Source organism: Papio anubis, chromosome 7 (assembly GCF_008728515.1).
Source record: "Papio anubis isolate 15944 chromosome 7, Panubis1.0, whole genome shotgun sequence".
Taxonomy (NCBI): Eukaryota; Metazoa; Chordata; class Mammalia; order Primates; family Cercopithecidae; genus Papio; species Papio anubis.
Window position 1 is genome coordinate 36,294,907 of NC_044982.1, and position 64,386 is coordinate 36,359,292.

At 39.4% G+C, this 64,386-nt stretch overlaps 1 protein-coding gene, 1 long non-coding RNA gene and 1 other non-coding gene across 7 annotated transcripts; 1 reads left to right on the plus strand and 2 right to left on the minus strand.

Moving 5' to 3' along the window:
• Nucleotides 1–7,779: 7,779 nt before the first annotated feature.
• LOC116276217 lies at nucleotides 7,780–7,975 on the minus strand. Its single transcript, XR_004185647.1, has one exon. It is a non-coding gene; the product is annotated as a U2 spliceosomal RNA (small nuclear RNA).
• An 877-nt stretch (nucleotides 7,976–8,852) lies between these two features.
• Nucleotides 8,853–41,951, plus strand: LOC103875518 (cytochrome c oxidase assembly protein COX16 homolog, mitochondrial). Of its 2 annotated transcripts, XR_001904889.3 has the most exons (5): nucleotides 8,853–9,346; nucleotides 16,288–16,359; nucleotides 30,264–30,326; nucleotides 32,977–33,213; nucleotides 41,593–41,951. XR_001904889.3 is itself a non-coding variant. In XM_009211848.4 (4 exons), the coding sequence occupies exons 1-4, from the start codon at nucleotides 9,278–9,280 to the stop codon at nucleotides 33,091–33,093; spliced, it is 321 nt and encodes a 106-aa protein (XP_009210112.1). In that variant the 5' UTR covers nucleotides 8,853–9,277; the 3' UTR covers nucleotides 33,094–33,356. The 2 variants fall into 2 exon arrangements, 1 of the variants encoding a protein (XP_009210112.1); XM_009211848.4 differs by lacking the exon at nucleotides 41,593–41,951 and having other exon boundaries at nucleotides 32,977–33,356.
• LOC108586902 lies at nucleotides 41,103–60,591 on the minus strand. Of its 4 annotated transcripts, XR_004184875.1 has the most exons (7): nucleotides 60,423–60,591; nucleotides 58,320–58,409; nucleotides 57,358–57,522; nucleotides 45,927–46,048; nucleotides 45,289–45,539; nucleotides 44,463–44,517; nucleotides 41,103–43,997 (listed from the first exon to the last, which is right to left on the minus strand). It is a non-coding gene; the product is annotated as an uncharacterized LOC108586902 (long non-coding RNA). The 4 variants fall into 4 exon arrangements; XR_004184874.1 differs by having other exon boundaries at nucleotides 45,378–45,539; nucleotides 57,358–58,409; XR_004184872.1 differs by having other exon boundaries at nucleotides 57,358–58,409.
• Nucleotides 60,592–64,386: the final 3,795 nt, after the last annotated feature.

A 64,386-nucleotide genomic window follows, 5' to 3' on the forward strand; every position in this document is an offset into this window, starting at 1 on the left:
CATTGAAGTTAAAAAGGACCAGAGAGCTTCTAGGATGAATCTGTCATAGAGATGAGAAAAATCAAGGCTCAGAGAGAGAAGCTAACTTAACTCTGATCAGACTTAGTTGCAGAAGTGACCTTTCTGTCTCATATTTGTGTCTTGAATATATTCACTACATGAATACACAAACTACCCATTTTATCTTAGTCTACTTCTTTCTTCTCTCTTTGGGCCTGAATAAAGACCAGAAGAACTGATAGACAGCTAAAGGATACTGCAAGCATCATTACTGGAATTGGGAGATTCCACAGAACAATCTGAGAATGATCTCATCAAATCCAATGAGATGTGTTATTCTGAGACTAATTCCGATAGTTCTAAACTAGAGACTTTTTTTTTTTAATGGTGGACATTGCTTTTATTGTGTAAATACGCAATTTTTAAAGTATATTTAAAGAAATGAAACTAAGGAAGTACAGAGGCTGTCAAGTATGTGGGGAAGTGAAGTTCATGTAGTTTCCATGTGGGGCCCCATAAAGATTTTATTATAGTCAATTTTAGAGAAATTTATCCTTGGTCAGATGAAGGTTTTTTCCTTTATTCAGCAATAGCTGATGAGTGCCTACTATGTGCTAGGTGCTGAAGATACAGAGATAAAGAAGACTTAGTCACTCTAAACTGAAATTGCCCAGCATATGAAAGTGGAGGAATATTTGTAGGTGATTTTGATGTTAAAGTATTTTTCTAACATCACCTAGAAGTAGAAGATTGAGTTATGAAGCTCTCTACCTCTCACCTATAATAGTTTTAGAGTTGGTTGCTATTTTGGTGTAAGTCTCTTTTGCTGTTCCTCTTTTAACTGCAGATCTTTTTGAGACCAGCACTCACATCCAAAAGGGCAATTGTGGTCAAAAAGAAGACAGCATTTTAAGGAATTCTGATCAGAACCAGATTCTTTTTTTTTTTTTGAGACGGAGTCTTGCTCTGTCGCCTAGGCTGGAGTGCAGTGGCACCATCTCAGCTCACTGCAACCTCTGCCCCCCAGGTTCTAGCGATTCTCCTGCCTCAGCCTCCCCAGTAGTTGGGATTATAGGTACGTGCCACAATGCCTGGCTAATTTTTGTATTTTTAGTAGACAATGGGGTTTCAGCATCTTGGCCAGGCTGGTCTTGAATTCCTGACCTCGTGATCCACCCGTCTCGGCCTCCCAAAGTGCAGAACCAGATTCTTAACTGCCACAGACTCTTGTATTATGTAATTTATTTACAAAACACAAAGCACTTGATTTGCGTAACTAATGTACTTGATCATATATAAAACCTATATTTTGAGAAAGCATTGCTCCTTCAAAGGAATCAAGTGATAGCAAACAGTCCTGTTCCCAGGTTTTCCTCACTGTTCATGTTCCCTTTGTTCTTGCAGGGGGAGAACAAAAGGGGCGCGGGCTAAAGTTTGTTCTCAATGCAAGTCAATCATTAACCAACAATAATTTACAAAAGAACTTTGTATTTGCTGTAATCATTAAATTTAGTTACTAAGCCCAGGAAAAAGGGTTAGTCCTTCCTAGTTTGTAGATTAGCAAAAGGAGATGAATAATTGAATCCTATTTTAATCTTTTATCTGCAGTAATCTGGCTTCTTATTACTGGATATATTTGCATTTTACCTCCAGGCCATGTTAGTTCTTAGAAGATTATTCTCCTCATGAACCTTATTTTGTTTTGCTTCCTTTCTGCTTCGATTCTAATGTCACATTGCCTACCTGGATGTAAACAGCAGTCAGTTTCTCAGATCAAATAGGGCCCTGTAGCAGCTTGGAAGACACAGAAGACACACAGACATAAAACTGTATTTATTATCCTGGGACTGTCACTACAGATTAATTATGTTAATGAGGCCATCAAAATCTATGGTAATCTTTCAGGCTTTGCTGTTTGATACCAGATACAGCACATGAGATAATAATGTGTCTAATTGTGCCTAGCCAGTATTGGTATTTAATAAAACTTTGTCATTGAATCTTTACAATCTTTTTTTACCTTATTTTGAAGACTGTTGATTAAATATCTCCTTTTTTTTTTTCTGCCAGATGAGGGTTTTTTCCTTCATTCAGCAAATATCTAATAAGTGCTTACTATATACTAGATGTTCTTAGGGTAACACCTCTGACAGAATCGTCGAAAGAGGAAGAAATCTAAATGATCAGTTTGAGGCTTTGACATAGGAGATAAGGAACAGGACATTGATATCCTGTTAACAATTACTGAGCTCTTATCAATATTCCAGCTTTTGTTCTAAGGCCTTTGCATGTATAATATTTATTTAAGCCTCAAAACAACTCTTAAGGTAACTGCTGTTGTTATCTTCATTTTATAGATAAAAAGCATAGAGAGGTTAAGTAACTTGCCCAAGTTATACAGCTACTAAGTGCCAAAGCTGTGATTTAAACCCAGGCAATTTGGCTTCAAAACCTGCATTCATAACTATAGCACCTTACTGTCTCTACTTTCCATGGTACCAGGCACTGCATTAGGCTGTCCTTTTGTATGACTTAATGCCAAATTCTCATATCTATGCAAGGCAGTATCAATAGTCCATTTTTATAGGTGAGGTAACTCGATGCTTAAAGAAGTTAATAACTGGCTCAAGATACATAACTAGTCAGTTCCAGACCTGGGAACTTACTTCAAGCCAATGAGGAGTCCACTGCCCTTCTACTATTCTAGGAAAGTAAGGTTCACTATAGTCAATTTGATTCAACCATGCTATCACATCCTTCCATTATGGATAATAGGAAATTGACTGCACTAGGTTAAATGTTCTATAATAGCAGTAGCAGTATCATTGTGTATTTATTCGCAATGTTTGAAAGCAGTTGCCACCATATACTATCTTACTTGTATCCCCTTCATCACCCAAAGCCTTATAAGATACATAGAAGGCAGAAGTGGGTTTGTGCCACAGGATGAGTAAGGACTTGTCAGAACTGAATATTGTTGACCTTTATTCTAAGTTAGTTTGCATATAGCTGACCTTGATATGAAGACAAAAGGCAGTTTACATTGGTCATCATTGCTCTGTCACCCATGTTAAGCAGTTCAGGCCTGAAGTCAAATTGGTAGTCTATAGAATGTATAGAATGGCCTTGTTCTTTCTTGATAGGCAAAGGTGTGTCAATTACCAATTATGTAACAAACCACTACAAAACTTAAGTGGCTTAAAGCATATTAATAATTTTTTAAAAGATTTTGTCAACTGACTGTTTCTTCTGCTGATATCACCTGGGATGGTTTTACTAATCAATTCTTATATTTTTGCTTGTTTCCTATTTTTTAATTTAGCTTTTATTTTGATTAATTCCCTTGTTATGTTTTCTTTTGTTTGTGTTTTTGGTTTTGGGCTTTTTTTGTTGTTCTTTTCCTTTTCATAAGTTGGATATTTGTTTTCAGTCATGTGCAATCATAGAACTTCATATGAAGTTTTTTCCTTTGTATTAACTACCATATAACATAAGTTCTATTTTGATATCCTCAGTTTGGGGGTTATTCAAAATGTTATTTAATTTGGAAGTGATTATTTTCGGAAACAGATTCATTTTTGAGGCATCAAGTTCTAATTCTATTAGATGTGCATTGTGTTTTGTTTTATAGGAGACTTTGGGTGTACAATGGTATTTGACTAATCTTTTTTTAAAAAACCAGTGGTAGACAATAGATGTTATTCAAGCATTTAAAACAACACAAAGCACACATACAGACAGGACATTTTTTAATGGTTTCCTTTCAGAAAGTTTATCTTGACATAAAAGTGCACTTCACTTGCTCTCAATTCAAACATTTGTCTTCATATTTCTAAATACAAGTGTTTCTGGAAAGTTTTTTTTTTTTTTTTTTTTTTTGAGATGGAGTCTCGCTCTGTCGCCCAGGCTGGAGTGCAGTGGCCGGATCTCAGCTCACTGCAAGCTCCGCCTCCCAGGTTCACGCCATTCTCCGGCCTCAGCCTCCCGAGTAGCTGGGACTACAGGCGCCCGCCACCTCGCCCGGCTAGTTTTTTGTATTTTTAGTAGAGACGGGGTTTCACCGTGTTAGCCAGGATGGTCTCGATCTCCTGACCTCGTGATCCGCCCGTCTCGGCCTCCCAAAGTGCTGGGATTACAGGCTTGAGCCACCGCGCCCGGCCTGGAAAGTTTTTTTAAACATAAAGTTCAATAGATAAAATCCTGTTTCACCACTGACTTATATTACAGAAGCACCCATCCAGCTACCCAAAAAGGAAACCCTAGTTAATTAACAATATTTAGACAGAAAGCTTTCAGATAGGGCTTAACCCTGTGACAACCAGCAGGCTAGAGTTCCTGCTTTGCTCTACCTGATGAAATTTGTAATCCAGGTAATAGTGTACTTCAGGACATTGCAGTTGTCTTTGAATTCCTTTCAGTTTCTTTTGTCTGTACAGAAGAGACCTCTGGCACTTTTGTATGGAATAGTTACCTTTGATTCTCTCCAAAGTGTTACAAAGCAGGTTGTTGTTTGGTTTGAGAATTACTGGCCGGGCATGGTGGCTCATGCCTGAAATCCCAGCACTTTGGGAGGCTGAGGTGGGAGGACTGCTTGAGCCCAGGAATTTGAGACCAGCCTGGGCAACATAGTGAGACCCTGTCTCTACAAAAAATGAAAACAAAAAGAGCCAGGTGTGCTGACATGGACCTGTTGTCCCAGCTACTCGGGAGGCTGAGGTGGGAGGATCACTTGAACCTAGGAAGTTGAGGCTGCAGTGAGCCATGTATTCTTCATCCTTCACTGTATAGCATGATATGGGAAGATCCTGCCATTTCCTTGTTGTTGTTTTGCTTTTTGTTTTGTTTTGTTTTTTTAAGACAGGGTCTTGCTCTGATGCTCAGGCTGGTCTCAAACTCCTGGGCTTAAGTGATCCTCCCATCTTGGCCTCTCAAAGTTCGGGGATTACAGATGTGAGACACCACTCCTGGCTGCTCCTGTCATTTCATTTGTTTTTCCAGAAAATTATGCATTGTGGTTTTACACTTTGAAGGAAGTCATGGAAAACAGAAATGTATTAGACATGGTCCCATTTACCCCATATCTTATACTCCATAAAAAGTAATAAGGCAAATACAGCAGTAATTCTAAACTTGGAACGCTCATGATCACTATCATAAGAGAATGTGTATTAAAGAAGAAACAGTTAATTTTCTAGCTGAACAATATCAAGGACAATTTTAACTGGTTTCCAGTTGGACTGAACTAGACCAACTCTTAGCTACTCTAGTTCTAGCCATAGAAATTAGATTGAATGGAGAAAAGGATTAAAATAAACCTTGGTGGCATGTTGACTTTGAGGTGTTAGAAAACCTGGAAGTGTACCAGAAGTCTTCCATGCTGTGATAAAATTTGAAGCCAACATGAAAGTGGAGTTTAACTAGGGAAAGAGGATGGAGCAGTGGTTGTCAGAGTGTGGTCCTCAGACCAGCAGCATCACCCAGAAGCTTGTTAGAAAGGCAGATTTTCAGGCCCCATCCATGATCTACTAAATCTGAAACTCTGGCGATGGGGCCCAGCAGTCTGTTTTAATGCTTTCCCTGGGATTCTGGTGCACACTAAAGTTTGAGAGTAACTGAGACAGAGGGAAAATGCGGGACTAAGGACTCCAGTTTAAGGTTTGTAAATTTGAAGACAACAAAAAGAAGTCTCACCGTTGGAGGGAGCCATGGCAGTGAAACTTCCATAAAAGCCACAGGAGGAGAGAATTTCAAGGAGATAGTGTTGTCCAGTTCTACAGGAAATTTAGTTCTGTTTGGGATATTTGTACCACTTCCAAAGTGAGACCTTGTGTTTGCCTCTTACCTTTTTCTGAGCCTCAGTTTTTAAGATGAGTCTGGCATCATGTTCTGCCCCCAACTTCATAAGGTTTTTGAGTGAATCACATTAGATAGTAAGCCTAGCATGGTAGCACACACCTGTAGTCCCAGCTACTCAGGAGGCCAAGCCAGGAGGATTGTTTGAGCCCAGGAGTTCAAGACTGGCCTGAAAAATATAGAGACCCTGTCTCAAAAAAAAAAAAAAAAAAAAAAAAAGATTCAATGGCATTATCAAAGTAAACAAAGATTCATGAAGTAGCTAATCTTTCTGTTACCATAACCATGAATTCTGGCCATAATTATTTCTCTCTCTCTCTCTTTCACTCACTCTCTCTCTTTCTTTCTTTTTCTTTTTCTTTTTTTTTTTTTTGAGACAGAGTCCTGCTCTGTTGCCCAGGCTGCAGCGCAGTGGCACCATCTCCGCTCACTGCAACTTCCACCTCCCAGGTTCAAGTGATTCTCCTGCCTCAGCCTCCCGAGTAGCTGGGATTACAGTCACGCGCCTTCATGCCCAGCTAATTTTTGTAGTTTTAGTAGAGACAGGGTTTTACCATGTCGGCCAGGCTGGTCTCAAACTCCTGACCTCAGGTGATCTGCCCGCCTCGGCCTCCCAAAGTGCTGGGATTACAGGTGTGAGCCCCTGTGGCTGGCCAGCTCTGGCCATAATTCTAAAACCAAACTTTAGGACTAAAGCTCTCAAGAAGACTGGTGTTTTTGTTTTTGTTGTTTTTGTTTTATAACAATGCTCCCATGTACTTGCATGAGTTAAATGCTGGTAGAGCAGATACTAGAGGATAATGTAACCTGCCTGGATATCAAGTACATACCAGTCCTCAGGGACTGGCATAGATGATGGAGATGCCCCATTTCCTTAATATACATTTTTTTGTATCTTCTTACTTGGAAATGTGACCGTTAAGATAGCTGAGTCAGCATTTTAACTGTTTATTAACAGTGGAAACAGATGGAATTTGAGTCATATTTCTGGGAGGGCAACAGATTCCATACTGATAAGAAATTTTGTGTTCCCTTTTTGTGGGAATTGTAAAATGATAACAAATATCACTTATTCCAATTTAACAGATGGAAAAACTGAAGTATACAGTAGTGATGCTCAAGAGGGGCGCTATGCATAGACAATGAAATTTACCACCTATGCAGTATGATTTGATAGGTGCTTACATTCCTCAGGGTCACAGATTTGGTCCCCTGACAATCTGCCAGCATACTTGTAATTCCTGCTGTTCACAGTTACTCTTTCGGGCCATCTCAAGGTTTTCAATAAATGCCTATTTGAGTGATTGAACAAACAAGATACTAAAGACATAAACTCCCTTAAATTGGATAGCTGCCTTATCTGAAAAGTGTAAGATTATCGACTCTAGCATTATTCTGAATATATGTATACGATTTAACCCATTATTAGCTACTATTTAGGTGCAGGGTTTTGATGGAGTAGTATCCAGTAGGCTGATGTTTTGTGTAGTGAAGATGTAGGAAAATGCTAGAGTTTTAGAGCAGTGCCTTTGGCTTCTAGGATCTTAGGGAAAGTAGGAGATGTGATACGCTTAACTAACCTGGATGCCATGTGAGATTTATTTATTTTTGAAACAGGGTCTAGCTCTGCCACCCAGGCTGCAGTGCAGTGGCATGATCACGTCTCACTGCAGCCTGGACCTCCTGGGCCCAAGTGATCTTCCCACCTTAGCTTCCCAAGTAGCTGAGACCCCACCATGCCCAGCTAATTTTTTGTATTACTATTTGTAAAAATGGGGTCTTGCTTTGTTGCTCAGGCTGGTCCCAAACTCCTGGGCTCAAACAATCCTCCTGCCTCAGCCTCCCACAGTGCAGGTATTACAGGCGTGAGCCACCATGCCTGGTCTGCATGAATTTTGATATATCAAAAGGAAGTAAATAAGATGGGAGAGATGCACCGTTCCTGGGTTTCTGGAGGTATTGAAATACAGGTTGATGTGTAGAGTAGCTGGAGCAAACTCCTATTCCATCTCCTTGCTTCAAAAACCCATTTAACATATTTTCCTTGGATAGAGAATGTGTCATATTAAACTGATAAGAACAGATACTACACTTGATCTTAGCCAAAAGGGTAAGTTTCACTGGAGTAGCCTGCAGTAGATCTGGACTTTCTCCTCTGGAGACCACGTAGGAGGCTACTTTAATAGGTGAAAAGATGATAAGGAATTTAAAAAGGAACATTGCAGTGGTAACAGGCAGGGACTGATGGAAATATTTCAGGAATAGCATGGAAGATAATATTCCATATCACCTGCACTCTGATTCACTCTGGCAAATGGGACACGTGGGGGATCGGCTTCCTAAGCTATCTCAGTAATTTACACACCTGTTTGTTTCTGTGCCCATGAAATCGCCAGTGTCTTTAAGGTAAGGATCATATATTTTTATCTCAGTGTTCCTAGAACCCTTTCAATGACACACTGAAAGGTGGCCTGTATGGTTGCTGAATCATTGGAAAATAGACATTCATAAATAACTAAAGATTACAGGTTATCTCACAGTAAAATCATTAGCATTAAAGGCTCAGTAATGACTGATAAGACACTACACTGATTACATTTCAACCTAATCTTTTTAGCGATTTGTTTTTAAAAGTCTCCATTAAACTGGTAAATTCCTCATCCCACAAATAGCCATAGAGACTGGAGTGCCAGCTTCAAAATACTTTTTTTTTCTTTTTTCTTTCTGAGCCGAAGTCTTGCTCTTGTTCCCCAGGCTGGAGTGCGATGGCGAGATCTCGGCTCACTGCAACCTCCGCCTCCCGGGTTCAAGCGATTCTCCTGCCTCCGCCCCCCAGTAGCTGGGATTACAGGCGCCTGCTACCACGGCCGGCTAATTTTTGTATTTTTTTAAAAATAGAGACGGGGTTTTACCATGTTGACCAGGCTGGTCTAGAACTCCTGACCTCAGGTGATCCACCCGCCTCGGCCTCCCAAAGTGCTGGGATTACAGGACACCCACCCAGGCCACCGCGCCTGGCCTCAAAGTACTTTTTTCCTTAGCTGTTTTTATCGAGTGGCCAGGTGCCTATTATAGTGTTCTAAGAAGACGTTAGTCGGGACCAAGAACGTGGGAAGTACTGGTTTCCATATCGATTTGGTGGTGATCGTAAACTGATTCAAATCTCTGAATCCCAACTGCACGCCGAATTTACGGAACCAAAAACGCTCTGACGCCCGCATTTATGGGCGGACGCACAAGTATGTTACGATGGCTCGATTGCTTTTGCCTAGCGGAAATCATTCAGTAAGGACCAAGCACTAAATAACCAAGGAAAAGGAAGTGAGTCAAGGACGTACTCCTCTTGGTGACAGCGTGGGCCGCTGAGATTTGGGAGTCTGCGCTGGGTCCGCTTGGAGTTCTGAGCGGATGGAAGATTTCAGTCATGTTTGCACCCGCGGTGATGCGTGCTTTTCGCAAGAACAAGACTCTCCGCTACGGAGTCCCCATGTTGGTGAGTGGAGTGAGGAGGATCTTCCGCAAGGGGTGGGACCCTCCTCCTCGGCAGGATCAAGACCTGGGAGGGAATCTGTAAAATGTGAAGTTAAGTGGGGGCACTCGGGCTAGGAAGGGGCTAGCGACGGGCTGAGAGCTTTCCTAAAAGCTCTTCTACCAGTCTTTTCCTACCCACACCCCGCACTTCCCCGCCGCTGTCCTCCACTCCCAGTTGGATCTCAGGTGTACTAGGATCTGTCTGCTTGTGAGCGTGGCATCTTTCCCATCGTCGAACGCGGTCATTGTTACTACCCTTGATTCACAGTTAAGTGAATTGAAGCTCAGAGAATTCAGTCAGAACCACAGTTTAAGCCAAGTTTGGATGATTAGTAAGCTTGCTTCCTCACCGCCACCTTAGCTATATTTTGACGATACTGTGGATCATTGGGACTAGATGTATTCCATTTAACTGTACCAATTCCTGGTATCTTTCTGTTTCATCTTTCTAGTTTGTGAATTAGCTTAATTCTTAGAGTTGTGATGAACTGATAACACCTTGTGAATAAAGTGTTGAGTACGGTGCCCGCCACATTGTAGCCAGAATGGTTGCTGTGTTATAATTTCTTAAGCACGTTGAAAACAGCTTCCGTGTTTGTATGGTTGCATCCAATTCCACACTGAGTTCCCTAAGGATGTTGTGAAAATGCAGGCTGAGGCTGGCTTAAGACAACCAGAGTTGAAATCCAGATGACTCTATTTGCTTTTTGATCACGGGCAATTTATTTTGCTTCAGCAAGCCTTGATGTGTTAGTAAATGAAATAATTAAAGCATATGAACAGAAGCTGCTTTCTTTTAAATACAGAAAAGATTTTTATTTTGTATGAATATTGGCACAGATGAAATGACCAACTTTTCCATTTAAGCAGACTAAAGGAAATAAGTGACCTTAGAAAGGTAATGGGTATTTTACACATTTTTGAAAAATATAGATTCATCAAATTTGGATTTTAGGAATCTCCAAAAGATTCAACCATTTAAAGTATCTGGGCCAAGCACGATGGCTCACACCTGTAATCCCAGTGTTAGGGGAAGCCAAGACAGGAGGATCGCTTCAGGTCAGGAGTTCCAGAGCAGCAAGACCTCTGTCTCTCCAAAAAAAAAAAAAAAAAAGTTCAATTTGTTGTTTTTAGCAAATTCAGTATTAGTATATTCTTAGTTATGGACCCATCACCACAATTTTAGAACATTTTCATCACCCCAAAAAAAGCATCATAACTAATAGTAATCACTTCCCATTTCTTCCTACTTCTTATGCTGGCCTGGTAAACCACTAATTTACTTCTACTCGTAAATTTGCTTATTCTGCACATTTCTTATGAACACACTAATACAACATGTGGGTTTTTTGTGACTGGATTCTTCTACTTAGAATGTTTTTAAGGTTCATTCACATTGTAACATATATCAATACTTCATTCCTTTTGATGGATATAATTCCATTGTTTGGATATATTTTATCAATTGATGAACATTTGGTTGTTTCCATTTTTTACTATTATGAATAATGCTGCTATGAACATTTATGTACACGCTTTGTGTGGAAGTATGTTTTCATTTCTCTTGGGTAGGGAATATACCTAGGCATGGAATTGCTAGGTCATATGGTAACTCTGTGTAACTTTTTAGTATGTGCCAGATGTTTTCCAAAGTGGCTGCATCATTTTTCGTTCCCACCAGCAATATATAATTTTCAATTTCTCCACATCCTTGCCAACACTTGTTATTGTCCATCTTTTTAATTATTACCCTTTCTAGTAGGTGTGAAGTGATTCCTCATTGTGGTTTTGATTTTCATTTACCTAATGACTTATTGTGTTGAGCATCTTTTCAAATGTTTATTGGTCATTTGACTATCTTTTTGGAGAAATGTCTGTTCAAATCCTTTGCCCATTTTTTAATTGGACTGTGTTTCCTTTTGTTGGACAGAGGTTTCTTTAAAACCTGAAACCAACAAATCTGCCAGTCTTTGTTGAGAGGCTCTGCATGCTTTTTTGGGCATGCTTTCAACATTCAGCCATGCAATTTACAGCTCAGTGTACAGCTTTCACTTCTTACTTGCTCAGAGCTTCAAAATTAGTCATAAGTTGAGAATTTAGGGCCTTCTTAGGTCTTTCTTGGGCATATACATTGCTCTGGGCATGTACACAGTTCTGCTTATTTGCATGACTTTCTAAATTCTCAGGAATATATTTGAGCTTTTCAGGGTCCTCTAAGGACACCTTATTCCTATTATCTACCACATCAGACAGTCATAATGTTAAACAATTACCTCGGAATTTTTTTGTTTGTTTGACAAACACTTCCTAGAAGTCTGTTCATACTAGTTGAGCTCCAAGTCAGGTAAACTAAAGACAGCTTTGTGAATAGCATCTTCTAGGAACTACCAGACTGCTGGAATGATGACAATTCTCACGGAATGGTGTTTTAAAGAGCTCCAAGCTCTCTACCCTCTCCAGTTGGTGCCAGGCTTTACATCATGTTTGCAGGCTGTTGATTTTCATGGTTGTTATGGAGCTTGGGTGGAGGGGTGAGAATATGGCAAATTAAAAATGCCACCAAGCTAACTGTTGTTCCTGAGATTCAGATAACAACATTCTTAGGTAAATACTGTGCACGTTGTTGCAAGTTTTTGCTTAATTTTCAGAGTTCTAAAAAAGTTTATTTGACAGTTTTTTACAAACATTCTCACTGTTTTTGTGGAGGAAAGAATTTTTGGAGATACTCCACCATGTCATTAGGTGCCTCGAGGGATCTGGGTTGATGCGTTGGGTACTATGGGGAATGTGGAAGCTGAGAGTAGTGTGGAGTTTTGAAAGGATGTCTCTGCCTAGGGGTGGAGTTGGGCATGAGGGCAGGACTAAGAAAGAGCGAGTGAAGGAAAAGGTGTGCAGGGAGCAGAATAGTGGAGGGGTGGCTCAGGGTTTGGAGACTTGTCCATCAATTCCCACAACAGAGGAAAGGGAGGACTGAGTGGGTCCTGAAAAATTAGGTAAAGCAGAGTAGTTTGCCTGGTACTAATTTAAAAAAACATACTGGCCTACTGCCACCATCAGGGTTACCCTTGGCTTGGATGCAGCGATGGCAGTTTCCGGGGCATCCGTTTCAGGGCACCGTCAGTCTTCAGCGGCAAGGCCAGTGAGATCCAAATAGGAGGTTTGATCGGCTCTGGAAGGGATGAGGGCGGTCCTTGCAGGGGCCGCTCACAGTCCAACTTCCAGTGGGGTCCTCCACAGAGGGGGCACGGCCTGGTGGGCTTACCTGGATTTGGGCATTGTCTGGACCAGTGGACTTCATTGCCACACTTGAAACAGGTGCTAGGTGGAGGTAGGTTGCTAGGAGGCTTCCGTGTGGAGCTGCAGCCCTGTAGGCCTGCAGGGCCCCTGATGGTGGAGGCAAGCATTTGAAACTCCATCCATTTTTGCCTTTTACTTTCCTCATCATGATTGTTAAAGACTATGAAGGCTAAATTAAGAAGTTCTTGTTCTGGGGTTTGAGGGCCGTCGTCAAGCTTCTGAAGCTTGCACCGAATATGGGGGGTGGACTGGGAGATGAACCAAAAGTTTAAGATAGTGGTTCGTTCTGAGGGTTTGAAGGGGGAAGGGAGGTTGAGTCAACAGGCAGTGGAGTTTAGGTAGGGGCGTATGGTGGCGGGATGGGTTTACAAGCCTTAGGAGAGGGCAGTGGGGGAAGATAATGGGTACAGGCAATACTAGAATTGTCCTGAGGAAGGGATGGTGTAGGTATAGCTGACTGGGAAGATGGCAGCTGAGAAGACAACGAGGAGGCTTGAGGGGGTTAAAGAAGACAGTTGAGAGGAAAAGGTAGGGGCTGGGAGGGGTGGACAGCAGTCAACTGGATCAAATGAGGAAAAAGAGGTAGAGTTGGGAGGAGAAAGGTGATCAGGGCGGTAAGAATGGAGGGGAAGGATTTGAACAGGTAAGAAGAATTGCAGAGGTCAGGTTGTGATCTGAGTGGAAAAAGGCATGAACATAAGGAATTTCTCCCCATTTTTCCAGTCATTGGCAATAATTGCTTAAGTCAGTTAACATTATAAAGCTGAATGTTCTATTTGCGGGCCATTTGGACCCATTATTTAATTGGTACTGTGGCCAGGCTGTATTGCAAAAAAGACAAAGCGCTTAGGGCGAATATCTTGCCTGAGGCCTAAGGTTTGCAGGTTTTTTATGAAGCAGCCTAGAGGGCTGTTGTTTGGAATGCAGAACTGGGAGTTTCCCATAACAGAGGGTAGGCCCGGGAGAACAGGGAAAAAGGAGACCGTCCTGGAGGGAGATGATAAAAGGAGCAATTGTCACCGCTGCCTTTTTTGTCCATCCATCCGGGAACAGGATCAAATGGCTTAGAGGCATCCCCCTAAGACCAGATGATCAGCGAGTGCCTGGCACACGCCGGAGCCTTCTTGGACCAATGTTGGATTTTTGGACCAGAGAAACTAAGAGAGGCTCTGCGGATTTTCCCTGTTAACCAGGCTTCTGGGGAAACTTCTGGGGAAACAGTAGGTGAGATCAGTGACCAATGTGCATGCACAGAGAAGCAACTAGAGACCAAGGAGCTTCCTTTGTCTGGCTGCTGTGGGTTGCTCTCTGGGGTGGAGGGGTAGGTCCACGGGGGATGTGGACCAGAACCCCTCCTGGGTTTCGGCACATATAAGGTTCTTGTATTGGTTCAAACCCTGAGAGCGCACCAACAGACAACATGAGGTGGTGTGGATGCTGTTTTAATGAGTGCCTGGGCGCAGGTGGGCTGAGGGCTAGACAAAGGTTTTATAGTCTCCTGTAAACAGAAAGTGTCCTAGTCTGACGTAATTGCTATGTTGGACACGATGGCCTCTTTCTCAATCTTCAGAGGTACGCATCTTCCTGCCGCCTCTCTTCCTGCTTCTGCTATCTTGCTGGCGCAGGCTGTTAGCGCAAGTAGCCTTGCGCCTTGGGACTGGGCCTGAGAAGGGAGGAGTCACTCATCTCCTTAAGCTTTCAGGTCCCAGGGAGAATCTTATACTTTTCATCCCTGCTTTGAGATGCCAGGGAAATCTGCAGGTGTCTTCTGAAATCCAAAGTCCGTTCTAAGCTTGTTTTATAAGAGCGACACACAGTAGGTAATGATGAGTGAGTTTCTCCTCGTGGTCATGAACTTTTGTACCAATACTGAAACCGTCTTTGTAAAATTATAACTGAGGAAATTCTGACAGTGAAAGAAATCAGACCTGACTGACTCCATCTTGCTTCTAACCTGTAAGCTGCCCTCGTTCATTGCTGGGCATAGGCTGAACTAACTTTGGGAAGGAATTCAGTTCATGGTTTGACTCTGAAACAAAATTAGATAATAACCCTTTCCCAAAAAGACCCCCTTCTTGCCTAGGGACTAGTCTGCCTTTGCAGGACTAACAAATTAGCTACAAGATTAGAAATTACGGTTTAGGGGTCATGCAGCCTCTGGCTCCAAGAGTCTGAACCTCCCCAAATTGCTCCTGGGGATAACATCCCTATTGTAAAACCTGACATCAGTTCTTGCGATATTTTGCAGACCTTGCACTGGATGGATCAACTGACATTACCCGGATAGGTAATTGGGCTCAACCAGTTCTGCCATCCCACCCAGTGACAGAAAACAGCAAGAAAAGCTCCCTTTGCACCCTATGATTCCATCTCCAAACTGACCAATCAGCACTCCCCACTTCCCAAGCCCCTACCCACCAAATTATCTGTAAACACTGATCCCTGAATTCTTGGGGAGACTGATTTGAGTAATAATAAAATTCCGGTCTCTGCACAGCCAGCTCTGCAGTTCCCCATTGTAATTCCCCTGCCTTGATAAATCGGCTCTGACTAGGCAGCATGCAAGGTGAACCAATTGGGTGGTTACAATTCTTAATTATGAAGTTTAAATCTTTTGAAAATATTGTGCCTCAAAGAGGTGCCAGCAAAAAAATGAAAGTGATTCTGTATATCGTAAGACGATGTTTCAGAATTTTAGTATATAGTAAGAATTTGAAAACTTTTTTTACCTGTGATCTGTATAGCTATGTTGTACCTGGGAATACAATGTGATACAGAGAATATTCTGCATTAATCTTTCATGAGATTTCTTTATCACTTGGTAAGGTAATGAGGACTCTAATTGGCTTCTTTTGAAAAATCATAAAATCAAAAGAATTCTTGTCTTGAAGGAAAAAAAAAAGGCGAGTTTTACTGCTGGGTTTACCCTGTGTAATCATGGTATTAAAAGAAACAAAAACCTTAAACAACAAAAAGATAATTTTATAGAGTTTATTTGAACAAAGAAAATTCACGAATCAGGTAGCACTCAGAACCAGAAGAAGTTGAGAGAGCTCCATTCTTCGATATGGGCGAGGAGTATAGACAAAACAGGAAAGTGAAGTACAGAAATAGCTTGGTTGGTTATAGCTAGGCATCTGCCTTATATGGACATGGTCTATCAGTTGATCAGGTTTCAGTTTCTTTACTTACTAAGGAAGATTGCATAGCAATAGAAGTACAGAGACAGCCTTGGGCAAAATTTAAGTTAACGATGGGCAAGTCATTTAGTTGGCTGTGCTTTTATTTCCTCATTTGTTGAATGGTTTTTTTTGTTTTTGTTTTTTCTTAGCAAAAAACAAAAATAGGTCTATTGTAAGAGTCAAATAACATAATGCTTGTTATGATGTCATTTAAATCATAAGGTCAAATACAGGTATAAGGTGACGATTTTGGTATTTGGTAATGATATGCTATAATGGTTTCCTAGCCAGTATATACTGCATTTACTCTATAGAATTTTTGTATAATGTGCCTCTATTGTTGTTTAGATAAGCAATCTATAGATAGGCTGAATTTGAATTCTGCTCTTCTGTTTTGCTTAAATGTTTCCTTTCTTTGTTTTAGTTGCTGATTGTTGGAGGTTCTTTTGGTCTTCGTGAGTTTTCTCAAATCCGATATGATGCTGTGAAGATTAAAGTAAGAAATATAATTAGAGTTTGACATGTGTCTGTCTGTATGTATGTTCTCATTTAGGAGAATTGTATACTCAGTACACTATGCAGTCTGAGTTTGTCTTGCTTTTCAACGCTAAGATGTGATCTTTGTTTTTTTCTTTAAAATAACATTAGTGATCACGTGGCAGTGAATCATGAAATGTAACTAATTTAGTAATCTATCTTTCTTTCTTTTTCTTTCTTTTTTTTTTTCCCCCATGGGGTCTCACTCTGTCACTCAGACTGGAGTGCGGTGGCCTATCCTGGTTCACTGCAACCTCCGCCTCCCAGGCTTAAGCGATTCTCTTGTCTCAGCCTCCTGAGTAGCTGAGATTACAGGTGCGTGCCACTACCACTGGGCTAATTTTTGTATTTTTAGTAGAGACAGGGTTTCACTATGTTGGCCAGGCTGGTCTTGAACTCCTGACCTCAAATGATCCACCTGCCTTGGCCTTCCACCCAGTCTAGTAATCTTTCTTATTTCATTAGAAAATTTGCAATATTGTTAGCATTCTCCCACAAAATGTGATCTGGTGTAGCTGTTTTTAGGATTTAGAAGGGATTAAAAAACATAGGTCAATAATTTTGCTTTATTTTTCTCTAATTATATTTCATATTAATATCCATAATTGTATAAAGTATATTGATATGTATCTTTAATAATTGTTACTAAAAGAAAGGAAAACTATTTTTCAGTATAAATAAAGACACCTACATTTATAGTGTCTACTTTGTAGTAGGACTATATTAGTTCATACACACACACACACACACACACACACACACAGATGATCCTTGATTTATAATGGGGTTATGTCTTGCTTTAAACTCATTGTAAATTGAAAATATTGTAAGTAAAAAATGCATTTAATACCTGATTAAGTGGATTGTAAAGTAAAAGAACTATAGGTTGAAACATTGCAAGTTGGGGACTGTCTATATATTATCATCTTTATTTTACAGGTGAGGAAACAGGGGGTCTATACATTAACTATAGTGGATCTTTACATGAAAAAAACGGAAGAAAAATTTAAAAAGCTTAATTAAATTGGCTAAGGTCACATGGCTACTTACGGGTAGAGCTAGGATTCTCACCCTGTGTAATCACACAATTGTGAAATTCAGGTGTTACATAAGAACTCTGTTTTTTTCATTCAGAAGTACATAGCTTTTGTTTGTGGCACATATCTGATATTTGTAGTTTTTTTTCCCAAGTAATATATATATTTTATTAGCAGACCTCAGTAATATCGATAGAAAAGTAGAGTATAAAGTCCTATTCAGTTTCCTCAGTTAATTTTATGGTTTTAGAGAAACCAACATCAGCTAGTTTTAAAGACAGTAGGTATTAGGGTAAATATTAAATTTTAAAAAATGTGTACTTTCTATGAAGGAATAGAACAATTTTATTTAATGAGCAATTTTACTTAATTTTCAGTTAACTTTCAATTTAACTGTGTTAGAAGATTTCAGTTAGCATCCCAATTACTTTGTCAAGGAATTTTTTTCTTTTTCCCTTTAAGATGAAAATTATGGTAGTATATGACATTTGAAGGAGAAAATAAGTATGTATTTGGAAAATAATTGAATAGTGGTCATGTGTTAATATTTGTTAGATACTGCAAGTAAAGTATTCAGAAACTAGTACTTATAAAGTTTATAATTGAGGCTGGAAGACAGCTAATAAAAAAAATGTACCCAGACATATAATATAGCAATGCCAGTAAAATGCCATTATTAGAAGTTCAAGGAGAGCTGTATAGTTTTAACTTGGAAAAGGAGAATCAGAGAAGGTTTTCTAAAGGCATTAGCCTTTGAATTAGGCTTTAAGAATGAGCAGGAATTAACTAAATGATAGAAATAACTTATATTCTATAAGGTAGAGGGAGTATTGGGCACATGGTCAGTGTTTCATTTTAGAAATAGCTCTCTGGCAGTGGAGTACAGGTGGATGGTTTTTGGGGGACCAAAATGGAAGAGAAAATATTGTTTAGGTTGGAAGTAAAGAGACCTGTTAGGATTCTGGGGCAGTAGCATGGATGAACAATAATGGAACCTGAAATAACATATTTGCAATGATGATAAAGAGAAATTAATGAGTTCCAGCAATAATTTTAGCAGCAAATTGATAGTATTTGATGACTAATATATGTAATATAAAAATATGAATAAATCTAGGATGACTCAAGGTTTTGGTTTTAAGGACTGGGTAAATGGTAGTGCCAGTAATCCAGTGTATTAGTCTGTCTTCACACTGCTAATAAAGACCTACTCAAGACTGGGTAATTTATACAGAAAAGAGGTTTAATTGACTTACAGTTTCACAAGGCTGGGGAGGCCTCAGGAAACTTACAGTCATGGCAGAAGGGGAAGCAAACGTGACGTTCTTCACATGGTGGCAGGAGAGAGAAATGAGAGCCTAACGAAGGGGAAAATCCCTTATAAAACCATCAGATCTTGTGAGAACTTACTGTCACGAGACTAGCATGGGGGAAACCACTTCCATGATTCAATTACTTCCCACTGAGTCCCTCCCATGACATATGGGAACTACAATTCAATATGAGATTTGGGTGGGGACACAGCCAAACCATATCACCCAGTTAATGAGAACAGGGGAGGCTGAGCTACCAGGTGAGGTTTAGGAAATGGAGTCAAAGTAAATGGAACAAGGTTAGGTAAGGTTAACAGAATGAGGTTGATTGAAGTTGAGAGGACAAGGTCAGTTGAAGTCAAGGGAATTAAGTTAAAAGAATGGGGGATGGTTAAGGTCTATAGGAGGAAGATGAGAGGACATAGTTGAGGTGAGAAGGATCAGAAGACAAGGCCTATGAGATTTAGAGGCCTAGGTTGGTTGATGTTGAAAAGTCAAACTCAGGTGATCAAGAGTCAGTGTTTGGGTGAGGTTCAGTTCCAGTTAGGTAGAGAAGATGAGGTAATGTTAAGAGGAGTTAAGAGGTTGAGTTTTGTCCTTGAGGATTGAAAGGATAAGACTGGTTGAGGCTGATAGTGGTTGCATGGGTTAAGAGATTGAGGTTAGGGTGGTTAAGAGGGTAAATTGCTAAGGTCAAGGGGGGTTGACACTGTGGCCTAAAGGAAAAACTTGCATCAAAAGAGGATGGGTTCAGTTGAGAAGTTTGGAAAAGGATGTAGAAAGGACAGTATGGATTTGGGGTGACCAACCATCATTGTTTGCCTGAGACAGTCCTGATTTTTGTACTGAAAGTTTGGCATCCCAGGAAAGAAAACATCTGGCTTCTCAGTAAAGGATGTGCAAAGGACAGGGGAAAGTATAAGCCTAAAAAAGTAAGAGCTGGAAGCAACAGCTTTCAAGTTTTAGAAAACGATTTGGAATAGTTTATCTGCTGTCCCTAGTGGCTGTTGCTGATTTTTTCTCATGAGTGCTGATACTAACCACCAAGGATCCACAATAATGGATCATACATTGTTGCATCAGACCAAGTGATGTGATTTAAGTGTGCAATATAAGTATGCTACATTTGCGAGCAGTAAGTCTTCAACTTTGCCTGCCTGTTGTGCTTTATAACAGATGGTGTTAGTTCAATTTTTAACATTATAAATATTGTGACCAAGTTTTCTAAGATTAGATAATGAAAATGAGAACAGTTATAATACCAGTGCCAGTATGATTCAGACATCACTGAAAAAGGAAGCTAAATGACTCTGTCATTTTAATGACATATGGAAGGACACATACAACTGGATTAAGGAATTAAATAACCAAAACGGAGCATACTGCACAGTATGCAAACAAGAAATTGAGATTGGGCATGGTGGAGACAGGGATGTGAAAACAGATATGAAGACTGAATCTCACAGGTCCAGGATGAGGCAGGCAAGTACTTACAAATCAATCATAAGTTTACTCATCTCCCCGAAATACAATACTATACTCAGTCTAAAATAGAGCTGCTGAGTTAGCTTGTGCATACCATACCAATGAGAACATGCATTATCATATTGTTCTCGATTGCTCTATGAAATTGACTAAAGTGACATTTTTCTGATTCAGAGGTTAGAACTATTAAAATATCCTATGGATGAACAAAAGGGGGACTGGTACCAGGTCTGTTGTCCTCCTATGTATACTGTTAAATTTTACCAAGGATCGTGCTTTCTATAGTATATCAATGCTAAACTGAAAAATGGCACCAAGAAATGTCCAGGTACTTGATTAAGAAAAAACTGAGTTTTAAATTATATTCTAGGGCCAGGCATGATGGTTCATATGTGTTAATCCCAGCACTTTGGGAGACCGAGGTGGGTGGATCACTTGAACCAGGAGTTCAGGACCAGCCTGGGCAATATGCTGAAACCTCATCTCTACAAAAAATGCAAAAAATTAGCCAGGCCTGGTGGTGCATGCCTGTAGTCCCAGCTGCTTGGGGCTGATCTGGGAGGATTGATTTAGCTCAGGAGTTTGAGGCTGCAGTGAGCTGTGATCGTGCCATTGCACTCCAGCCTGGGTGACAGAGCGAGACCCTGTCTCAAAAAAACAAACGACCCAAAAAGCCAAATTATCTTCTGATTTCTTTGAAGATTTTAATGAAACCACAGAAAATGTAAAACCAAAAATTGTTCATATCTTGTCAGTTGTTGCTTTTGCCCAGTTTTCTTTATGAGATGCCAATCAGATATATGTTCTATTCTTTAACTATGCCCAACATTTCTATTATGATTTTTCAGTGTTTTCCCCCCATTCTTTTTTTTTTGTACTTTATTTTTGTATATTTTCTATTGTTTTATCTTCTAGTCACTAAATTTCTCTTTTGCTGTGTTAAATCTCCACATAAAGCCATCCCTTGATTTCGTGATTTCAGTTACTATATTTTTTAGTTTTAAAATGCACATTTAATTCTTTATTACACATTCTAGTACTCTGGAGAAATCTTCTCTGATGCCATATTTTAATCTATTTTTTCCTTTGATATCTTGAATATATACAAATTATTGTTACTTTAAAGGCCTGTCTCCAACATAAGGATCACTGTAGACCTGCTTTTATTATCTAATTTTTCTCTTATTTTTTTCAGTTATATGATTCTATCTTTAAACATGCCTCATAATTTTTAAATTAAATACTGGACATTATTTATAAACAATTATAGAGGTTCCAGATAGTATTGTTTTCTTCCATAAAAGGCGTATCCTTTTTTCTGCGATGCAGATAGATTGAGGGCTGATCAGTCTTAATACCATCCAGGTGTGAGCCAGGTCATGGCTTGATTTCAGTTAAGTAAGACTTAGGCTGTCCTGTCTGTTTCTTCCCTATTCCTAGCCTCTAATCTGTCTGTATTGAAAAAAAACAAAACAAACAAACAAAAAAACAAAAAGCCTTCCTTGAGGAAAACAATATTATCTGGAACCTCTATAGTTGTTTATAAATAATGTCCATGGACCTACATGACTTTAAATTGATACTCCAGGAAATTATGCTCTACTTTTCAAAGAATTTTCAACCTAGTGGTATACTCCTATCTTACGCAGTTCTAGAATTTCAAAACTGTCTGTTGTGTGTGTTTTGATCTCTATTTTTTTTGTCATTATAGCCCTGTATGGTGGTTTCTGTAACCCCCAGTAGCAGCCATCTACCTGATTTCAAACGTTGGTTCTTATCCTATGGGTTTACTAGGTGTGTCAAGGGTTTCCAGGGTAAAAACGGGCTTTCAACTCTAAGCTCTTTTGGAACCCTTCCTTTATTAGGTCTTTATCTCTTAAACTCCAAGAGACTGCAGGTAATAACGTTTTTTGGTTGATGATTTTGTTTTGCAAATTACTTTGACATTATTGGATAAATTTTAGATTACTGGATAAATTTTGTACAGAAAATAAAGACACAGGAAGAAAGTTTATCAAAGTAGTATACAATAGAGTAGCATCTTAGGTAAAGGTTTGATTTTAATGTTTGCTGGTAAGACAGACATTTCACACAATCAAAATTAGCACTGAAAATTTCTTTTAAATCACACAAAGTACAGATATATCTCTCAATAATACAGTCAGTTCCTCGTGCCCATCAGCAGTAGGTCATTTGCTGTTTTCTTAGTTAAAAGCATATGAGGAAGTTAACTTGTATTGTAGGTTTGTGTTTTATCCCTTTTACATACATGCAATTATTAATATAGTAATTCATTATTTTATTTTTATTTATCTAAGTTGTTTTGTTGTGAAACACAATACAGAAACCAAGGAGTGTATTGAACATACATGTACAATTTAATAAATTATCATAAACTGAAATCCCAAGTAACCGCTATCTGTGTCAAAAAGTAAAAACTGTTAGCACTCCAGACACATTCTGTGTGCTGTTTCCTAATCTCTCCTCCTGCTGCTCCATGCCTTCCTCTTGCCCCTAAGATAAACACTACTGTGCTTCATTTTTTGTTTTTTTGTTTTTCTTTTGAGACGAACTCTTACTCTGTCACCCAGAGTGCACTGGTGCAATCACTCTTACTCTGTCACCTAGAGTGCACTGTCACCCAGAGTGTCACTGGAGTGCAGTGGTGCGATCTTGACTCACTGCAACCTCCACCTCTTGGGTTCAAGTGATTCTCCTGCCTCAGCCTCCTGAGTAGCTGGGACTACAGGTGCAAGCCACCGCGCCCGGCTAATTTTTTGTATTTTTAGCAGAGACGGGGTTTCACTGTGTTAGCCGAGATGGTCTTGATCTCCTGACCTCATGATCCTCCCACCTCAGCCTCCCAAAGTGCTGGGATTATAGGCATGAGCCACCGCGCCCAGCCCTACTATGCTTTTTGTAGTAATCAATTCCTTCGTTTTACCATCTTAGAATACATCCCAAAACCTTTTGATTAATTTTCTTTGTTCCAAATTTTATATCCGTGGAATTATATATATTCTTTTGTGCTGACTTCTTTTATTCAATATTATATATGTGAAGTTAATCTGTGCTTCAAATCTGTCAGGGATCAGTAAACTTTTCATGTAAAGAGCCAGATAGTAAATTTGAACTTTTGCATTTACTGAAGTTTGCTGTTGTAGTACAAAGGCAGTCATAGACAAAGGTAAACAAATGAGCATAGCTATGTTCATATGTTTCCATTTTTATTTGTTTCAATAAATTTTTAAAATTTGGTCCTTAATTTTTTTTTTTTAAACTCTTTGGTTGTTCAGGAGCATTGTGTATAATTTCCATGTATTTGTACAGCTTCCAAAGTTCCTCTTGTTACTGATTTCTATTTTTATTCTGTTTTGGTCAGAATAGACACTTGATATGATTGATACTGTTTTGAATTTGTTGAGACTTGTTTTGTGGCCTAACATATGGTGTATCCTGGAGAATATTCTATGTGCTGATGAGAAAAATGTGTATTCTGCAGCCGTTGGATGATACATTCTGTAAATTTGTCTTAGGTCCATTTGGTCTAGGGTATAGTTTAACTTTACTGTGTCTTTGTTGATTTTGTACCTGGATGATCTGTCCATCACCAAAAGTAGGGTGTTGAAATCCCCTAATATTATGTATTGCAGTCTGTCTCCCTTTAGATTTGTTAATATTTGCTTTGTATATTTGGGTGCTCAGGTGTTGGGTACATATATATTTACTATTGTTACATTCTATTGTTGAATTGACTCCTTTATCATTATATAATTTCCTTCATTCTCTTTTTAGTTTTTGACTTAAAGTCTATTTTATCTGATAAAAGCGTAGCTACTTCTGTTCTTTTTTTGGTTTTCATTTCCGTGGAATATCTTTTTCTATTCCTTCACTTCCAGTTTATGTGTATCTTTATAGACGAGGTGAATTTCTTATAGGCAGCATATACTTGGGTGTTATATTTTGATTCAGTGAGCCACTGTATGTTTTCTAACTGGAGAGTGTAGTCCATTTACATTCAGTGTTATTATTGATAAGTAAGGCCTTACTACTGCCATTTTGTTGCTTGTTTTCTAGTTGTATAACTCCTCGCTTCCTCTTTTCATTCCTTACTTTTTATGTGATTAAGTGATTTTTATCTGGTAGTATATTTTAATTTGTTGCTTTTTATTTTTAGTGTATCTGTCATGGATTTTTGCTTTGCGTTACCACAAGGCTTACAGAAAACATCCTATAGATATAACAACTTATTTGAAATGGATACCAACTTAACTTTGATTACAGAAAAAGGAAAAACCAAAATAAAAACCTATACACATTAACTCTCTTTCCTCCAACAATTTGAATTTTTGATGTTACAATTTATTTATTTATTTATTTTTGAGATGGAGTCTTGCTTTGTTGCCTAGGCTGGAGTGCAGTGGTGCAATCTCGGCTTACTGCAACTTCCACCTTCCAAGTGATTCTTCTGCCTCAGACTCCCAAGTAGCTGGGACTACAGGCGCGTACCACCACACCCAACTAATTTTTGTAATTTTAGTAGAGATGGGGTTTTGCCATGTTGACCAGGCTGGTCTTGAACTCCTGACCTCAAGTGATCCACCCACCTCAGCCTCCCAGGATGCTGGGATTACAGGTGTGAGCCACTGTGCCTGGCCACAATTTACATTTTTATATTGCCAATCTCTTAGCAAACTGTTGCAGTTACTATTTTTAATAGTTTTGTCTTCTTACTAAAGATAAAAGTGGTCTAAACATTAGGATTGCAGTATTAGTATATCATGCAGTGTTCTTTTAGCGTGAAGAACTCTCTTTAGCATTTCTTTTGGGACAGGTCTAGTAGCAATAAATTACCTCTGCTTTTGTTTGGCAGTCGTCTCTCCATTTCTGAAGGATAACTTTGCTGGATATAGTATTTTTGGTTGTTACAGTATTTTAGTTTGTTTTTTCTCCTCAGCACTCTAAATATATTGTCCCACTCTCTTCTGGCCTATAAAGTTTCTGCTAAGAAGTCTGCTGCCAGGAATATGGATGTCACTCATATCGTTTGCTTCACTTCTCTTGTTACTTTTAGCATCTTATCTTTGACTTTGGTGTTTGAGAGTTTGATTATAATATGTCTTGGGGTATTATTTGGGCTGAATCTTATTGGTGACATTTTACCTTGCTTTACCCAGATATTTATATATTTCTCCAGGTTTAGAAAGTTTTCTGTTATTATTTCTTTGAGGAAGCTTTCTGCTCCTTCATCTTTCTTAGTTCCCACTTTAACTCCAATAACCTGAATACTTGCTGTTTTTAAGTTGTTCCATAGATCCTGTAAGCTGTTTATTACTTTCATTCTTTTTCCTTTTTTCTCTTCTTACTGTGTATTTTCAGATAGTTTCTCTTTGAGCTCATTGATCTTTCATCTGTTTGCTGAATTCTTCTGTTGATGCTTTATAGTGCATTTTTTGTTTCATTCATTGTATTTTTCAGCTCTAGGATTTCTGTTTGATTTTTTTAGAAATTGTTTCAACTTCTCTGTTCAATTTCTTGATAAATTTCTAAATGGTTCTCTGTCTTTTATTGAAGTTTATTTAACTTCCTTGAAACAGCCATTTTCAGTTCTTTGTCTGAAAGATTACACATCTCCATCATTTTAGGGTTGGTCTCCAGTGCCTTATGTTGTCCATTTGATGAAGTCATATTTTCCTAAAGGTTTCTGATACTCGAAGAAATGTGACAATTTGTGTGCATTGAGAGCCTCTGTATTTATCTTAGTCTGTGCATTCTGGTTTTGTTTGTGCCTGTCCTTCTTCAGAAGGTTTTCCAGGGATTCTAAGCACACTGACTGTTGTCTTCTCTGAGCCTGTGACAACTTGAGCTGCCTCAGCACTAGAGAGTGCTCAAAGCCCAGGCTTGCCATGAGTCTCATGAGGGCTCCAAGGTTGGCATGGCTTCCTGGCCCAAATGGATCTGTGGAAGATCCAAGGTAGGTACTGGGGCTGTGTGGGAATGCTGACCAGGTACTTGAGTCCAGAAGACTGTCTCAGTGCCCCAGACAAGCATGCCTCCCAACAGCTCTCTGCATAGGCAGGATGGGTTCTTGACTGTAGCAAAAGGAACTGGAGTTGAGACTGGACCCCTTTTGGATCTGCTATGGGGAGGCTGATGACCCCCTCTCATTGCCACAGATGAGCATGTGTCATTTGGCAGGTCACTGCATCAGTAGGGTAGTTCCTCAACTTCCACAGGAGGGGCTGAAGTTGAGACTGAGCTGCCTTGGGATCTACTGTAGAAGAGAGGATGGCATGCCTGTCACATTGGCTCAGGTGGGTGTGCATTTCCCAGCAGGTCCCTAGACAGGATAGTTCCCCAACTGTGGCCGGAGAGGCTGGAGCTGAGACTGGGCCCCCCTGGGATCTGCTGTGGCCTGGAGGCTAAAGAGCTGGATCTTGTTGGCTCAAGTGGGGCGCTTGTCTCCCTGGAGGATCCTGCACAGACAGGATTGTTTCTCAACTACAGCAAGAGGGGCTGCAGCTGAGGCTGGGCCCCCTCAGGATCTGCTGTGATAGGAGGTTGGCAAGCCCATTGGGGAGGCCTATATTCCTGGGCTGCCAGATATGGTTGAGTCTCCCTTTGGGTCCTTGTGTAAACAGGTCTGAGCTGGGACCTCCAGCTGAAGGTTGGAGCAGAGCCACAGGGCCACTTTCAGGTTTACTGTCAAGACCAATATCAGCAGGCAGACAAGCCTTTCTGCTAAGTCACTAGCATGTGTGATTCCTTCTGGACCTCTTGGCGGCTGGTTTTGGTTGTAGACTGAAGGCCAAATGGGGCTGTTAGCTAAGCCCCTTGAAGGACTGGGCTGTTTTCCAGGCTTGAACTTAGAAGCAAGCTCAGTGAATCACCCACCTAGGTGTGAATGCATTCAAAACAACCTTCCTAGGTCTTTGGCTCCATCAGGGTTTGACAACCTCCTACCTGAATTCTGAGGCTCCTGCAGAGAGACTTTTTACTGTGGATAGGTGCAGGATTCTTGTTGCTATGGGGGGATATGAGCAGGTTACCTTCTATTCTGCCATCTTGGTGACATCCTGAACATTCCATTCTTGTATGCTTTTCTCTTGTACATGTACAAAAAGGAATTGCTAGATTATAGGGTGTTGTATCATACTTCAATTTTATTTGATAGTTCCAAACTGTTTTTCAGAATGACCATCCGTCCATACTGTTACCAGCAATTTATCGTTAAGGCTGCAAATACTTTGTATTGTCAGTTTAATTTTGTTTTGTTTTTAAAAATAATTCTGGTGAGTGTGTTATGAATTGCTATCTAATTATGAGGTGAATTTAAATTTTCCATGGTGACTGATGAAGTTAATCACTTTTTATATGTCTGTTGGCCATTTTTATATTCTATTTTGTATATTCATTTTTGTGATATGTCTATTGAGGCCTCTTCCTCATTTGTTTCTACTGGATTATTGGGGTTTTTCCTACTATTTTTTAGGAGTTTTTTTATGCATGCCAGATTATAAAACTTTTAGTCTTCACTTTCTTAGTGGTATCTTTTGATGAACAAATTTTCTTAAGTTTAATACAGTTGGCTGGGCATGGTGGCTCACACCTGTAATCCCAGCACTTTGGGAGGCCGAGGTGGGTGGATCATGAGGTCAAGAGATCAAGACCATCCTAGCCAACATGGTGAAACCCTGTCTCTACTAAAACACAAAAAATTAGCGGGGCGTAGTTGCACGTGCCTGTAGTCCTAACTACTCAGGAGGCTGAAGCAGAGGAATTGCTTGAACCCAGGGGGCAGAGGTTGCAGTGAGCCAAGATCGTGCCACTGCACTCCAGCCTGGTGACAGAGTGAGATTCCCATGTCAAAAAAAAAAGTTTAATACACTATATTTTATTCCTCTTTTACTTTATGATTTTTTTTTCTTTTAAGAAACATTTTCCTTACTCCAAAGTATAAATATTTTTCTATGTGAATTACTAAGAGTTTTGAATTTTGCCTTTTGTATTTGGGTCTACATTCTATTTGGAATTGATTTTTTTCTTTTTTTGTATGTGATGTGAGGAATATATTCTCTGATATTAATAGATAAGACATTGTGCAGTCATCATATACTGACAATAGCATTGTTTCCTGACTGCTCTTCTGTGCCTAATTTGTCATAAATCAGCTGTTCATATAAGTTTTTAAGTCTGCTTCAGGATTCTCTGTTCTGTCACATTAGTTTATTTGCAAATTACATTGTGATTTCCAAATTAACTCTGCCTTTCTGGAATAAATTCAACTTGATTATGGTATGCTATCTTTTTGGTATGTTGCTGAATTCTTTTTACACTATTTTATTTAAGAATTCTGCATTTGTGTTCATATATGAAACTGGCCTGTTATTTTAATTTTCTTGTGAAATTTGATACCAGGGTTATGCTTACCACATAACTCATACAGAATATTTGTTACATTGGCATTATTTCTTCCTTGGGATAATTCACTGGCACAGCCATCTGACCCAGGAGTTTTCTTTGTGTGAGGTTATTATAGATTTAATTCTTTGTAGATTGTAAAACTATTCAAGTTGTCTATTCTTCCTTTGTCAGTTTTGGAAAGTTGTATTTTTCTATTAATCTGTCCATTTTATCTAAGTTTTCAAATTAATGGCATAAAATTACTCATATTATTATACTATCTCTTTATTGCCTATAGAATTTGTGCTGTTGACCTTTTCATCTAAATACTCTTTGTGATTTCTTTTTTTCTTAATCAATTTCACTTTGATGAAAAATGTTTTTGTTTTGTTGTGCTTATTTCTTACTGTATTCTTTCAGTCTGAGGACTCACTGCTATGTAGTGGGGAATTCTTTGCTATTTTTATTTAATTATTGCTCTCCCTCCCTTTTCTTTATTTTCTAATTCTGGAACTCCTATTAGCTATGTGTTAGAACTTTTAGGTCTCGCTTTTGTAAAATACTTTTTTTCATTCATCTCGTCTTTATCTCTTCATCCATTATTCCAGTGAAATCCTCTGGTTATGCTTCTATTTTACTTACTTGATCTTTGCTTTTTTGTAGTTGTTGTTTATTAATTTCAGCCATCATACTCTTCTTTCCTGAAGGCTTTGCCACATACAGAAGACTTTTTTTTTTTTTTTTTTTTTTGAGACGGAGTCTCGCTCTGCCGCCCAGGCTGGAGTGCAGTGGCCGGATCTCAGCTCACTGCAAGCTCCGCCTCCTGGGTTTACGCCGCCATTCTCCTGCCTCAGCCTCCCGAGTAGCTGGGACTACAGGCGCCCGTCACGTCGCCCGGCTAGTTTTTTGTATTTTTTAGTAGAGACGGGGTTTCACCGTTTTAGCCAGGATGGTCTCGATCTCCTGACCTCGTGATCCGCCCGTCTCGGCCTCCCAAAGTGCTGGGATTACAGGCTTGAGCTACCGCGCCCGGCCTCAGAAGACTTTTTATACAGGTAATATAGCATTAGCTCCTTTTTACCTCTATGGATTTTTTTTTTTTTTTTTTTTTTTTTTTTTTTTGTAGATACCTACTTCTGGCTCATGGAAGGTATTCCTTTTTGTTTTCAAGTGCAGTATTATATTAGTATTTTTATGTTATTTCTCCATAATATAATTTAGGTTGGTGGTTAATAGTGTGAACTCTGGAGGCAGAGAACCATTACTCAAAGCCAAGCTCTGCCTCTTTGACATGTTATTCAAACCCCCCCGTGTCCCATATTCCTTACATATGATAATACAGATAAAGATAATATGTATCTCATGGATTTTGTGAGGATGAAACAAGACAGTATATGTCAAAATGCCTGTCACATAACAAGTAATCAGTAGATATTAACTCTTGTTAGTTGAATAATGGTGGCAGTAGTACATTAGTTATCATTATGTGATCAGAGTAGATGGTGGAGATTTTGCCATGTGTTTGTATTTGGCCATACTATTTCAGCCATCTCCTCTATAACTTAAAATTGAAAATTGAGTCTAACAGACTTAGATAACTTACTACCTTTTTTCCTTTTCTACAGATGGATCCTGAGCTTGAAAAAAAACTGAAAGAGAATAAAATATCTTTAGAGTCGGAATATGAGGTACAGTATGTTAATGTAGTCTCTGTCTTATAACAATCAGTTACTGGTTTTATCTGCTTAAAAGTATTAATAGTACAGAAAAAAATTATCTTGAATATATAGTATTTGATAAACTATATAGTCATTTGAAAAGAAAATATAGATGGATCCATACTTAATATACTACAAATAAATAAATTCCAGATGGATCAAGAATTTAAAAGTAAAAAGCAAAATGCTAAAAGTACTAGGAGAATATAAATGGGGAATTTTGTTTGTTGTCTTGAGTCAAAAAAGCCTATTTAAATGTGATATAAAACCCAGAAGCTCTAAAAGTAAAGATTAATGGGTTCATACATACAAATTCAAAAGTTCAGACTAAAAAAAGGTATATGAAGTCACAAGTTTTATGAGAAATCCTACAAATATAGTTTAATCTTATCATGGCACATTCATTTACTTAAATATGAAGACCATCTCCAAATCAGTGTGAAAAGTTCAACAATTCATTTGTTCAGTAAGAACATGGGAAAGCATAGCATGTAAAACTTTTGGACAAAAGGAAATAAGTATCATTCTTAAACATATGAAGAGATGCTCAATTTATCATAATAGGAATATCAGAGTGTAATGAGGTATCACTTTTCACCCATCTAATTAGCAAAAATCAAGGAGTTTAATAGCACACTATATTATGGGATGTGGTGAGGTGGGATGTTCTTCATGTCTTAGAGTTTGTAATTTTTTTTGACTGGATTATATTTTCGTGTTTCTTTGTATGTTTGGTCATTTTGTATCGAAAGGTAGTCATTGTGAATACTACACTGAAGAAAATTCTGAAGAGTGTTCATTTTTGTTTTAGCAGACAATTTAATTGTTGGCTAATCACCTTGAACTTCATTTTGTGCTTTGTAGGGAAGTATCTGTTGAAGGGCTACTATCTTTCCTTGACCCTTCTCTCTTGTTGGGACTTAATCTCCAAACTGTCTCCCCAGAGAGTCTTGTCAAGGATTGGCTTGAAGCTTTGTTGGGGTGAATCTCAATAAAATCTTATTCTCAGGCATAATTTTTACTCCTGAAGAACAGCCCTTTTGGTGTCTTAGGTGGATGTCAGTGTAGCAACAAAATGTTGTCCACTGTGGCAGGCCTGAAAACTCCATATTCTTCACACTGTTTTTTCTCAGCATTTCTTCATGCTGTTCCACACTCAAGCCTATGCCAGTTGGCTGTGAAGTGTTATGTCTTGGGTGGTTTTTCTCAGCACATTTACACAGCCCATTCTTCAGCCACTGTGCATGTTTTGTAGAATTCTACAAGGAATCTCCTTCACCAAAGATCTCTAAAGACTAGACCACTTTTACATGAACTTGTTATTTAACAATTTTCTTCAATTCTGTTAAGCATATATATCTTATGTTACCTGGATAATGGCCATTTATTCTTTATTAAAATCTTTTAATAACTTTACATCATTTCATAACTATACTTGAAAATACTTTAAATTCTTCTCGTATGCTAAATTAGTTGAATTTTGTTCCTTTGTGTATATACGTAATACAGACTCCTGGTAAAACTATAAGTGAACAGTATTTTCATTTACTACTTTCCCATTGATTAAAAAAAAAATCCTGTAACTTGCTAACTTGTAGTTTTACAAGTGCTATACCAGTAGTGATGCTATGGAGAGTTTGTCTGGGAGTAGATTTTCCTTCTAGTTCTTCTAGGACCTGTAGAATCTGAGAGCTGAAGAAACCATGTAGACTATTTGGTCCAACTTTTTCATTGTTACTTACCAGAGAATTAATGCCCAGGTGGCTTAAATCACTTTCCAAAGATTATATAGCTAGTTAGTAAGAGAGTAATGCTTAGTATCCAAGTGTCGAGGTAAATTTATATCATTTTCCCTGTCTCTGGATATAAGCTATCCTTTGTTTTCTCAGTCTTTTTTTTTTTTTTTTCCTGTCTTACTCAATTATTCCAGAACAACCAAAACAGCAGATATGTAAAAGTTAATGTCAGAGTGGTGGTCAGTAAGAGAAAGGTGAAGAAACATTTATTTTCCCCCTTTTATTCCACCTTTATTTTTGTGCTTGAGAGGTACTTCAGACTAAATGAAGGTAGGATGATCCATAATGTAGTTACAACTAGTTTCAGTTGCCCAAAAGTGTTTTGCTTATGGTAGCTGTAGGAAAAGTCTTTTCATTCCTAAGACCAGACATAAGACAAATTATCTTGGTCTCTTTTCTTTTTTATAGAAGACTTTAGGGTCTCCATCTTTGTTCTTTTCTTCTTATTTTCTACCATCATCCCCGATAACCCTTTCAGTCATTATTGTGCTGGATCAACCTTCAGATTTGTACTTTTGTTTTCCCAGCTTCGGCCTTTTCCTTGTCCTCTCAAAAATAAGGCATGTAGACTCTTTCTCTATTTTAATAGGTTTATGGTTAAGGTGGAGTAAGATAGGCATTAACATCAATAACAAACAAGAAAAGTTCTAAATCTTAAGATGACATTTCATCAATGATTATGATTGTAGTTGATTTATTTGTTACAATTGTAATTGAGGACCTATCGGATACTTTCTACTCATTTATTCATTGAGTTGTGTCCTAATCAAAGCCACAGGGCTCTTATACTAATATTTATACTTTAATTTTCTGCGGCTCTATAGAAAATAAAAGACTCCAAGTTTGATGACTGGAAGAATATTCGAGGACCCAGGCCTTGGGAAGATCCTGACGTCCTCCAAGGAGGAAATCCAGAAAGCCTTAAGACTAAGACAACTTGACTCTGCTGATTCTTTTTTCCTTTTTTTTAAAAAAAATAAAAATGTTATCAACTGGACTTCCTAATATATACCCCTATCAAGTGGAAAGGAAATTCCAGGCCCATGGAAACTTGGATATGGGTAATTTGATGACAAATAATCTTGATAAAAGGTCATGTACAGGTTTTTATACTTCCCAGATATTCCATCTGTGGATGAAATTAACAGTGTTGGCCACGTATATTTTACAACTTGAAATAAAAAATGTAAATACTGCTCCAAAACAGAGTCATGTATTCCACTCTCCAACTACCCATGTATTCCTTTTGCAGTAGCCACTAGGGCATCATTTTGATATTTCATTGTGATTTCTGATTCCTAATGAGGACAGTAGGTCTGGATCCAAATTCTCACAGTAAAATCAAGCAGTAATTTTCTGTCAAATCTATTAGGGAAAGAAAAATGATCACAGTCTGCTAAGAGTCTTGATTTTCTTTGTAATACCTCACATAGTATGATAATCAGCCTCCAAAGCATTACCTGATAATTACAATAACATGTCAAGAAATTATATTATTTATGGTTGTCAAAAATTATGAAGTAGTGTATGATTATAAGCAGATATGACAAATTTGTTCAGTAAATCCACAGATGACTACATTTTGAGAAATACTAAGATATGCTTTATAACTTAGCATAATTTGCATGCAAAATTGCCCTCTATTGTTGTTTTGTGTTTTAATTTGGCGTTTGCAATGATCTGATCCCTAGGCAAAAGGGCAGAATTGAGGATTGTTTTGTTTTGTTTTGTTTTTTGAGACAGAGAGTCTCACTCTGTTCACCCAGGCTGGAATGTAGTAGCGCGATATCGGCTCACTGCAAGCTCCGCCTCCCGGGTTCACTCCATTCTCCTGCCTCAGCCTCCCGAGTAGCTGGGACTACAGGCACATGCCGTAACATTCGGCTAATTTTTTGTATTTTTAGTAGAGACGGGTTTTCACCATGTTAGCCAGGATGGTCTCCATCTCTTGCCCTGGTGATCCGCCCACCTCGGCCTCCCAAAGTGCTGGGATTACAGGCATGAGACACCGCACCTGGCTGAAAGTTAGTTGCTTTGAACTCATTTTCTCCTTTTTACCCCTGTCTTTATCAGCTTCTACCTTCTGGTTTCATGCTGAGTTCTAGTTGCCTAAAGTCTCCATTGAAACACTCCGCTTATAATTGCCATAAAATCATAAATCCACTCCACCTTTCTCCTCCTAGTCAAAATTTGTATTCTTTTCAGCAAGTTGGTTTTAACAAAAAGTAAATTAAGTTGATTATCTAGTGATAATAATTTGTGATAGACATGATTCATAAGATAGTTATCTGGGGGAGCAATTGGATTTCATAGGAGAAAAAAAGAGTCTCCGCTTATTATTCACTCATTAAACAAGTCACTCAAAAAAGGATCATTGATTTAAACGTAAAATAAGTATAAAACTTTTAGGAAAAACCGCAGGAGAAAGGCTTCAGCTTACTGAATAGCTCTTACCAAAGAATATTCGTAAAAAAAAAACTTGACAAATTGACGCATCAATGTTACAAACTTTTGTTTGCCAAAGGCCCTGTTAAAAGGATGAAAAATGTAGAGTCTGAGAGAAAATACATGTAAACCACATATCTGGCAAAAGACTCATATCTAGAATAAATAACTCTGTAAACTCAGTTAAAAAAAATCCAATTGGAAAATGGGCAAAAAACATAGAGACATTTCACTGCAGAGGATACACTGATGGCAAATTAGCTCTGAAAAGAATGTTTGACATCACTATGAAGGAAATGCAGTTTTAGACTACACTGAGATCACTACACATCTATTAGATACCTAAAAAAAAAATTAGTGACAGTATGAAATGCTGGCAAGGATGTGGAGAAATGAAATCTCTAATACATTGGTGGTATCATGTAATATGGTACAACTCGTCTAGAAAATTGGCAGTTTCTTTAAAAGCATAAGGGAATTCTGGTTTCCAGTTTGACATGTAAAAAGTTTGAAAAATTTAATTCCCATCATAGCAAAGAAAAAAGCTGAACAACTAAACTCTTACTTTGAGTTGAAGTCACAGGACAAACCACCACCCTGAAAACTGGAGATACAGGCAGGTGCAGAAAATCATAGTTTACCTGGAGGAGCACCTGCCCAGAAACCGCCACTGGAGCCAGCATTGGGTAGGAATACCTAAAGGTAATTGAATACTTCCTGGAGGCTGATCATGGACTAACTGAGAGAAAATCTCTTAAGAGGAGGCCAAGCCTTGTGTGGATTGGAGAAGGGACACTTGCGAGTTTTACCTGTAAGAGTCCCACCTGATTTTCATAATGAATTTCAGAGAAAAATCCCCTTGTGCTCCTAGCAGGTGTAGGTGAAAGTAACTATTCTGAAATATGCCCAGAGAATTCTGTTTTCTTTAATGTAAGCCTGGCCCCAAAGTAAACTCTTGCTAGAACCTAATCGCATTGGGTTTTACCAGTGCCTAGCCAACTGGAGGAAGGGGAATAACCACTCCAGCCTCCTCCAACCTTCCTGTTTTACCTAAATGGGGGTGAGGAGACTGAAAAACACTTGTGAATGTTCAGTCTGGGGACCTAGGCTTACTAAGAAGCCTAATCATAGGACTTACAGAATGCTCCCTACCACATATATTACCACCACATCACTGAAGGCCTATTCACTCGAGTTCGTTTTACCCAGTATATCATGTCCAACATTCGACAAAAATGAACGATAAAAAGCACAGTTTGAAGAGACAAAACAAGCATCAGAATCAGATTCAGACATGGCAGGGACATTGCAATGATCACACTGGGAATTTAAAATATGATTAATATGCTAAGAGCTCTGATGGAAAAAGTGTACAACGTGCAAGAACAAATGGGCAATAAAAGCAAAGAAGTGGAGAATTAAAAGGAAATTCTTGCATTAAAAAAGTAACAAGTGAACAGTGCCTTTGATGAGGTCATCAACAGAGTGAACAGAACTGAAGAAAGAGGGAGAAAAGTACATATAGTATGTTAACACTAATCAAAAGAAAGTTTGAGTAGTTGTATTAATCTCAGACAAATCAGACTTCAGAGCACTGAAAATCATGGAAGAAGAGAGGCATTACATAATGATAAAGGGGACCCATTCTCTCCAAGAAGACAAAATTCTTAATGTATATACACCGAACAAAGCAGCAAAATACATGAGCAAAAACTGGTAGAGATGCAGATATATGAGAAATATATGAATAGACTTAAAGAGACTTAATCAATCCTCTTATCAGCAATTGACAAATCAAGTAGGCAGAAAATCATTGAGGACATAGTTGAAGCGCACCATCAATCAGCTGTATCTAATTGACATCTAAAGCGTACTCCACAACAACAGAATAGGCATTCTTCTCAAGTTCAAAAACATTCATCAAGACAGACAACCACATAACACACCTCAACAGATTTGAAAGAATAAAAATCATACAAAGTATGCCCTCAGACTGTTATGGAATTAAACTAGAAATCAATGACAGAAAGATAGCTAGAAAATTCCGAAGTACTCGTAGATTAAACAACACTCCTCTAAATAACACATGTGTAATGAAATGTAAAGAAATTAAAGATATTTTGCACTAAATGAAATAGAAAATAAACCTTACCAAATCTGTTGGATGCAGCAAAAGAGGTGCTTTGAAGGAAGTTTATAGAATTGAATGTGTTTAATAGAAAAAAGAATATATACATTAGAGATAGGGTCTTGCTCTGTTACCTAGGCTGGAGTACAATGCCACAATCATAGCTCACTGTAGTTTCAAACTCCTTGGCTCAAGCAATCCTCCTGCTCATCCTCACTGGTCATTACAGAAATGCAAATCAAAACCACAATGAGATACCATCTCACGCCAGTTAGAATGGCGATCATTAAAAAGTCAGGAAACTACAGATGCTGGGAACATCACACACCAGAGCCTGTTGGGGGGTGGAGGGCTAGGGGAAGGATAGCATTAGGAGAAATACCTAAAGTAGACGATGGGTTGACAGGTGCAGCAAACCACCATGGCATGTGTATACCGATGTAACAAACCTGACAAAAACAAGCAATGTGGAAAGGATTCCTTATTTAATAAATAGTGTTGGGAAAACTGGCTAGCCATATGCAGAAAACAAACCCCTTTCTTACACTTTATACAAAAATTAAGTTAGGATGGATTAAAGACTTAAATGTAAGACCTAAAACCATAAAAACCCTAGAAGAAAACCTAGGCAATACCATTCAGGTATAGGCATGGGCAAAGATTTCATGTCTAAAATACCAAAAGCAATGGCAACAAAAGCCAAAATTGACAAATGGGATCTAATCAAACTAAAGAGCTTCTGCACCACAAAAGAAACGATCATCAGAGTGAACAGGCAACCTACAGAATGGGAGAATATTTTTGCAATCTATCCATCTGACAAAGGGCTAATATCCAGAATCTACAAAGAACTTAAATTTACAAGAAAAAAACAACTCCATCAAAAAGTGGGCAAAGGATATGAACAGACACTTCTCAAAAGAAGACATTTATCCAGCCAACAAACATGAAAAAAACCTCATCATCACTGGTCATTAGAGAAATGCAAATCAAAACCACAATGAAACACCATCTCAACACCAGTTAGAATGGCGATCATTAAAAAGTCAGGAAACTACAGATGGTGGAGAGGATGTGGAGAAATAGGAACACTTTTACACTCTTGGTGGGAGTGTAAATTAGTTCAACCATTGTGGAAGACAGTGTGGCGATTCCTCAAGGATCTAGAACCAGAAATACCATTTGACCCAGTAATCCCATTATTGGGTATATACCCAAAGGATTATAAATCATTCTACTATGAAGACACATGCACACATATGTTTATTGTGGCACTGTTCACAATAGCGGTAGACTTAGAACCAACCCAAATGCCCATCAGTGATAGACTGGATAAAGAAAATGTGGCACATATACACCATGGAATACTATGCAGCCATAAAAAAGGATGAGTTCATGTCCTTTGCAGGGACATGGATGAAGCTGGGAACCATCATTCTCAGCAAGCTAACACAGGGACAGAAAACCACCACATGTTCTCACTCATAAGCGGGAGTTGAACAATGAGAATACATGGACACAGGGAGGAGAACATCACACACTGGGGCCTGTTGGCAGGTGGAGGGCTAGGGAAGGGATAGCATTAGGACAAATACCTAATGTAGACGACGGGTTGATAGGTGCAGCAAACCACCATGGCACATGTATACCTATGTAACAAACCTGCACATTCTGCAGAACTTAAAGTGTATCTATATATACTTTAAGAGTATATATACTCATATATATGAGTTATATATATATATATATTACTCTTAAAACTGTATCAAATAAGAAATAAAGACAAAATTACAACAAATATTGAAGAGTCTTTAGGATATGTTGCAAATATGAATACATATGCCACTAATCATCTCCACGTGAGCAGTTCCTCTCCAGTAAATTTACATTGCAGTAAAAAGTGATGTTTTACAGTTCTCACATATTTTTTCATCATGTTTACTGCAATACCATAAACCTTGAATAACACCGTGGGACCCATGCAGAGTGCCGCTAATGATGCTCAAAGTGCCCCAAGAAGCAGGTAAAAGTCATGACATTATAATAAAAAGCTGAAATGCTTGATATGTACCATAGATTGAGGTCTGCAGCTGCAGTTGCCCACAATTTCAAGATACATGACTCCAGCATAAGGGCCTTTGTAAAAAGAAAAGAAAAGAAAAAGAAAATTTGTGAAGTCATCACTGCAGCTATGCCAGCAGATGTGAAAACCTTACACTTTTTGCAAACTGTCTTTTTATCTCATTTTGAAAATGCAGTTTTTATGTGGGTGCCGGGTTGCTATAAGAAAGGTATACCTATAGACTAATATGAGTCAAGAGAAAGTGAAGTCATTATATGACAAAGCAAAAGGAAGGTGAAGAATCTAAAGCTGAAGAATTTAATGCCTACAAAGGATAGTTTGATAATTTCATAAAGATGTTTGGCTTAAAAAAAAAAAAAAGAAAAGAAAAAACAGTCACTCCCAGCCTGGCCAATATGGTGAAACCCTGTCTACCAAAAATACAAAAATTAGCTGGACGTGGTGGTGGGCACCTGTAGTCCCAGCTACTCGGGAGGCTGAGGCAGAAAAATTGCTTGAACCCAGGTAGCAGACGTTGCAGTGAGCTGAGATCGTGCCACTGCACACCAGCCTGGGCAACAGAGCGAGACTCCATCTCAAAAAGACAAACAAACAAAAAAAACCAAAAAAACACTCACTCATAAGTGTGGAAGTACACTGGGAGTTTCCTTATTTGCCACTTGACTGTCCTAATCATACTACAGCAAAGAGGTAGAGATATGAGAAATAGTGCTCCAACCCTACTGGTCAGTTTCATAAGAGGCATCAGCTTAGAACTGGGTGTTTCATGGAGTATAAAGGGTAGAACTGAGTGTTGGCATATCATTTGATTCAATGGGGCCTAAAAAGCAGGGCAGTTGGGAAACTGGGAGTTTATATAGACGTAGTCAAATTGTCGCCTTCGTCTGGACTTCATTTTCTCTTAACTGTACAATAGAAGGTGGGGTAGTAAACACCTATAGGAGTGGCATTAGGATATGGTAAGACTGTAAGCGCAAGGGCAGGGAATGTTTCTTTGAAATGTTCTGCCTCATTTCTCCTCCTCTCCTCTCTCTCTACCACAACAGCAAAGCTGAGCTGGCCTGATGTGGAAGGTATTTTTATTGGGCTTTCCAAGATTCTGGTAATGTATTAACCTTTCAGTGTAAGATGTGGATTTCTTTTGCCTTTGAAAGTCCATGAGAACATTTAAATTTACAATGCAGTTAATTGGTTGTTTTCTACCACTGTCTTTGAGTTGCCCACCCTAAAAAAATTTACTCCAACACAAAGTATTAGTAATCAATGTAACATTTACTAATAATTTCATAGGGAAGAGAGGAGATGGTTTATACTGTACCACACAAGAAGTAACTCAAGAAATCCCCCTATTGGCTGGATGTGGTGGCTCACACCTCTAATCTAGCACTTTGGGAGGCTGAAGCGGGTGAATGACTTGAGGTCAGGAGTTCAAGACCAGCCTGGCCAACACAGTGAAATCCCGTCTCTACTAAAAATACAAATTAGCGCTCACGCCTATAATCCCAACACTTTGGGAGGCCAAGGCGGGCAGATCGCCTGTGGTCAGAAGTTCGAGACCAACCTGGCTAACGTGGTGAAACCCTGTCTCTACTAAAAGTGTAAAAATTAGCTGGGCGTGGTGGTAGCCGGGTGCCTGTAATCCCAGCTACTTGGGAGGCTAAGGCAGGAGAATCACTTGAACCTGGGAGATGGAGGTTGCAGTCAGCCAAGATGACACCATTTCACTCCAGCTTGGGCAACAAGAGCAAGACTTTGTCTCAGAAAACAAAACAAAACAAAACCATAGTCAGGTTTGGTGGTGGGTACCGCAGAGGCTGAGGCAGGAGAATCGCTTGAACCTGGGAGGCGGAGGCTATGGTAAGCCAAGATTGCCCCACTGCACTCCAGCCTGGGTGACACAGCAAGACTCTGTCTCAAAAAAAAAAAAAAAAGAAAAGAAAAAAAAAATTCTTATCAAAATGTCACACCTAAAATAATATTTTAATAACATTACTCAGTAGCCCATTCAATTAGTAGCAATAAATTCTGTGTGGGTGGAAGGAGCTATCTAAATAATATTTTTATACATCTCTTTTCTGCCAACAGTGAAGTTCAGTGGAAAACCATGCAAACTGGTAGCCCTGAATTGGACTCTGGACTTTGTCACTTACAAACTGTGTAATCTTACACAAATTACATAACCTCTTTGAGTTCCAGTTGCCTCATCTGCAAACTGCAGTTTTGTGACTGTGTCAACAGTTGTGTGACTGAGTGAGGTATGCATGGAACTCACTGAAGAGACAGGAAAGAAAAGATAGTTAATAAAGGAGTAGTTATTGATCAGTACAAGGAAAATAGTCTGCTTATAGATGATAGATTGTTCTACAAGCATTGCTTCATAGAATACAATTTTTTAAAAAATTTTCTGGTTTTCTGCCTTTTGAAACTTAAACAATGTTTAGCCTACTGTAATCATTACTAGAATAATAGAAGGAGAGTAGACAAAAGGTTTCTGAAATAGGACTTTCAGTTGGATGACATTTGTATGCATTCCTTTTGTGAGAGTGGAGACCAGATTTTGAGGATGGACTTTGGTCTATGATACTCCCAACGGAAATGATCCTGGTCTGGGCAAGCCTTCCGGAGTCACTGCTCACTCCACAAGAGGGTGCACAAAGACCACACAATACAGAGTTTTGAAGCCAGAACTCTTAGATGATGTCCAACTTTCGCTAGGGCCTTGTCCTCCGCAGGGAGTCCCATAATCAAGAATCCTGATTTGCTCTCTCTGCATTTTCCCTTTAGATGCTGTGAGGCCAGAAGATTCCTGGCTGGATGAATTGGCTACTCCAGCTACTGTATCCTCTTTGTGCAGAGCTGCCTCCCTCAGGGGTGTCTGATGCCTGTGGTCCAGCAGAGCCTCACAAACCCTGGACCCCAAAGGAACTGCTCAGGAACCCTGAGGAACTGCTAACCACCTGTGTGTGAGCTGGGCTCTTCTGTCTTCTTTCAGCTATTTCCTCCTGCCTTCATCCTTTTTGCTCAGTTTTCTCCGATTCCTTCTCAGCTCCCTTTTCCTTACCCAGGTATATCAACCACAAGAAACCAGGGCTCCCCTGCATCAGATGTCTCTAGGCAGTAATAATAAAATCCTCCTGCTGGTCCCTTGGACTGCCTCCTTCACAGAAATACTGACACAAAGACACAAACGTATACACACACGCACACACACACACACACACGTGCGTGCTAATCCCTCCACGGTGGCCGGTGCGTGGGAAGGGGCCACCTGGGACAGCAGCCCTGGGAGGCAGCTGTGAGGCCTGACCTCAGCATAAGTCTTAAGTCTGTGCCACACCTGAAGGGGGCATATTTACTCCCATGACCAAGGATACAATGTCAAATAGCATTGCCCCAGACCTGGGCAGTCTCTTTGGGGCCAAAGTTCTCCTCAGGTGCTGGGAAAACAACGTAAGAAACTCCAAAGCCAACGCTGGCCACTGTGTGTGAGAAGATGCCCAGCTTCCAGAAATCCTAGCACTCTGCTGGCAAAGGCTCCGCAGTAGGATTCTTCCAGGCTTGTTTGATGATTTTCATGGCAGGGAGTCTAGGCGAGCAGACTAATTCAATTGTTGTATAACTGTTTAAACACACAGAAAAAAGAATCTTGACAAAACCCTCTTAGTTAGACTTCACAACACCGTGAAGCACAAACTGCCCCAAGGGCAGCGTTGTCTGCCCCACCTGCTAGATTCCCCTTCCCATCTCATCAAGGCGGGGCAAAAACCACTACAGTTGTCACCTCTCTTCTCTCCCTTTGGTATGCTGTATTAATTGCTTTTAACGGGAGCTTTCTCTGAAGTTCGGATATGTGAAGGTCCAAGAGGCCTGTACTATACCATTCCTTGAACTCAGGACACAGTTCCTGATGTGGCTCAGAAAATATACTAGACCCTACAGTTCGCTAGGAAAAAAATCTAGGTTATCAATTTCCCCCAGATAATAATCTCAGTTTTTCCTACAACAGATACAGGGCCTATTTTTATTAAAGAATGAGAATTACAAAATGGGAAATTGAGAAAGAAACTTAGAGATCACCCATCCTAGACCAAGGGTCTCACTTTACAGAAGGCAAAGATGAGGCCAGAAAAGAGAGGTGACTTGCCTGAGGTCACACAGCTGGTTGGTGGAAGATTCTGGGCTGAAATACAGTTACCCTGATTACCAGGTGAAGACAGTCCCGTTCACCTCAGGTTAAAGCGTTGTGTAGAAGCCAGTTAATTTTTTTCCAATAAAGTCTGCATGTCTCTATTTGTGAATGTGGGTGAGAATACGAGGCCCTAGAAGAGGTACAATATCTCTGGAATTTACCAATGCTTGGCAGGTGGCAGGTACATGCTAAGAAAATATTTATTGAATGAATGGATTGGACCTGTGGGAACGCAGAGAAAGGGAGTGGATATATGCCTAATATTACCCATGATTCAAGACTCAACAAAAGCAGACAAATCAGGGACATACAGATATCAGGAGTATGTTTTTCCACTGGGTATGAAGCCTGAGTGAGGGAAGGGAGTATCTATTTATAAGTGATGTCTGAAAGCATCAGGTGTGCTGAGTCCAGTCTGTGATCCCAGGATTGGACTTAACTTCCTTGGGCTCCATTTCCTAATCTTCTTTAACATTAAGTAACTAGAGTGTATCTCCCATATTGTCCCAGATCTATGTCAGGCCACAGGCCTCAAGGAGGGAATGGATTTCATAGGAAAGTCATCTTACCTTTGCGATGGTGTGCTCTTTGGGTGGTAGGTCCCCGTAGTGGATAGAAGGCCAGCATTTCCACCTCTTAGCCTCTAACACATCTACTCCCAATCCCAAGCTTCATTTCTCCCTTTCCTTTGTTCACAAGAGTTCATTCTCTGGACTGATAACTTGGAAGAGAGATGCAGGATTCAGGTTTCAATTGCTTGTATCTCATGAAACAATCTTGGTATAACAAGTGAACTATTTAAATTCTTAGCACCTATCTGGCCATTTATTTCATTTCATATACCAGTCCATATCTGGTAACAAAGTACTGAAATCCTGTAAATGAGTCTCTGGTCTCACATTTTGTCTGATCTTTCATGTTTAGGATGGTTTATTCCTAGACGCGTAGGTCCTGAGTTATTAGGAAAGCTCATTTTCAGCAGGTTGTGAAGTCTCATATCCTATGAAGAGAAAATAGGGGGAGCAAGGGAGAAAAACAACATCAGACTAAAGAACAATCCTGAGAAATCAATATAGGCCACATTACTATGAAGTCCACATATCAGTAGGCAGGTATGAAAGTGGCTTAGGTATGTAAACAGGTTGCTGTTATTTTCTTCTGAAATTTAGTTGTCTAGCTTCAGTTCACAGGGCTTTACAAAAGCACAACTTAGTTTTTGGTGGTTCCAAATTAGGAAAAATGGGGGAAAAAAAGAAGGAAAAAGATTGAAAACATTATTTTGCAGGCTTATAGCCAAGAAAAATTAGAATTCAGTCCAAACTGTAGAAAATAATAAAAACTGAAAAAACATTAGGCAAGACTAGAACCTAAAAACAGGTGTTGTATTCGTCAATTTTCATGCTGCTGATAAAAACATACCCAAGACTGGGTAATTTATAAAGAAAAAGAGGTTTAATGAACTCACAGTTTCACGTGGCTGGGGAAGCCTCACAATCATGGCAGAAGGCAAAAGGCATGTCCTACATGGCAGCAGACAAGAGAAAATGAGAACCAAACAAAAGGGGTTTCCTCTTATAAAACTATCATGAGACTTATTCACTACCACGAGAACAGTATGGGGGAAACTGCCCCCCGCCACCATGATTCAATTATCTCCCACCAGGTCCCTCCCACAACATGTGGGAATTATGGGAGCTACAATTCAAAATGAGATTTGGATGGGGACACAGCCAAACCATACTAAGTGTACTATAGGTTTTGAAACATAATTTTTCTCTTCAGTTTTCCTTTTTGTTGAATGGAGTCTTGCTCTATCATCCAGGCTGAAGTGCAGTGGCACAATCTCGGCTCACTGCAAGCCCCGCCTCCTGGGTTCACGCCATTCTCCTGCCTCAGCCTCCCGAGTAGCTGGGACTACAGGCACCCGCCACCACGCCCAGCTAATTTTTTGTATTTTTTTTAGTGGAGATGGGGTTTCACTGTGTTAGCCAAGATGGTCTTGATCTCCTGACCTCATGATCCACCTGTCTCAGGCTCCCAAAGTGCTAGGATTATAGGCGTGAGCTACCGCGCCTGGCCTAGTTTTCCATTTTTACAAAAGACAAATCATGGTAGGACTGATTTGCTTTATTATACTTGGATTGATTTTTTGTATATAGTGTAGCAAGAATAATTGTTATTTTTTACATAGGCTTTTAAATTGGATTTCATGGAATTTTGTTCCATAGAAGGAATCTCACATAAGAATTTTTTAAAGCTGAGCCAAGCCATGGATTTGGACCATTAAATACCTATGAGTTGGGTGAATTCCTCTCCTCTTCAGGTTCCAAGATAAACTTGGGGCTCCTGAGCCTGTCAGAAAGTGACATTCTTTACTTACCACAGGTCAGGAACCCTATACAGGGACTGTGCAGACAAAGGTATGAAGCCAGTTTTTCCAAGGGGCTTATATTGGCTCCATAAGTCAAGTTTGATTCCTTAAAGGAAAGCACACCATTCCAGTCAAAGCCTTGGTAAAATAACCAGTTTCTCCAATTGTGTCCTGTTACAAATGAAAACAGATTCTTATTGTACTTATGCAAATAACTATTATCATAAATTAAGAATACTCACACACCGGGTACGGTGGCTCATGCCTGTAATCCCAGCACTTTGGGAGGCTGAGGCAGGTGGATCACAAGGTCAGGAGTTTGAGACCAGCCTGGCCAATATGGTGAAACCCCATCTTTACCAAAAAATATAAAAATTAGCCAGGCATGGTGGTGGGTGCCTGTAGTCCCAGCTATTCAGGAGGCTGAGACAGGAGAATTGCCTGAACCTGAGAGGTGAAGGTTGCTGTGAGCTGAGATCGTGTCATTGCACTCCAGCCTGAGCAACAGAGTGAGACTTTGTCTCAAAAAAAAAAAAAAAAAAAAAAAAGAATACTTACAAATCATTTCCAAATTATGTAGAAATCAGGTAAAGAGAAACAAAATGCTCCAAATTTTGTTCAAAGGAATATACTTTACTCAATTGTTAAAAGTTGTAAATAGCTTAAAAGTCTTCTTGACTCTGAAAAACAAAACAAAGGATCAGCAACGTTTTAAGCAAAAAGTTAAAAAGATTACTTTAGACTTCTATTAGTTTAGTCCATGCAGTTAATTCCTATTCTGCTTGATATTCAGGAGCGTTTCAGCTCTCCATGAGCCCTGAAAGTTTTCCCTCTATTCTGATGTCACAATCTCCAAAGTTATCAGAAACCTGCATTCAAGAGTACCTTACAGTTTTATAGCTGATTATAAAACCACCTTCTAAAGAGGACCAAAACAAGACGACAAGGGCAGCCATAGTCAAAGACACAATTGACAAGGAAATTTGTTACCTCTGTGTCACACAATAATTTAACGTAACAATTATAGTTATTACAGATAACATACACTGAGTCATATCAGAATAACAGGAGTTTCCCATAATTTTGGAACACATACCAGTAACATATTTATTCAAATACAGCCCAAAGAAAAACCAAACACCATTTCATATTTGACAATGATTCCTGTGTAATTTCTATATCAAATAAGCCAAACATATCATTTTTTGACTTTAGGGATCCTATTAATAATATCTTAAAGGATTAATTAGGTCAGAAAAGACATAATTTATAATTTGATTTTGGAAAGTTTGTCAAATATCAAAGGTTTAAAATACTTGATACCAGGCCAGGCATGGTGGCTCATTCCTGTAATCCCAGCACTTGGGGAGGCCAAGGTGGGTGGGTCACCTGAGGTCAGGAGTTTGAGACCAGCCTAGCCAACATGGTGAAACCCCATCTCCACTAAAAATACAAAAATTAGCTGAGTGTGTTGGTGCACATCTGTAGTCCCAGCTACTTGGGAGGCTGAGGCAGGAGAATCACTTGAACCCAGGAGGCAGAGGTTGCAGTGAGCCGAGATCATGCCATTGCACTCCAGCCTGGGTAACACAGCAAGACTCCATTTTAAAAAGTAATAATAATAAAAACAAATAAATAAAACATTTGATATCACAAAATGAGATTACAGGCCATTGTAAAGTAAGTCATTCATTTAACCAAATTGATAGGGATTTCAAAAAAAGAGAAAACCTTCATTCTTTGAGAGAGAAGACTTAATTTTCCAAACAGTAAGCCCAAATAAAAACAGCATGAAGTCAATTAAATTTGTTTTTCAAATTTTACCCATATGCTAGTCTTGCATCAGTGTGACTTTGACATTAATGGTTAATTTGTAGAGAAACTGAACTAACTTTATCTCTTAAAATCAGCCCTCACAATCTCACATGCCCAACTCTTCCACGATAGTCCCTGGGCCTTGTGGAGCTGAATGGCTTTAATTTCTGGCCCTGTGTCACAGCAATGAAGTTTATTTTGATTGGCATCTTCTATGGGGCCTGAAGATGAGGCTTTAATTGCTGTCAATGTTTAAGATTTAGCAAGGGATGGCCAAATATGAACAGCTCCAGTCTACAGCACTTAGGGTGAGTGACGCAGAAGAAGGGTGATTTCTGCATTTCCAACTGAGGTACTGGGTTCATCTCACTGGGACTTGTTAGACAGTGGGTGTAGCCCACATGAGTGTGAGTCAAAGCAGGTTGGAGCATCACCTCTCCTGGGAAGTGCAAGGGGTTGGGGAATTCCCTTTCCTAGCCAAGGGAAGCCATGACAGGTGGTACCTGGAAAATCGGGACACTCCCACCCTAATACTATGCTTTTCCAATGGTTTTAGCAAGTGGCACACTAGGTGAGTATATCCCATGCCTGGCTTGGAGGGTCCCATGCCCACGGAGACTTGCTCACTGCTAGCACAGCAGTCCGAGATTGAACTGCAAGGCAGCAGTGAGGCTGGGGGAGGGGTGTCTGCCATTGCTGAGGCTGGACTAGGTAAACAAAGTGGCTGGGAAGCTCAAACTGGGTGAAGCCCACTGCAGCTCAAGGAGGCCTGCCTGCCTCTGTAGACTCCACCTCTGGGGACAGGACACAGCTGAAGAAAAGGCAGCAGAAACTTCTGCAGATTTAAACGTCCCTGTCTGACAGCTTTGAAGAGAGTAGTGGTTCTCCCAGTGTGGAGTTTCAGATATGAGAACAGAAAGACTGCCTCCTCAAGTGGGTCCCTGACCCCCAAGTAGCCTAACTGGGAGACACCTCCCAGTAGAGGCCGACTGACACCTCATACAGCCAGGTGCCCCTCTGAGATGAAGCTTCCAGAGGAAGGATCAGGCAACAACATTTGCTGTTCTGCAATATTTGCTGTTCTGCAGCCTCTGCTGGTGATACCCAGGCAAATAGGGTCTGGACTGGACTTCCAGCAAACTCCAAAAGATCTGCAACTGAGGGTCCTGACTGGTAGAAGGAAAACTAACAAACACAAAGGAATAGGATCAACATCAACAAAAAGGACATCCACACCAAAACCGCATCTATAGGTCACCATCATCAAAGAACAAAGGTAGATAAAACCACAAAGATGGGGAGAAACCAGAGCAGAAAAGCTGAAAATTCTGAAAATCAGAGTGCCTGTTCTCCTCCAAAGGAGCGCAGCTCCTCACCAGCAATGGAACAAAGCTGGATGGAAAATGACTTTGATGAGTTGACAGAAGTAGGCTTCAAAAGATTAGTAGTAACAAAGAAGGATGTTTAAACCTATTGCAAAGAAGCTAAACACCTTGAAAAAAGATTAGACGATTGGCTAACTAGAATAAACAGTGTAGAGAAGACCTTAAATGACCTGATGGAGCTGAAAACCATGGCACGAGAACATGACGCATGCACAAGCTTCAGCAGCTGATTTGATCAAGTGGAAGAAAGGCTATCAGTGATTGAAGATCAAATGAATGAAATGAAGTGAGGAGAGAAGTTTAGAGAACAAAGAGTTAAAAGAAATGAACAAAGCCTCCAAGAAATATGAGACTATGTGAAAAGATCAATCTACGTCTGATTGGTGTACCTGAAAGTGACGGGGAGAATGGAACCAAGTTGGAAAACACTCTTCAGGAATTTATCCAGAAGAACTTACCCAACCTAGCAAGGCAGGACAACATTCAAATTCAGGAAATACAGAGAACGCCACAGAGATACTCCTTGAGAAGAGCAACCCCAAGACACATAATCGTCAGATTCACCAAGGTTGAAATGAAGGAAAAAATGTTAAGAGCAGCCAGAGAGAAAGGTTGGGTTACCCACAAAGGGAAGCCCCATCAGACTAACAGCGGGTATTTCAGCAGAAACAATACAAGCCAGAAGAGAGTGGGGACCAATATTCAACATTCTTAAAGAAAAGAATTTTCAACCCAGAATTGCATATCCAGCCAAACTAAGCTTTATAAGTGAAGGAGAAACAAAATCCTTTACAGACAAGCAAATGCTGAGAGACTTTGTCACCACCAGGCCTGCCTTACAAGAGCTACTAAAGGAAGCACTAAACATGGAAAGGAACAACCGGTACCAGCCACTGCAAAAACATGCCAAATTGTAAAGACCATTGATGCTAGGAAGAAACTGCATCAACTAATGAGCAAAGTAACCAGCTAACATCATAATGACAGGATCAAATTCATACATAAAAATATTAACCTTAAATGTAAATGGGCTAAATGCCCCAATTAAAAGACACAGACTGGCAAATTGGATAGCGTCAAGACCCATCAGTGTGCTGTATTCAGGAGACCCATGTCATGTGCAGAGACACACATAGGCTCAAAACAAAAGGATGGAGGAAGATCTACCAAGCAAATGGAAAACAAAAAGAAAGCAGGGGTGCAATCCTAGTCTCTAATAAAAGAGACTTGAAACCAACAAACATCAGAAGAGACAAAGAAGGCCATTACATAATGGTAAAGGGATCAATTCAACAAGAAGAGCTAACTATCCTAAATATATATACACCCAATACAGGAGCACCCAGCTTCATAAAGCAAGTCCTTAGAGACCTACAAAGAAACTTAGACTCCCACACAATAAGGGAGACTTTAACACCCCACTGTCAACATTAGACAGATCAACAAGACAGAAAGTTAACAAGGATATCTAGGACTTGAACTCAGCTCTGCACCAAGCAGACCTAATAGACTTCTACAGAACTCTCCACCCCAAATCAGCAGAATATACATTCTTTTCAGCACCACATTGCACTTATTCCAAAATTGACCACATAGTTGGAGGTAAAGCACTCCTCAACAAATGTAAAAGAATGGAAATTATAACAAACTGTCTCTCAGACCACAGTGCAATCAAATTAGAACTCAGGATTAAGAAACTCACTCAAAACCACACAACTACATGGAAACTGAACAGCACGCCTAAATGACTACAGGTACATAATGAAATGAAGGCAGAAGTAAGATGTTCTTTGAAACAAATGAGAGAAAGACACAACATACCAGAATCTCTGGGACACATTTTAAAGCAGTGTGTGAGGGAAATTTATAGCACTAAATGCCCACAAGAGAAAGCAGGAAAGATCTAAAATCCAACATTTCAATATCACAATTAAAAGAACTAGAGGCAAGAGCAAGCACATTCCATAGCTAGCAGAAAGCCAAGAAATAGGAAGTAAGATCAAAGCAGAATAGAAGGAGATAGAGACACAAAAACCCTTCAAAAATTCATGAATCCGGGGAGCTGGCTTTTGAAAAGATGCGACAAAATTGATACACACTGCTAGCAAGACTAATAAAGAAGAAAAACAGAAGAATCAATAGCGCCAATAAAATGATAAAGGGGATATCACCACAAATGGGTACAGAAATAAAACTACCATCAGAGGGATACTATAAAACACCTCTATGCAAATAAACTAGAAAATCTAGAAAGAAATGGATAAATTCCTGGACACATACCTCCCAAGACTAAACCAGGAAGAAGTTGAATCCCTAGAAAAGACAATAACAGGCTCTGAAATTGAGGCAATAATTAATAACCTACCAACCAAAGAGTCCAGAACCATATGGATTCACATCTGAATTCTACCAGAGGTACAAAGAAGTTGGTACCATTCCTTCTGGAACTATACCAATCAATACAAAGCGAGAATTCTCCTAACTCATTTTCTGAGGCCAGCATCATCCCTGATACCAAAGCCTGGCTGAGACACAACAAAAAAGAAATTTTAGACCAATATCCCCTGATGAACATGGATGCAAAATCCTCAATAAAATACTGGCAAATTGAATCCAGCAGCACATCAAAAGCTTATCCACCATGATCAAATTAGGGCTCCATCCCTGGGATGCAAAGGCTGGTTCAACATATACTAAATCAATAAACATCCATCATATAGACAAGACAAGACAAAAACCACATGATTATCTCCAATAGATGCAGAAAAGGCCTTTGACAAAATTCAACAGACCTTCATGCTAAAATTCTCAATAAATTAGGTATTGATGGGATGGATGTATCTCAAAATAATAGGGCTATTTATGACAAGCACACAATAATATCGCGCACGAATGGGCAAAACTGGAAGCTTGTCCCTTTGAAAACTGGCACAAGACAGGGATGCCCTCTCTCACCACTCTATTCAACATAGTGTTGAGAGTTCCTGGCCAGGGCAATCAGGTAGGAGAAAGAAATAAAGAAATTATTTGATTAGGAAAGAGGAAACCAAATTGTCCCTAATTGCAGATGACATGGTGTGTATTTAGAAAGCCCCATCATATCAGCCAAGAATCTCCCTTAAGCTGATAAGCAACTTCAACAAAGTCTCAGGACACAAAACCAATGTGCAAAATCATAAGCATTCCTATACACAATAACAGACAAACAGAGAGCCAAATCATGAGTGAACTCCCATTCACAACTATTTCAAAAAAAATACCTAGGAATCCAACTTACAGGGATGTGAAGGACCTCTTCAAGGAGATTACAAACCACTGCTCAACAAAATAAAAGAGGACACAAATGGAAGAACATTCCATGCTCATGGAAAAGGAAAGGATCAATATAATGAAAATGGCCATACTGCCCAAGATAATTTAAAAGGTTAATGCCATCCCATCAAGCTACTAATGACTTTCTTCACAGAATTGGAAAAACTACTTTAAAAGTTCATATGGAATCAAAAAGAGCCCGCATTGCCAAGACAATCCTAAGCCAAAGAACAAAGCTGGAGGCATCGCAGCTACCTGACATCAAACTATACTACAAGAGGCTACAGTAACCAAAACAGAATGGTACTGGTACCAAAACAAGAGATGTAGACCAATGGAACAGAACAGAGCCCTCAGAAATAATACCACACATCTACAACCGTCTGATCTTTGACAAACCTCACAAAAACAAGAAATGGGGAAAGGATTCCCTATTTAATAAATGCTGCTGGGAAAACTGGCTAGCCATATGTAGAAAGCTGAACCTGGATCCCTTCCTTACAGCTTATACAAAAATTAATTCAAGATGGATTAAAGACTTAATGTTAGACCTAAAACCATAAAAACCCTAGAAGGAAGCCTAGGCAATACCATTCAGGACATAGGCATGGGCAAGGACTTCATGACTAAAATGCCAAAAGCAATGGCAACAAAAGCCAAAATTCAGAAATGGGATCTAATTAAACTAAAGAGCTTCTGCACAGCAAAAGAAACTACCATCCAAGTGAACAGGCAACCTACAGAATGGGAGAAAATTTTTGCAATCTACCCATCTGACAAAGGGCTAATATCCAGAATCTACAAAGAACTTAAACAAATTTACAAGAAAAATCAAACAACCCTATCAAAAAGTGGGCAAAGGATATGAACAGACACCTCTCAAAAGAAGACATTTATGCAGCCAACAGAGACATGAAAATATGCTAATCATCACTGGCCATCAGATAAATGCCAATCAAAACCACAATGAGATACCATCTCACACCAGTTAGAATGGTGATCATTAAAAAGTCAGGAAACAACAGGTGCTGGAGAGGATGTGGAGAAATAGGAACACTTTTACATTGTTGGTGGGACTGTAAACTAGTTCAACCATTGTGGAAGACACTGTGGCAATTCCTCAAGGATCTAGAACTAGAAATACCATTTGACCCAGCCATCCCATTACTGGGTATATACCCAAACGATTATAAATCATGCTACTATAAAGACACAGGCACACATATGTTTATTGCGGCACTATTCACAATAGCAAAGACTTGGAACCAACTCAAATGTCCATCAGTGATAGACTGGATAAAGAAAATGTGGCACATATACACCATGGAATACTATGCAGCCATAAAAAAAGGATGAGTTCATGTCCTTTGTAGGGACATGGATGAAGCTGGAAACCATCATTTAGAGCAAACTATCGCAATGACAGAAAACCAAACACTGCATGTTCTCACTCATAGGTGGGAATTGAACAATGAGAACATTTGGACACAGGGTGGGGAACATCACACACCGGTGCCTGACGTGGGGTGGGGTGAGGGGGGAAGGATAGCATTAGGGGAAATACCTAAGGTAAATGACGAGTTAATGGGTGCAGCACACCAACATGGCACATGTATATATATGTAACAAACCTGTACATTGTGTACATGTACCCTAGAACTTAAAGTATAATTTTAGAAAAAGGCAAAAAATAAATAAATTTAGTAAGACTTGGTGTCCTTTTTAGACCCAAGCGTCAAAGCCTTGTAACTTAATGTCACAAGTACTTTAAAATCATATACAGAAGGATACATGGATGTAATAACCTCAATTTAAAAAAAATTTAAATCTGTTTTTTTCCTAAGCAAACCAAAACTGATATAGGAATGATATAGGAATTATTTTAATAAGATGTAAAATCTGTTAGGCTAGTTACCAAAAGGCAAAAGAAAAGACCTTCTGCAATGTACCAAATATCATTTTGTAAGAAAACATTTCCTTTACATCTTTAAGAAAGTATTGTTAGCATCAGGCCACAACAAACAGAACTTGAAGAAAAAAAAATATGAGCTGAAAATGAGTTCAAGGAGAGTGTTATTATTTCATGCCTTTTAAAAGGGGAGAGAAAACCAAAAACAGTGAGATGCAGTAAATTGTTGAACTTTGGGTTAAAAAATTAAAATCTCTTATAATTTATTAAGAGTGAATCAATCCCTTTAGAAAATTTTATTGTTCTAATCAATTCTTTAGTGTACAAGTTTTTTTTTACATCAAGCCCAATCTTTAGAAAGACCATTATAATTGCCCTTTACTTATAGGTAACTTGATCATATAAAATTTTTTTTTTTTTTTTAAATAAAACCTTTTATTGTGACTTACACAGACCATTAATGACATGTTTGGACTTTCTGGTTTGTCCTGAACATTCCTCTTTCTTAAACAACCAGCCATTTTATTCTAGGTCTAAATTTACCATACAAGATTCTGTAACTGCCCAAGGGGTCCACTTTATCTGCTGCCTAGACAGAGTCAATTTATCAAGACAGGGCAATTGCAATAAAGAGTAATTCATGCAGAGCTGGCTGTGCAGGAGACCAGAATTTTATTATTACTTAAATCAGTCTCCCTGAAAACTCTGGTATTGGTGTTTTTAAAAATAATTTGGTGGGGTGGGGGGGCGGGGGCAGTGAATTGGGAGTGCTGATTGTTTGGCTTGGGTATGAAATCATAGGGAGTCCAGGCAGTTCTTATCTGCTGAGTCAGTTCCTGGGTGGGAGCCACAGAACTGGTTGGCATGTCCAGGTGGGGCCATCTGTTTGCTAAAAATGCAAAACCCTGAAAAGACATCTCAAAAGGATGATCTTAGGTTCACAATAGTTACATTACCTTCAGAGTAACTGGGGAAGTTGCAAATCTTATGACCTGTGGAGTAATGGCAGGTAATATTTAGAATTCCAGCCCCTCTCATCTTGACTTGGTGGCTGGTGGCCTTTCATTTGTTTTACAAGAACAGTTTAGCCTTTTAGGGAGGACTATTATATAAACTATACACTAAATCCCTTCCCAAAGCTAGTTTGGCCTATGCCCAGGAATAAACAAGGACAGTTTAGAGGTTAGAAGCAAGATGGGATCAGTTAGGTCTGATATCTTTCACTGTCATAATTTTCTCAGTTATGATTTTTACAAAGGTGGCTTCAATCCTTTCTCATGTAAAATTATTTCTCTTTAAGCTTTCTTACAAAAAAAATACCTCTTTATCTCTATACCTTTCTTTACATTTCTCCTATTTCCTGGTTCCTTTACCTTGTTTTATATATAACTTTTAAATAAGCTTTTAATTAGACAAAAATTGTTCACCTTTTTAAAAAGGACACTTTTTTTAGAAAGAATGTTTTCCTACAATATATTTTTATTGGAAAATACCCAAATAATGAAATATCTATCATTTAATTTAATTTTAGATTCTAAATCATGACATTTGTCTACAAGTATTTATCTCATTATATTTACCTAATTATTTAATTTTATTCATTTACCTAGATTATTTATGAAAACTATGATACTCATCATTTAAAGTTATGAAACTTGCCATTACAAAATTCTAACTGAGGCAGTGAAAAATATATGAACTAACTGACTCTATCTTGCTTCTAACCTCCAAGCTGGTCCTTATTCATTCCTGGACTTTGGGAGGAACTTAGTTTATAGTTTAGCTTTGAAACAATGGTGGTAACAGTCCTTTCCCAAAACAAATCTCCTTACTGCCTGTGGACTATACTGCCTATAGCCACAAGATTAGAAGTTATGTTAGTTTTACTAAATAATTCAAGATATAGTTATTTTCATTAAGTCAATATCAATGTCTTATTTATTAAAGATCACACAAGCAAAGATTAATCTGTATTAGGCTAGGTTTATAGTTTTGTAACCCCTGTGCCAAATTCTGACACCTTATAGTATTTGGCAGGGATAAGTATGAAACTGCTTGATTAATAAATGCAAATAAAAATGTATGCTGATAATTCTTAAGACATTCCTAATACTACTTTACCAATAATTTTAAAGCTAACTTATTTATTAATGATTTTATTTAAATCACATAAACTTGAAAAAGCATTTGACTAGTCTTTCCTTTTTCTGATAAAGTATTTAAGTGCTTTTATTTTTATTTAACCAATTAATTAGAGCTCTCATATATTTTCAGTTGTGAAATTTTGTGTACACAACACATAAATACATAGATGTATTAGGCATGCTGATAGAAGTACATCTTATAGATTAATAAAGACCTTTTTCCCTCCATCTTAGACTTTCAGATTCTTGATAACCTGTTTCACAACTCAAGGCAGTTGTCAGATAAAAAGTCTTAAATTTGCATATTAAAGGAAACAACTCAGGTGAAAATCAAATAGCAAAATTTACATCATAAGGTACAGAGAGAAAAATTCTGGTGGTGCTAGAGGGAGATTAAAGATGAATGCCAAATCAAACATAAAATTATAGAAATCTATAATAGGATTGTATAAGGAGACCAATTTTATTTAGATAGGAACTATCTATTTTTTAACCAGATCTCTGAGCTCTGGGCAGAGGAATTATTTTGAGGTTAGACCATGTGATGCTTTTACAGTACACTTAAAAAAGTTTTTTTAACAAAGACATTTCAAAGTGTCTAAATTAGACCCTTCCTTAAAAACCCCAGAGTAGCCTCTGTTGCAATAGCTATTAATGAAGAAAACAAAATTCATTCAACTGAGAGGAAAAAAACTTTTGCTCAAACATAAGACAGGGTCTTAGGAGGACAAAAAAAAAAAAAAAAAACCCATGAAGGCCTTTTAAATACACACACACACACACACACACACACACACACACACACACACACACTAGCTTTTAATTAAGATGACTTGTAACCATTGAGCTCCTTTAAAAAAATCTTTTTAAATTTCATTACTATATTCCAGCTAGGACAAACTGCTGCTATTTCAGCAGTACCAAGTATCAAACCAGAAAGGGTTTGATTTAGGAACCAAACCCAGGCTATCGTGGTGGAAAAAAAGAGAAGGCAGAACCTTAGCTATCAAACTGCAGTATGGGGTAATATCCATTTCAGTTTGTCCTGGCTAGCAAAAAGGTGGCCTCATTATGTAAATAAAGCCTCTTTAGTAGTCAAAATAAAAAACCTTTCTTCTTTTTGTTTTCCTCGGTTGGCCATTTTTCTCCCCCACCATACCACCTTTTTGTGTATGTATGGGAATTTAGCCACTTCAGAGGCCTTCTTCCCTATAATTTGGAATCTCCTTTGGATTTGACAAAGTCAGATAGAGTTGATCAAACCCAATGGGAAAAAAGACCAAAACAACAAAAAAACAGTTAAGCAAAACAAACGATGGTGCAACTTAGAAGATCACTGAGTGCTCTAATGGTAAGGAGAAATTGAGACTAGCTGGTTGTTAGTCTTAAATTTAACCAAGACAAACCCTAATTCAGGTACTTACCTAGGGATGGGTCTCAGGCTGTAGACTGCTCTCTACCATCTTAGAAGCAGGGAGAAAACCTCATCTTCCCTGTCAGAAGGGAGCTCAAAGTCCATAAAGGAATTATCTGCCTTCCATCATCATGGAAACAGGAAATCTTGCCTTCCTTGTTGGAAGCAAGTAAAACTCCAAAAAAAGAGGAGTTGTATTAGTGATTTGGGGACCCAAGATTTATTTTCCTTTCACATGCTTTATTGGCAATAAAATCATTACAGATTCTGGACTGAATAAAATATTAGGACAACATTAGTCTGGCAGATCAGGAGGTTTCTATCATGGACAAATTCCAGCACAGAAGAGATGGCAAGGATTAATTAATGTGACAGCTATTAACTGAGCGATTACAATGAGCCAAGCAACAGTCTCCCATTTGGAATACAGCAATGTTAAGAACAGAAAAAGATCCCTGACTTCATGGGCCTTATATTCTCAAAGACAGATATAGACATTAAGCAATAAATATGTAAATAAGTAAATTCTATGGTATATTAGAAAGTGATAAGTGTTACAACAAAAACTAAAGAAAGATGATGAAATATGAGAGTTTGTAGGGGGAGGGAACAGCAGGTTACAATTTTAAATAGGGTGCTCAGGGTAGGCCTCATTGAGAGGGTGGTATTTTAGCAAGCACCTGAAGAAAGTAAGCGAGGTAGCCATGTACAAAGCTGGGGCAAGTGGGCTCCAGGCAGAGGAAACAATCAGTGCAAAGGACCTGAAATGGGAGTGTAACTGAAGGAACGTACCAGGCAAGTAGGACTGAAAGCAAATGAGTCAGGGAGAGAGATGAAGTGAGGTAGAGGGAGGAGGGGGGCACAGATGATAGGTTTTGTTGGCCATTTTAAGTCTTTTGACTTTTCTCTGAAGGGAATGGTGAGCTATTTACTGGGGAGTTTTGAGCAGAAGAATGATATAATCTGACTTACATCATACAAGTATCTCTTTGGCTCTGCCAAGTTGAGGCATGCATTTGACTTGAACCAAAGCTCCCCTTCAGATGATCTTACATTTCACATCTAGAAAAGGAAACGAACAAATGAAATATGGAGATGTGTCACAAGCAGCAAAAGAAGGAAAGTTTAAAACCAGCTAGGCGCTGCTCTGCCTATGGAGTAACCATTCTTTATTCCTTTACTTTTCTAACAAATTTGCTTTCACTAAAAACAAACAAACAAACAAACAAACGGCTAGCGAGTCAGCTATGGAGAGGTTTGTTTTGAACAATCCCATGCAGAAATTCCAGAAATGTTTCCCAACGTGTAATAAGCTTTTGTGCAGTGATTGTCCATTTTTGTGCCCTAGAAAGTGTACCTACTTCCAGAGAGCCACTCCAAGGATGTTAAACAGGCCCCACTTGGCAGAGTATAGGCTCCTCTAGTGGGCAACACAGAGCCAGAGGCCTTAACACCTCAGTTTACCTTTTTTTTTTTTGGCTAATTCCAGCTGCTTTTTTTCCTAAACAGGAAAGAAACTACTTTCCAACAAGCAAAATATACCTCAAAACTCATTCACAGTACCAACTTGATCAAGGCACTGGCACAGAACACTTTTATTAAAATAATCTATATCATCATTCACTCAAAGGACATTTATCAAACACTTGCCATGTGCTAGGGACTTTTCTAGATGCTGGGGATTCAAAGAGGAAGATTCCTTCCTGTCTTCATATTGCTTATACTTTAGTCAAAGCACCAATTTATACATTAAAAGTGTTTATAGACTATAAGTGCTTTTCTAGATATAGGAGTCAAAGGCTCTGAGGAGAGAGTAATTTACATTGTCTGAAGAATGGGGAAAAACGTCATGAACCGGATTTCACTACAGCTGCATTTTGAAGTTGTGGAAATTATGGTATACTCAGGAAATGTTGTCTTCTCTAGGATGGAATATGAAGTTAATGGGGGAACAGTGGCAGAAAGGCAGATCAACATCATATAACAAAGGGTCTTAAATTCCTTGCTAAGAAAATCAGAGTGAACACTTTCAGGCAAAAGCAGAAGAATCCCATAATTATTTGTATCTCTTAGGTAACTTTCAGCAGTGTCAAAGGTAGACTTGAGAATCACAATGAAGTTTCTTTCTTTTTTCTCTGTTTTGACCCTGTAAATCATGGGCATAGAGATTAGGAGTCTCTCCTCTGGAGACTCAATGGGGGGATACCCTAATAGGTGGAAAGACAAGGGATTAAAATAGATATCTTTCAGTGGCAATAGAGGAGCTGGGACAGATGAAAAGATTTCAGGGATACAGTGTGGTAAATATGTCACTTGCACTCTATATGATTGTCACCCCAAATCATAGGTGAGGCTCTGACTCCCCCTGGAAAATGGCATGTGTCTGGGCTGTTTCCTAACCTAACACTGTAGACACACGTTCATTCGGATGCCCATTGGATTACTAGATTCTTTAAGGCAGGGCTCATATCTTTTCATCTCGGTATTCCTAAAGCCTTCCAACGATAGGGCACAAGGTGGGCTGTATGTTCGTTGAATGAGTGGAAAATAGGCATTCCTAGACGAAGATGACAAGCTGTCTCTAAGTGTAAGCATTCATTGTTGTTGTTTTGTTTTTTTCTCTTTTTTTTTTTTTTTGGAGGTGGAGTCTCGCTCTGTCACCCAGGTTGGACTGCAGTGGCCTGACCTCAACTCCTGCAACCTCCGCCTCCTGAGGCTGTACCTCAGCCTCCCAAAGGGCTGAGATTACAGGCGTGCACCACCACACCCGGCTAATTTTTGTATTTTTAGTAGAGACGGAGTTTCGCCATGTTGGCCAGTCTGGTCTCGAACTCCTGACCTCAGGTAATCCACCCACCTAGGTCTCCCAGAGTGTTAGGACTTCAGGCGTGAACCACAGTGCCCGGCTTTAGTGTAAGCATTTGCATTAATGGTTCAATGATAGCAAGACAGTATGTTTTTTGATCAGGGTTCAACCTAACCTTTCCTTGCATTTTTATAAACAGCTTTTATTAATTTGCCAAACTTCCCATCTGACAAATAGCCATAGAGGCTAGAGTACTAACTTCAAAGTACCTTTTTTCCTTAGCTGATTTTATCCAGTGGTTCTGTGCCATGGAGTGTTCTGAGACGACGTTAGAAAAGGAGAAGGGCCGGGCGCGGTGGCTCAAGCCTGTAATCCCAGCACTTTGGGAGGCTGAGACGGGCGGATCACAAGGTCAGAAGATCGAGACCATCCTGGCCACTGCACTCCAGCCTGGGGGACAGAGCCAGACTCAGTCTCAAAAAAAAAAAAAAAAAAAAAAAAAAGAAAAGGAGAAGGACCGGTTTCCATATCAATTGGATGGTGACAGGGAACCTGATTCAAGTCCCTAAATCTCAACTACACGCGGGCGTTCCGGAATGAAAACGCTGACGTTCCAATTTCCGGCTGGACCCGCAATATGTTACCGTGGATCGATTGCTTTTGCCTGGCAGATACTCCTCAGGAGAGGACCCGTCACCCATTGGCCCAGGAAGGTGGCGGGTCCGTGACGTCCTCATCTTGGCAGGTGCTTGGGCCGCTGAGATTCCGGAGGCCGCGCTGGGTCTGCCTGGCAGGTGTCCAGTCAGCCGGAGATGTAATCACTTTTGCACCCCAGGCAGTGCGCTAGACCACGATCCTGTGCTACGGAGGCGCATGCTGATGTGGAGTTGAAGAGACGGCAGCCAGGAGGCTTGAGAAAGTGTAGGGCGGGGATTTGGAAGGGATGGGGCCACCTGCTGGGCAGTCTGGAGATTGCAGGGAATCTCTTCCAAGTGAGACCAGGACAGGGACCCTGCCTCGAGGGACGGAGTTTTTAGACAGTTCTTTTTATTGTCAAGGGTGAGAGACTGGCAGGAGACAACAACATTAACTGACCTCGGGTCAGATTTTAACCTCAGTCTTGATGATTACAAAACCTGCATTTTTCTTATTACAGTAGGACGCTTCCCGGGATCACTGGGACTAAATGTGGTTCTTTAACTGTACCATTTTGGGCATCTTCCACGGGTCAGTTTCCTGGTCTGTGAAATGGGCGTATTCGTACTTCACATCGTTGTAGAGATGTATAAAGTGCTTAGCCAAATGTCTGCCAAATGGTGGGGGCTCCCAAAGTGATAGCTGTGTTGTCATTTGTTTCTACAACTCTTTTGTACGTACCTTTAGTATATTACTGTTGGCATGATCTTAGATGTTGTTTCTTGTATAATTGTGTCCCCTTCTACCCTGAAAGCCCTGAGGTAAGCGACCTTGTCCCATTGTTAAAGGGAATGTAAGTTGACTTAGGTATAACAATGGAAAGATTAAACCTTGGAATTTGTCAAACCCAAGTTGAAATACAAACAATTCCTTTTATGTGCTTTTTTTTCCCCCAAATGGGCAAGTTGTTTGCTTTTGCAACCCTCAATCTTGTCCATTTGGATAAAGCTTTGAAATAGGAGCTAGGCCTTCCAGTGTGAGTTAAGTCCAGTTGTACTTACAAGGCCACTTCATTTACACACAACGTAAGTATTACTTTTGGAAGGGTTATGAGTCTTTTCTTGGTAGCCTGCCAAATATGCTAATTAACTTGTTGGCACAAATGGAGCCAGAAAGACCGAAAACATTAGATTCAGTGCTCTTTATTCCAACAAAACTATTTCCTAGAATGAACTCAGGTAATAGTTCTTTACCCATATAGGAATCTTGTGTAAAAACAGCATATTATCACATAAATGCCATAATTACTATAACATCTTCAAGGTGGATTATTTTCTTTAGTAAATATTAGTAATCTTTGTGCAACAACATACTGAAGAAGGCTTTAAAGTACCAGATATAAATGCCCATCAATGGAAGACTGGATAAAGAAAATGTGGTACATATACACCATGGAATACTATGCAGCCATAAAAAAAGAATGAGATGTCCTTTGCAGGAAAATGGAGCGGAGGCCATTATCCTCAGCAAACTGACACAGGAAAACCAGTACCACCTGTTCTCACTTGTAAGTGGGAGCTAAATGATGAGAACACCTGAACACGAAGGGAACAACAGACACTGGGGCCTACCGGAGAGTGGAGGGTGGGAGGAGGGAGAGGATCAGAAAAAATACTGTAGGGTACTAGGCGTAGTACCCGGATGATGAAACAGTCTGCGCAACAAACCCCCGTGACACAAGTTTACCTATTTAACAAACCTGCACATGTACCCCTGAACCGAAAATAAAAGTATTTTAAAAATAGAGCACCAGGTATATGCTAACAATCTCCTTTTCTTCTCAATAAACCTTTTGAAAAATACTGAATTTTCTGCTTCAGCTTCTTCCCTACCTATTCCCAAAATTCCTGTATCACCAGTGATCCACTATTTTCACATCTAATACTTTCTCATCTTTGTCTACCCTGACTGTTCTGCAGTATATGTTCCTTATGCACATTCTGCTTTTTAAAAACTGCTGTGTTACATAAAACCATTATGCTTAGCCTTCTCATAGCATGGTGCTGGGTTCCCAGAGGGAGCTTCTCTGGGAGGTAAAATCTGGAGACTTAGTTCCACGTAAACAGCTGAAAGGTTTTTTAAAAAAAAAATTTTATTGTATTTTATTTTATATTTTTACCTAGCCTCAGAAGTAATCAGGTTCATGTCTCTTGCACTCTGGTAGTTACAAACAACCACTAAGGCCAGCTAAGCCCAGGTTCAAGGGTAGGGTAATTGAGATTCCACCTCTTGGTGGCAGAATAGCAAGGTTACATAGCATTAAAAAATGTAGAATGGCCGGGCGCGGTGGCTCAAGCCTGTAATCCCAGCACTTTGGGAGGCCGAGACGGGCGGATCACGAGGTCAGGAGATCGAGACCATCCTGGCTGACACAGTGAAACCCCGTCTCTACTAAAAAAATACAAAAAGAAAAACTAGCCGGGCGAGGTGGCGGGTGCCTGTAGTCCCAGCTACTCGGGAGGCTGAGGCAGGAGAATGGCGTGAACCTGGGAGGCGGAGCTTGCAGTGAGCTGAGATCCGGCCACTGCACTCCAGCCTGGGCGACAGAGCGAGACTCCGTCTCAAAAAAAAAAAAAAAAAAATGTAGAATGGAAGCTATCTCTGGAAAATACTATCTGCCATATACACACACACATACACATGTATGTACATATATGTATATATATTTGTGTGTGTATTTACATACAGATAGTTTTTCTTTCTAAAGAACAACAATGTTAGTAAGTTAGTCTGAACTTTATATCTCTGCTGTTTTGTAGGAATCAAAGTTTTGCCTTTATCAGTGCTACTTCCTTTTCTCCCCATTATTTTTTGTGGTAGCCCACATGGCTACTATACACAAAAACATGAAGTAACCACTTTGTGGGCAAATTGCCATTTTTATTTATTTGTTTTTTTGAAATGGAGTCTCACTCTGTCGTCCAGGCTGGAGTGCAGTGGTGCGATCTCAGCTCACTGCAACCTCTGCCTCCCAGGCGCAAGCAATTCTCATGCCTCAGCCTCCTAAGTAGCGGGAACGACAGACGTGTGCCACCATACCCATCTATTTTTTTTATTTTTAGTGGAGATGGGGTTTCATCATATTGGCCAGGCTGATCTCAAACTCCTAACCCCAAGTGAACCCCCTGCTTTGGCTTCCCAAAGTGCTGGGATTACAGGCGTGAGCCACCGTGCTTGGCCCATTTGCCACTTTAAATACTTGGATGAGCAGCTAGGCTCATGTCTTTAACCTACTAAGTGAACCTGTGTAGAGAGGAAAGTGATCTGGCTTCCCTCAATCATTAAGTAAAAGATGAAGAACAGGGTGCCTTCTTTCTCTATAATTTGGTTGATACATGTAATCTCAATTTACTGGGATTTCCTTGGAGTCCATTAGCAGGTTGCCAGTCCTTTTTAACATGCCCTGTTTTCTGAATTCCAACTAGGAAATTTTCCACCATGCGCATGTTGCTTTTCACCATTGGATAAACATTGCTTGAAATTATATTGATGGGCAGGTGCAATGTTGAATGTAACAAGGGTTTTGATATTGCTATG

What these genes read in the sequence shown, in the direction of transcription:
- LOC103875518 (XM_009211848.4), top strand. Translation starts at nt 9,278, where the DNA reads ATGTTTGCACCCGCGGTGATGCGTGCTTTTCGCAAGAACAAGACTCTC. An exon ending in GCTACGGAGTCCCCATGTTG is followed by an intron (nt 9,347 to 16,287) that starts GTGAGTGGAGTG and finishes TCTTTGTTTTAG; the next exon opens with TTGCTGATTGTTGGAGGTTC. An exon ending in ATGATGCTGTGAAGATTAAA is followed by an intron (nt 16,360 to 30,263) that starts GTAAGAAATATA and finishes CCTTTTCTACAG; the next exon opens with ATGGATCCTGAGCTTGAAAA.